The sequence below is a fragment of the Ahaetulla prasina genome, chromosome 7, assembly GCF_028640845.1.
Source record: "Ahaetulla prasina isolate Xishuangbanna chromosome 7, ASM2864084v1, whole genome shotgun sequence".
Classification (NCBI taxonomy): domain Eukaryota; kingdom Metazoa; phylum Chordata; class Lepidosauria; order Squamata; family Colubridae; genus Ahaetulla; species Ahaetulla prasina.
This window is the reverse complement of record NC_080545.1, coordinates 69,079,744-69,146,498: the sequence shown is the minus strand read 5'-3', so window position 1 is coordinate 69,146,498 and position 66,755 is coordinate 69,079,744. Positions and strand designations below refer to the sequence as shown.

Here is a 66,755-nt window from a genome sequence, read left to right as displayed (position 1 = left end):
GGAAGGCTTTTCCTATGGCTAATATCTGTTTATTTGTTAGTATGGTCATTTCTTCTTGGCTTATTCATTCCCAGACCCTGCGTAAGTGCCTTTGTTTGTGGGACATCCTTGCTGGTGCTTCTTGTAAGTTCTTGAGAATCCCATTCTTAGTCTTGAGAGCCTTTGGATATCTTCCTTCTCAAGCCTCGGTTAACCATCACAATTCTTGACTGGTTTTACATAAGGGTGGAGAATAAAACAAAAAGATTCTCTCTCTCTTGGTCTCTCTCTCTCTCTCTCTCTCTCTCTCTCTCTCTCTCTCTCTCTCTCTCTTTCTCGCTTTCCTATCTGATGTTGTAAGCATTTACTGCTTTCAGTCAGCTTCTTCTTTTTCTCCGTTCTTTAAAACATCCAGCTCCTTCCTTTATTTTGAGAAGAGATAAAGGCAAATTCACATGTTACCATACTCTACACAGAATTTCTAGTCAAAGAAAGAAAAAGATTGTGGTGCATTTCTTGGAGAATGCAAATGCTATGGTTATGAAAAATCAAAAAAATGGAAAGATTTTATGACAAATCAGTTGATGTTTAATAAGGTGTTGGAGGGGAAGTGGGCGCAAAGACCTATAGTTCCAAATATAAGTAATGGGTACTGTTACTGCATGTTTAATTCCTACCTTTCTCATTGATTGCCAAGAATACTCTGAGCACTGTATGAAAAGATTGTCCTAAACAACTAAATAGATAAAATAATTGTGAGCTTTCAAAGCCATTCATAATAATTCCTTGTACAAACTGCATATAATTCAGGTAATTTAGATATTCCCTCAGGTTTAATAGAAAATAGCATAAAGAGGAACTTTTGAGTTGTATTTCATGTATTTCACTATCATTTCTTTGTCATTCCTAATTAACCACACTGTTTTGTAATTAAACTGTGGGGAGAATGCTGTAGCAGTCATCCTAATAGTTGTTCTCTTTTGTAATAACATCTATTTTAATGGTTTAAACAAGTCTTCTCTGCAGATTGGCCCTTGGGTTAATATTATGCAGCTTTGAAAGCTGCACAGTTTTGAATGTTTGAAACACTGAGAAATGTTCTCTTGTAGAAGTAGGTAACTAGTTCATAGAATAGAATAGAATAGAATAGAATAGAATAGAATAGAATAGAATAGAATTTTTATTGGCCAAGTGTGATTGGACACACAAGGAATTTGTCTTGGTGCATATGCTCTCAGTGTACATAAAAGAAAAGATACGTTCATCAAGGTACAACATTTACAACACAATTGATGGTCAATATATCAATATAAATCATAAGGATTGCCAGCAACAAAGTTACAGTCATACAGTTATAAGTGGAAAGAGATTGGTGATGGGAACGATGAGGAGATTAATAGTAGTGCAGATTTAGTAAATAGTTTGACAGTGTTGAGGGAATTATTTGTTTAGTAGAGTGATGGCCTTCGGGAAAAAACTGTTCTTGTGTCTAGTTGTTCTGTTGTGCAGTGCTCTATAGCGTCGTTTTGAGGGTAGGAGTTGAAACAGTTTATGTCCTGGATGTGAGGGATCTGTAAATATTTTCACGGCCCTCTTCTTGATTCGTGCAGTATACAGGTCCTCAATGGAAGGCAGGTTGATAGCAATTATTTTTTCTGCAGTTCTAATTATCCTCTGAAGTCTGTGTCTTTCTTGTTGGGTTGCAGAACCGAACCAGACAGTTAGAGGTGCAAATGACAGACTCAATAATGCCTCTGTAGAACTGAATCAGCAGCTCCTTGGGCACTTTGAGCTTACTGAGTTGGCGCAGAAAGAACATTCTTTGTTGTCCTTTTTTGATGATGTTTTTGATGTTAGCTGTCCATTTTAGATCTTGTGATATGATAGAACCTAGAAATTTAAAGGTTTCTACTGTTGATACTGTGTTGTCTAGTATTGTGAGAGGTGGAAGTATGGAAGGGTTTCTCCTAAAGTCTACCACCATTTCTACGGTTTTGAGTGTGTTCAGTTCCAGATTGTTTTGGTGCACCCACAAGGCTAGTCGTCGACCTCTCGTCTATATGCGGATTCGTCATTGTCTCGAATGAGACCAATCACTGTTGTGTCATCTGCGAACTTCAGTAGCTTAACAGATGGATCATTGGAGATGCAGTCATTGGTATACAGAGAAGAGAAGTGGGAGAGCACACAGCCTTGGGGGTCCCCTGTGCTAATTGTACAGGTATTTGATGTGATCTTGCTTAGCTTCACCTGCTGCTTCCTGTTTGTTAGGAAGCTTGTGATCCACTTACAAGTCTGTTCCGGTACCTGTAGCTGGTTTAGCTTAGTTAGAAGAATGTCTGGAATGATGGTATTGAATGCTGAACTAAAGTCTACAAAGAGGACCCTTGCATAGGTCTTTGGAGACTCAAGATGTTGTAGGATGTAGTGCAGAGCCATATTAACAGCATCATCTGTTGATCTATTTGCTTGGTATGCAAATTTCAAGGGGTCTAACAGCGGATCCGTGATGGTTTTCAAGTTTTCATCAGCTGACGTACAGCTGATTAAGGTTAGCATATTTGAAAAGCTATGATTGGTAAAGTTGGAGATATTTTCCTTGAAGCCTGCTTTCCAAAATGTACAGCTTGATGCTAGAAATAGGTGTTGTTTACTCTTTAAAATAAAGAATAGCAGCTGCTGTTATCAATGTGGAGAAAATAATATATGAGTTTTCCTCACAAAATGTACACGAAGGGGGGAAAAAGACAACCTGTTTGGGGGGAAAATATGAATTTCCAGATCTACAACATTAGCAGCTCCAACTGCCTTTAGGGCAGAGTAAGAAAGGCCTCATTTGCCAGGATATTATCTTGCCCTGGCCACAGCACCCACTCAAGATTGAGTTCAATACTGAGCCTAGATCTGGAACAGGACTTAGAATAGAGAGCACATTTTGTCATCAGCTCTAACTTTTGATCCAGCTCTACCAGCACCAGGAGTCTTCATACTTTTGAATAAAAAGAGTCCCATTTGCCTGGACAGGAGACCTGCATACACAATTACTTCCTGCGCTGCCAAAATGGATAGGGGAAGAGATTACATTGAGGAAGGAGAAAGAAGTGGATTTTATCTGTAGAAAGTCAGCAGCCACCTACCCTCCTAGAGAATGAAATATTTTGGGGAATATTAAAAAGGCAGATTAGAATATTCCCCCTAAAGGAGAAATGGGGTAGGGAATTTTAAGGGAGGCAGAAACCAGCACAGTCTCCCTGCCCCAAGCAGAAACTGAGACCAACTTTTAGAAATACAGATTTGGTAATCCATTCAGAAAGACTGGGCCAGACAGAAACTCCAGATATGCAATTAGGTTGACAGAATTAACTCAGACAAACACCTATTTGCATTTCCCCTTCTGCCCATAGAGCCAGCCATGATCCCATAAGAATCTGACAACAGCCATTAGAATATTAAAGCACATGTTCTTGCACAGGAAGAGGAAGCTCAAATACAAAGCCCAAAGAAGGTATAAAAACCCACCCACTCCCAACTCCATGTTGTCAGCTGTCCCAGAACCACATGCTGCTGGTGGTTCTGCTTCATCTATAAACCAACTTTCTTTCCCATCAGGATTGCCAGCAACAAAGTTACAGTCATACAGTCATAAGTGGAAAGAGATGGGTGATGGGAACTATGAGGAGATTAATAGTAGTGCAGATTCAGTAAATAGTTTGACAGTGTGAGGGAATTATTTGTTTAGCAGAGTGATGGCCTTCGGGAAAAAACTGTTCTTGTGTCTAGTTGTTCTGGTGTGCAGTGCTCTATAGTGTCGTTTTGAGGGTAGGAGTTGAAACAGTTTATGTCCTGGATGTGAGGGATCTGTAAATATTTTCACGGCCCTCTTCTTGATTCGTGCAGTATACAGGTCCTCAATGGAAGGCAGGTTGGAAGCAATTATTTTTCTGCAGTTCTAATTATCCTCTGAAGTCTGTGTCTTTCTTGTTGGGTTGCAGAACCGAACCAGACAGTTATAGAGGTGCAAATGACAGACTCAATAATTCCTCTGTAGAACTGAATCAACAGCTCCTTGGGCAGTTTGAGCTTACTGAGTTGGTGCAGAAAGAACATTCTTTGTTGTCCTTTTTTGATGATGTTTTTGGTGTTAGCTGTCCATTTTAGATCTTGCGATATGATAGAACCTAGAAATTTAAAAGTTTCTACTGTTGATACTGTGTTGTCTAGTATTGTGAGAGGTGGAAGTATGGAAGGGTTTCTCCTAAAGTCTACCACCATTTCTACGGTTTTGAGTGTGTTCAGTTCCAGATTGTTTTGGTTGCACCACAAGGCTAGTCGTTCGACCTCTCGTCTATATCCGGATTCATCATTGTCTCGAATGAGACCAATCACTGTTGTGTCATCTGCGAACTTCAGTAGCTTAACAGATGGATCATTGGAGATGCAGTCATTGGTATACAGAGAGAAGAGAAGTGGGGAGAGCACACAGCCTTGGGGGGGCCCTGTGCTAATTGTACAGGTATTTGATGTGATCTTGCTTAGCTTCACCTGCTGCTTCCTGTTTGTTAGGAAGCTTGTGATCCACTTACAAGTCTGTTCCGGTACCTGTAGCTGGTTTAGCTTAGTTAGAAGAATGTCTGGAATGATGGTATTGAATGCTGAACTAAAGTCTACAAAGAGGACCCTTGCATAGGTCTTTGGAGACTCAAGATGTTGTAGGATGTAGTGCAGAGCCATATTAACAGCATCATCTGTTGATCTATTTGCTCGGTATGCAAATTGCAAGGGGTCTAACAGCGGATCCGTGATGGTTTTCAAGTTTTCATCAGCTGACGTACAGCTGATTAAGGTTACCATATTTGAAAAGCTATGATTGGTAAAGTTGGAGATATTTTCCTTGAAGCCTGCTTTCCGAAATGTACAGCTTGATGCTAGAAATAGGTGTTGTTTACTCTTTAAAATAAAGAATAGCAGCTGCTGTTATCAATGTGGAGAAAATAATATATGAGTTTTCCTCACAAAATGTACACGAAGGGGGAAAAAAGACAACCTGTTTGGGGGGAAAATATGAATTTCCAGATCTACAACATTAGCAGCTCCAACTGCCTTTAGGGCAGAGTAAGAAAGGCCTCATTTGCCAGGATATTATCTTGCCCTGGCCACAGCACCCACTCAAGATTGAGTTCAATACTGAGCCTAGATCTGGAACAGGACTTAGAATAGAGAGCACATTTTGTCATCAGCTCTAACTTTTGATCCAGCTCCACCAGCACCAGGAGTCTTCATACTTTTGAATAAAAAGAGTCCCACTTGCCTGGACAGGAGACCTGCATACACAATTACTTCCTGCGCTGCCAAAATGGATAGGGGAAGAGATTGCATTGAGGAAGGAGAAAGAAGTGGATTTTATCTGTAGAAAGTCAGCAGCCACCTACCCTCCTAGAGAATGAAATATTTTGGGGAATATTAAAAAGGCAGATTAGAATATTTCCCCTAAAGGAGAAATGGGGTAGGGAATTTTAAGGGAGGCAGAAACCATCACAGTCTCCCTGCCCCAAGCAGAAACTGAGACCAACTTTTAGAAATACAGATTTGGTAATCCATTCAGAAAGACTGGGCCAGACAGAAACTCCAGATATGCAATTAGGTTGACAGAATTAACTCAGACAAACACCTATTTGCATTTCCCCTTCTGCCCATAGAGCCAGCCATGATCCCATAAGAATCTGACAACAGCCATTAGAATATTAAAGCACATGTTCTTGCACAGGAAGAGGAAGCTCAAATACAAAGCCCAAAGAAGGTATAAAAACCCACCCACTCCCAACTCCATGTTGTCAGCTGTCCCAGAACCACATGCTGCTGGTGGTTCTGCTTCATCTATAAACCAACTTTCTTTCCCATCAGCCTCCATTTTATTCCTGACTTGGAACTGAACCTGGAATTTTTCTTCCTACATATCAGTTGATTTCTGCCCTCAAGTCACTGTACACTCTTTGCAACCACATAATAGACATTCTCCAGATTGAACTTCCCCCACTGTTAAATTTCCCTGCATATATCATTGCACGATTGAATTTGTCCACCTTGATGCTAATCATTTTCTTCTTCTCTTTCCTTCCATCCTTCTCAGCATTATGAACTTCTCTAAAATTTTATAATATAATGAATTCTGAACTGATTTATTCTGTGATCCTTTTGTTTTGTTTTGTTTTTTTCTTGGCTACTCATTGTATTCTCAAGAATCTTTTCCAACACCAAGGTTCATTGCTACTATTTCTGTCCCATTTCTTCAAAGATTACTTTCACCTCCATTGGCTGTCACAGAGAAAACCACTTATTGCAGGATTCTGACTTTTGTAGGTATACAGTAGAGATGTCATAGCACCTGAATATCTTCTTCAACGCCTTCATTGCTACTTACCAACTGCTAATCTATGGTGTATTTCTTGACTGCTGGTTGCTTTATTGTTGATAGTCAATCCTAAAAGACAGACACTATCCACAACTTCAACATCTTCATTGTCAGTTCTAAGGCTAACAATAAGTACCTGCTGTACTTAGATCTTTATATTTTAAAGGTTTTTTTCATTGTGCTTCTTTCATCACTAGAGCTTGCAGGTCGTTTACATTTTCAGTTATCAAGAATCATATCACAGGTACATTCCAGGTTATTTATGTATCTTCCACACTCAATTTTAAAACCACATTCACCTTTCAGTGCAGCCTCCTTTAATTTGTACTTACTATTTGACTTGAATAAATAAGAAGTATATAGCCTTATCTTACTTCTTGGTTGAACTGGAGCCAATTATTTTGACATATTCTGTTTTATATAATTTATGCATGAGAACAGTGAAACATTTTTGGATCACTATTTTCCTAAAGACATTCTACCGCCTGACATGGCCAACACAATTAACACCTTTCTGCACTCAATAAAGCACATCAACAAAATAGAAGCAATCATGTATATTATTCTTTGGCCTTTTCTAAACCCTTTTCTAAACCCAGAAACATCTTGAATTTCTTTCCTGGTTCTTTTCTGGTTCCATACCAATAAGGTTCACAACTTCAAAACAATTCTTGTTCTTCTTGAAAACGGTGAATATATATATATAGAATAGAATAGAATAGAATTTTATTTTATTGGCCAAGTGTGATTGGACACACAAGGAATTTGTCTTGGTGCATATGCTCTCAGTGTACATAAAAGAAAAGATACGTTCATCAAGGTACAACATTTACAACACAATTGATGATCAATATATCAATATAAATCATAAGGATTGCCAGCAACAAGTTATAGTCATACAGTCATAAGTGGAAAGAGATTGGTGATGGGAACTATGAAACGATTATATATACACAAGATCATATAAAACATATAGTGGCTTTGGTCTTTTGCTCTAGTCCTGACTACAACTTTGCTGTTATAACAAGTCTTCCTTGCAGCAATAATGTAGTCAATTTTATGTTTGTGCACTAAATTGGAAGTCTCAGTGAGCTAGAGAGTATGCTGAGAAGGGTACAGTGAGGAAGGGGCCTGATAAAGAGGAGATGGAGCTTCCTTGGGCTGTTTGGTTGAAAATAGTTTAGGCACATGAGGTGAAGGACCAATTCCAGGAAAAAAGAAGCTTATAGTCTGAGAAAAATCCCTGAGATTATAGGTGGAGATGAAGATATAGAGCCTAGTTAGTGGTATGAGAGAACATAGACGCAGGAGGTCGAAAGTCAGCAAGGGGGCTGAAAATCCTGATGAGTTCAATAACTCATTTCCCGGGCTATTTACGGGACCGCCTGCTACTACCGAATACCTCTCACCGACCCGTGCGGTCTCACAGAGAGGGACTCCTCAGGGTGCCGTCGGCTAGGCAGTGCCGTCTGGCGACATCCAGGGGAAGGGCCTTCTCTGTGGGGGCTCCCACCCTCTGGAACGAACTCCCCCCAGGACTTCGTCAACTTCCGGACCTCCGAACCTTCCGCCGCGAGCTTAAAACACATCTATTCGTTTGCGCAGGACTGGACTAGGTTTTTAAATGTAGATTTTAATGGGTTTTATTATATATATTGTTTTCAATTATCTGGCTGCATCTAATAAGTTTTTTAATGGATATTTTATTTTTGTATTTATATGTATTTTATTTGCCTGTGAACCGCCCTGAGTCCCTAGGGAGATAGGGCGGTATACAAATTTGAATAAATAAATAAATAAATAAATAAAAACTGGGGAAGGAATGGGAAAGAAAGGCTACTGGGAGTAAGGCTGGAGAGTGCTCTGTGGCCTATCCTGCTGAGTACCAAGAATAGACACAGGAGTCATAGAGGCTGACAGGAAGCTAGAGAGTTGGGTGGGGGGTGGATTGCAATAGCAAAGAGCTAAGGGAAATATGATGGGGTGCAGAGAACAAGAAAAGGGAGATGGGAAATTTGGTTCAAATCCCCCCTGCCACTCCTTCAGTCTTGGACAGGGTTATGAATGCCAGATCATTCAAGACTTTGGACTTATGGTGGTTCTACCAAATCCCAACTCTATCTTTAATAAGGCCCTGATCCTCTGTGTCTTAATACTGGAGAAGATAACAGGCCTGGCATTTGTCAACAAAACCTGGCTGAACAAGGATGGGCTGTTCCTCTGCCCAATTGGTGACAGGTGGTTTGCAGCTTTGACATCAAAGTTGCAGAGCAGGTTAGGGCAGGAGAGGTGGGGGTTTTTTTTCTTTTTATGCCTTCAAGTCATTCTCAACTTCTAGTGATGATATGGGCATGTCCATGCAGTTTTCTTGGCAGAATTTTGCACGTTTTTGTCATTACCTTCTTCCTAGGGCTAAGAGACATAGAATGACTGACCCAAACCACCTACCCAGCTGACTTTGTGATTAAGGCGGGACTAGAACTAGGGTCTTATAGGAAGAAATAGTGCATGTGACAATCTATAAGAATTTGATGGTGGCTAAATGTGTTTTCCCTATATATGAAATTGAATGCCAAGGACAATTGATAATTCTGTTGGTGTGCAACCCCCATTCTGCTCAGCAGACTCACTTCCCAAGCTCCTTGTCCATCACCACATTGTGGTGGATTCCTCAAGGCTCTACCTTGAGTGGGAAGAACTGACTACCAGGACTCGTGCTCTTAATACCTCAGTTGTTCTTCTACAATGCACTCTATTCTACAAGGAGCCCCATTTGAAGCCTATCTGGAAACTGCAAATTTTCCATAATGCAGCCGTCTGCTTCTTGTGTGGCATTCATCACAATGAGCATGGTGGATGCAAATAGATTTCCAGGTGTAATTCAAAGTGATAGTTTTGCTTAGCAAAGCCCTGTATGGCTGGTACTGACTTATTCTTAGGTATACCTTCTCCAATCAGTTTGTTTGAGTCAATCCTCCATGCGCTGGTGATGTCCAATTTCGTTAAAGTGAAGCGGTCTGAGAAAAGAAAATCAGTTGTTTTTTTATGTCAGTAACACTCTGGAATCATTTCCTTCTGGAAATAAGACTGGCCTTTTTACTTCCAGAAGTTGGTTAAAACAGAGCACTTCTGGAGGATTCTTTGGGCCACATTACCATTTGTCAAGGACAAGTTTAAAAATTGGAAAGAGGCTCATATACTGTAACAAAAGCAAAATATGAGGAAATAGCCCAAATCTGCAAGTATGAAGTCAGGAATGTAAGACTTAGGATGAAGTGAGGCTTGCAATTTTTTTTATTTTCCTGCAAGTGCATGGTCTGCTTCCCCTCCCCCTCTGGATCAACTAAGTATTGATCCATTTGGTTGGGACAGGGGAATTGACCAATCAGCTGAGCCTGATGTAATGGGCTAAGAGACAGTAATTAGTTTCTGGCTGGTGCCTTAACCACTAGACCAAACTGGCTCTCAAGGCTTGTGATAAATGCAAAAAATAACCAAACAAAGTTATGAAACCCGGATGAAAAAAAAACAAAAATTGATTTTAACAATGAAAAAATGCCAAGTTCATCAATTAGGAAACAGAAGTAAAATTGTAGCGCTATAAGATAAGGATACGTAGCTTGACAATGGTACCTGGAAAAAGTTATTTTAAAAAAATCTTCATTACTAACTGAAACAGAGACTAAAAGATGTTAACCATGAGAAGACTGAGAGAAGAATATGATAGTGCTCTTCAAATATCAAAAAGAGTGTCACACTGAAAAAGGCAACTGTGTCTACTCTATAATTTCAGGAGACAGAACACTAAATAACAAATTTTAGCTATAGGTTTTCTCTGTTGTTAGAGAGACACTCCTGGCAGTTCAATGATCACCAGCAAAAAGTTTGTTTGTTTGTTTGTTTGTTTTGTCAAACATGTATGAGAAAACAAGTATAAGAATAACATATAAACATATAAGTATAAATACATATAGGTATATACATAAGAAATGAGTATGAATAAATGGGAACAGTAGGACAGGGATGGTAGGCACACTGGTGCACTTATGCATGCCCCCTTACAGACTTCTTAGGAATGGGGTGAGGTCCATGGTAGACAGTTTAAGTTTAAAGTTTTGGGGGTTTGAGGATGTAACAACAGAGTCAGGTAGTGAGTTCCAGGCATTGACCACTCTGTTGCTGAAGTCATAATTTCTGCAATCAAGTTTGGAGCTGTTTACTTTGAATTTGTATCTATTGTTTGCTCGTGTATTATTGTGATTGAAGCTGAAATAGTCATTGACAGGTAGGACATTATAGCAGACGATTTTGTGTACTAAGATTAAGTCAGACCGTAGGCAGCATAGTTTAGGCTGCCTTTGTCTGAGCATGTTTACATGCAATCTAGACTGCCATCTGTCATGGGTGCTATAATCTGAATTCCTAAATGGAGCAATGGATTGGACTCAAGTAAATAACTCTATGGTTCGATTATTCATTGTGTCATATAAGGAAGGATTTCATCAACCCAAAAAACACATGATGTCAGCCCTGGTTCTGCTTAATTAGAATATTTGTATCCTATTTTCCTAGGGCACAAAATCACTTCCCATTGCATGCCCAAAGAGTACTGCATTGCAAGAGTGAGCTTTTGGCCCTTTGGTGTTTTCCCCCTTTTTCAAGAGGAAATAGAAGTAGCAATCTCTGGAAAGCAAATTCACTCATTTTCAGCCTTAAAATTCCAAAGGTCCTTGGCTACAAATTATGCTGCTCAGAATCATTGGTAAAATTACTAAATTTTGGTAGTCCATATTTATTTGGTGTTTGGTGTTGTTTTTTTTGACATCTTGTCCAAGTTCTAAAGGGTAGAAATTGAATTACTTTTCCTTCTAGAACAGCGGTCACCAACTTGTGGTCCATGGACCACTGGTGGTTCATGAGAAAATTTTGGTGGTCTGCAGAAAAATTATTTGTGTTTTTTTTATATTGCACTAAATCAGGGATCCTCAAACTAAAGGCCCTGGGACAGATACACGCAATGAACATTTGTGTTGCTGCAGAGAGTCTCCCCCTTCAGGGTCTTTTTGTGTGGGGCAGAGAGGGGGCAGAAATTCCGACTTGGGGTCTGCTTCGGCTTCCTGGTGCAGGGCTTTGGTCGAAGGCTGGAGGGAAGCGCCGCTAGTGGTGAAGAGCCGGAGGGCCTTGTTCCAGTGGGACTACATCATGGCCTGGAACTGGCTGACCATCTCAGCCCGCTAAGCCTGCAGGTGCCAATACCTGGCCTTGCACTCTCGCGAGTCTTCCCTCTGCTTGGAAAGCCTATGCTCCTAGTCCTCAGTGAGGTGCTTCTGCTGAGCCTCCTTCTCAGCCAGATCCAGTTTGAACTGAGCCAGCTGTTTTGCCAACTTTCTCATGGTGGCTACTTAGCTCCAACAACTGCTTCCTGTTGGGGCCCTAAAGAGCCCGGGTGGGCAGGCAAGGAGTGGCTGGGAGGGGAGGGGCGGCGAGGCACCCCTCAAGATGAGTGACATCAAGTTGGCCATGCCCACTCAGTCAGCCGCGGTGTGGCTCAGGCTGTAAGAAGCCTGTTATTAAACACAGCTGCCTGCAATTACTGCAAGTTCTAGTCCCACCAGGCCCAAGGTTGACTCAGCCTTCCATCCTTTATAAGGTAGGTAAAATGAGGACCCAGATTGTTGGGGGGGCAATAAGTTGACTTTGTATATAAATATACAAATAGAATGAGATTATTGCCTTACACAATGTAAGCCGCCCTGAATCTTCGGAGAAGGGCGGGATATAAATGTAAAAAAAAACAAAAAAACATGACCACCCAGGTGGTCATTAGGCAGATCATATTAATGGTCCGTGGGATTTAAAATTGTAAATTTAGTGGTCCCTGTGGTCCGAAAGTTTGGTGACCCCTATTCTAGAAGCCTTCCCACCCTTTTAATTTCTAGAAAAAATACAACATGGAAAATTGGCCATTTCATTACTGAATTTTGTCACTGTGATAGTGAGATAGACGGGTACACATAGGGAAATCAAGAGCTGCATGTAGCCAGTGGAATGTGACTTACCCACTCTATGTTTCAGCATCAGGCACCTTTGTGTTCTCCTTCTCCTCTTACTTTTAATTATGCTTAAATAGTTTATAAGCCGAAATGGCTAAATTCACACATCATATTCAGCCATGATGGCGGTGGGAAAAACATTTGCATCAAAACAGTTCCCAGCCTTCGGGAGTGGCTTCAAAGACTCAAAAATGCAGCCTGAAACCCTTGCAGCCAGATTGATTTTTCTCTCTCTCCATTTAAATGGTAATTAAATGTAAACTCAGCTACTCCCCCATTTTTACTTTGTTTACCTTAATACTATTTTCCTGACGAAATTTAAAAATGACAGCCTTGGGCTCCAGCAAAAGGTAAAGACCAGAGAAAAACATGTGGCTAGAGAAGTACATGATACTAGCTTGAATTGTTGATGTTGCTCAATTCCTTTTTATTCATTTATTTTACTATTGTAATGTTTTCATGTCTTTCCCTGGGGAGGTCAAGGGGAGGTCAAACAAAAGGGCCTCTGTTTCTTACAACAGTTTGCTTAAGAGTTTGTGACAGATCTGCAGAACTCTATATTCAAATGAGAGTTAATTTCTATATCTCTCCATATGCCACACTCTTTCATACTTACTCATGGTGGGCTTTTTAACAGCTGTATCCCAAACAGACGTGGTGGTTCTGCTGAGCTTGTCAAACAAATGGTCGGCAGTTCAGCGGTTCGAATCCCTAGTGCCACGTAACAGGGTGAGCTCCTGTTACTCATCCCAGCTTCTACCAACCTTCCAGTTTGAAAGCCCGTAAAAAATGCAAGTAGAAAAATAGAAAACCTTTGGTGGAAAGTTAACAGCATTCCATGTGCCTTTGGCGTTTATTCATGTCGGCCACATGACCATGGAGACGTCCTCGGACAGCGCTGGCTCTTTGAGTTTGAAATGGAAATGAGCATTGCCCCTAGAGTCAGGAACGACTAGCACATATGTGGGAGGGGAACCTTTACCTTTATTCCAAACAATCATTTAGGTCAGGATGGAAATTCAATAAAATATCTTAATCTGTTGGATTTCTACTTCGTCTTTTCAAAGATGCCAAGTAGATTTTCAGCTAGCGTGCTTTCAACCCTTTCTCCAGTAACTTCCACAAAGATAAGAACAGGTATTCTGGTTTTACCTTCATGCCTCTATGCCGTATAGGAAATGACAATAGAAAGTTACAGGACTTAAAGAAAAGGCTTTGAAGAGCAAGTAATCCTTTCTAATGCATATATGTACGGCTATCAATATCAGCTTTCTGGGAAGTCTACAGTATGTCTACTTTTATTTTTAATTATTTAAATGCATGGGCTTCAGTATTCCTACACACAATACTTTGTGGCCTTCAACTGGCCACACATAATGTGAATTTAGGATATGTTCCAATATAATGTTTGCTTTTTGTACTGTTCGTGTAAGGGACCCAGTTTGGTTTTAGTAGCTAAGGCATCAGGCTACAAACTAGGAAGCTGTGAGTTATAATCCCACCTTAGGCTCAAAGCTGGCTGGGTGACTTTGGACCAGTTGCTCTCACTCAGTTGTAGGAGGGAGCCAATGGCAAACCACTTCTAAAAAACCTTGCCAAGAAAACTGCAGGGACGTCTACAGGCAGTTTCCAGAAGTCAAAACTGATTCAAAGACACAAAGTTGCCTATAAAACAGGCTATGTCAGCACAGTTATTGTAAAACAAACAAGATGCAATGTAGGTTGTCAAAAGACAATATTCCCACCCACATAATGCAAATTAAAATGCCAATAGAAACGGGCATGTCAGCAAAGCGAGAAAGACCCATACCAAATAAATGAAGAGAACCGGTCTGTTAAAAGCATAAGTGCAAGAGCCAAAGAAACAGTTGGCAACCTTAGCATCACCTTAAGCCTCCAACATGTCTTCCTCTTCCACAGTCTTGTCTTGTAGCTCATGTAGCCTTTAAAAGGGGGGAGGAAAAGAGAAGAAGAATTTTCCTGAGCTACAGAAATCTGTCTTTGCTTTTCTTCTGCCCCATTAAGCTCTAGTTAACAAAGTCAGGGTTAACCTGCAGGGCTGCTGACTCATCCTTAGGAAGGGAATGTGTTGTACGGAGGAGAGGAATGTGGGAACCCAGCCAGTCAGCCAGCTCCTGCCTTCTCATTGTGCACAACAGCTCTCTAGTATGCAGCTGTAAGAGAGAAAACTCAACCCACAGCCTCTGAACGTTCAATGCCTGTCTCACTTCTTTGCCTCCCATCACAGGAATCAATTCGCCAGCTTCAAATGAATGATCAGAAGCCCGCACAGGCTGTACTGTCTCCAGTGAACTGAGACCAAATGGAGCTTTACAATTGTTGCTGCTAGTAATTCTGCAGCAGCCAACCAGAATCAATCTTTCTCTGTCTCCCTCTCTCTCTCTCTCTCAATTTCCTCCTCCCGCCCCTCCTTTTTTAATCAGAAATTTTCCTGGGTGAGTATTCTAAGGGACATGGCAAGGAAGAATGAGAAAAACAAAGAATTATAACTTCCAGTGGCAAAGGATGCTCTACCACAGGGGCAGTGGTGAAATCCAGTTTTTTTTATTACCAGTTCTGTGGGCATGGTGTGGCTTGGTGGGTGTGGCTTGGTGGGCGTGGCAGGGGAAGGATACTGCAAAATCTCCATTCCCACCCCACTCCAGGGGAAGAATATTGCAAAATCTCCATTCCCACCCCACTCTGGGGCCAGCCAGAGGTGATATTTACCAATTCTCCGAACTGCTCAAAATTTCCGCTATCGGTTCTCCAGAACCTGTCAGAACCTGCTGGATTTCACCCCTGCACAGGGGGGGTCAAACTCATGGGCTGGGGGCTGGATCTGGCCCACAGGATACTTAGATCTGGCCCACGGAGCCACTCTGGAAGCAGCTAAGGACTGGCCTGCAGTGCTTCTATCAGCAAAAACAGAGCTCAGGAGGGCTGGGTGGGCTGCCTTCCCGAGCTTCGTTTTCGCTGGCAGAGGCATGCAGGAGGCCATGGCAACTGAAAACAGAGTTTGGGAGCCCATTTTCACTGGCAAGCACTCAGGCCTGTAGAGGCACCCCTGACACGAGTGACGTTGAGCTGACCCCACCCATCATAGCCACAGTCCCCGGAGGACAAACATAACCCTGATGTGGCCCTCAATGAAACTGAGTTTGACACCCCTGCTCTACCACTAGCCCAGCAAGAGAGCAGTTCATTGTTTGGATCAGATTTGTATCTTTTTGTTGTTATTTTCACTGGAAATTCTCACTGGAAATTATTGCTACTTTCATATCTCATGAAAACAGACTCACATTTGGTGAGTGTAGAAAATCATAGCGTTTCAAAACCTTGCAACCTCTCCAGATGCTGGTTAGCTTTTCCAGCCCCTAACAATAAGTATGGATTCCGTTTCAATGTATTATCCCACATCTGGCCCATTTCTAAGTATAACAGAGATTCAGAGGAGCAATCATTTTCTGTAGATGACACAAAAATATAGATAGTCAGCTTAATGATCGTTTCCAGCTCCAAATCTCCTGGTGATTTCATGTAGATAATAAAAAATAGAAACAGAATACAGCCCTGAGGGAACTCCATCTAATGGCTGCCATTTCAAGGAGCAACTGTCTCCAAGTGACGCCTTCTGAAATCTTCTTGAGAGATACAAAGAAAAGGTCCGCAGAGCTATAGCTCCTTATTCCTAAAACTAACAGGTGATCTTTGTTTATGTGTATCAAAAGATGCGAAGTGTTCCAAAAGAATCGTCAGAATCACATTCCCTTTGTCATTTCCCAAACAAGGTCATCCATCTGGATAAGACTGCCATGTGTTGTCAGCCTGACAGTCCTCAACATTCTTGTCCATATTAAATGTTAAAAATCCCAATGCTAACACTTTTGTAGCACTTTTTCAAACTGCATAATATTCAGTTCCAAAGTTCCAAATCAGTTTGGACTGCTTCCGTGTGTTAACTTGATTTAACAAATCAAGCGGAAAATAATGGACCAATCTAGATGCTTTACACAAATGCACGTATGAAATGAATGATCCAAATCCAAACATAAATGCAACGAAATTGATTTAGACTCTATTCATTGTATATATGTACAATGACAATAAAGGTTATTATTATTATCAGATCAGATCAAATTTAATCAGGTCAAGTATGGAAGGTTGGTTTGAATCAGTTCAGATATCCAAACTGAATCAGCTTAATTTTCTCAATGTATTTGAAGTAGATTGGATTGTGCATACTTATTTGAACTTTCTAAGTGCACTGGCTTTGATTCACAGATCTCTGGTAACTGTATCACAAAACAGCAGTGCATGGATCAAAATGCAAATGTAGCTTCAAGACCAATTCTGACCCTCTGCCCTGAAGTTCATGCATGGATCAAGCCAGAGATAAATCTCATAAGTATGTGTTTCTTCCTTTTGGAAAATGATGCTTATTTTTTCCACACCTAGATGACCTCCAAGGTCCCTTCCAATTCTGTTATTCTATTCTATTCCATTCCATTCCATTCTACCACGTATCTTTTATTCATGTAATTAGTTATCAGAGCTTAATCTTCAGCTATTGCCAACCAAGGTAGTGTACCAAACAATGAAAGAAAATGTCTTAAAATTATTGCTTAAAAAAGAATATGAAAACTGAAAAGATGAAAACACAGGGAAGGAGTCATTTTCCTAGTACTACAATATTTCACAACCAGTGCTAATTAGCTTAGCAAGCCTAGAATAGTTGCATTCTCTCCAATTACTGTTGCTCTGAATGGGGTTTGTGCTTCAAATTCATATGTTTAACTTAAATTGTCACAAGTAGAACTTCCTGCATTTCATTGACATTTAACCTCTATACCGGTTATCTTTTTTTCCTGCATACCCATGAGCATAGAGATCTATCAGTTGAGAATAATGCTTCATGCAACTGATGCTCTGAAATGTCTATGCTAAAAAAAGGGCTTTTTATTGTCATATGCAAGTTGATTCTAAAACCTGGTGCTCAAAATAAAGCTAATTTTAGATAACTGAGAACAGAGATGATAAATAACCTGGTGCCCTCTAGATATTTTAGATCATCAACCCTAGCCAGGATGACCAGAAAGGAATTTGGGAACTATAGTCCAAAACATTTGATGGATATCTATTATAGAAGAATTTAGGAACACAGAGCATTGGTACCATTTAATTCATTATATTGGCATTATTTGGCAGCAGATTTAAGTAGAAATCTTTTCTAGTCCAGCATTGATCTGAAGAACATATATATTCAAAGCATCTGCTTTGTCACTGAGTTACAGACAAGCTGTAATTCATGGACCAATTTTTTCTCTTTGTGTTTTAGATGTCCTTTGGATCTCTTTGTTTTAGACCTTATTTGGATTTCTTTGCTTTCAGAAATAGGATCCCCTTGCCTTCTGAAAGTCAAATCCTGAGAGCCTTTTCAGTTATGATTTCCACCCCAGGAAATCCTTATCTTTCTCATCCATCTTTGTCTTTTTGGAGCAAGAAAGCCTTTTAGCCCAAATCATTGAATATTCTTGTGATCTGCTTTTTATCCTGTTGTTTTTTGTTCTCCTTTGTTTTAATTACTCGTTAATTAATTATCACTACTATGATTCTGCACTTTTTATATTTTATTTTTGCTTACGGGCATTGGAGTGGGAACTCTTCAAAGTAGAGTTTGAAGAATTGCATAAAGTATGCCCATTCCTCGGAAGCACAAATATTTTCTCACTTGAAATTTACATATTTTCCTTCTACAATTACTGGGGGGGGGACAAGAGTAGCCCCTGTTCTAATAGGACCAATTTAATCATTTGATAATATTAAGAAGCTTCTGTAAACAGGAGGCTTATAGTAAGATGAAAAATAGCACAGATGATCCATTTGCTATTATTGCATTTTTAGTGCCAGGTATGGGGAGAGGTACTTAAGATTTTTTTTCCAGCCTCATTGTCAAAAAAAACCTGGATTTTATGCAGCTAGACTTGGATGGGTATCAGGACAAGAAAGAAGCATCTGCTTCTCTGCCTCAGGCACAAAGTGGATCTTTTTCCTTACAAAAGAACTGCTAGAATCACTTCTTGCTGGAAGCCAGAACAAAAATGGCAGGAATTGTGAGAATTTTATCTTTCTCTCATCCCAAAATCTCAGTAATTATCCTATTGGGGGACACAGAATTGCATTTGTGCCATAAGAAGGAAAGAGCAAAAAATGCTGTTTTTGAATCCAGTGTACTCACTAGCTGGGTTCACAGAACATTGCAAACTTTAAAGTTAATAAAATAAATTTGCTCCTTTCACATAATAGGATATGCAAACAAACAAAACATATTATATTATAATGTGAATCCTGGGTCATGCAACATATTGGACCCCAAACTCCTGTATCTGTTTTGATCTAGTCTATCATATGGTACAACCTAAAGATTTTATGTGTGTACTTATTTTTGTTCTGGTAGTTTCCGTAGGAGATCAGAAATGTGTGATGCTGCATTTGTGGATCAAGTGGGTAGTTAAAGTAGTCAATGACTCCTAATGCTTAGACACTGAGCACAGTTCTTCAATTAGATATATAAAAATTCTGAATTTCATCTCAAGATGAATATGACCTAGTCCAGCAATACAGCTTTAGAAAAGGCCTATAAGATTTTAGTCTACATTTAAAAAACAAACCTAGATTTGCCAAATTATAAGAAGCAATTATTTTATTTTGTGCTAATTCTGTTTCATTAGGAATATTTATTTTATTTTATTGACAATGTATCTCACTTTTATTATTTTTATAAATAACTCAAGGTGACAATCATGTTAAATGCTCCTATCTCCTTCGATTTTCCCCACAACTCTGTAGGTAGATTGGGCTGAGAGCGAGTGACTGGACCAAAGTCACCCAGCTGGCTTTTATGCCTAAAGTGGAACTAGAACTTCATTTCTTCACCACTAGAGTGGTGCCTTAACCACTACTAGATCAAACTGGTTCTAGTGCGGGGCTCTCCAACCTTGGCAACTTTAAGCCTGGAGCTTTAAGCCTGCAGATTTCAACTCCCAGCTTTCCTGGCTGGGGAATTCTGGGAGTTGAAATCTGCAAGACTTAAAATTGCCAAGGTTGGGGAACCGTGTTCTAGTGTATCTTGTTCTGAGAAACCATACTGGAAGAAGGATGTAACCTCCTGGTAGAAGATTTATACCCAGAGGAGTGTAGTAAACATGGCCAGCAATATGGAAAATATGTCCAAAGAAGAAAGACTGTAGAAACTAAATGTGCTAAGTGGATGATGGACTCAATTTCTCTTTAAATATCTTTAAATAATACTGTAAGAGAGAGAAGTTCATTCTTTCTTCTGTTGTTCCCTACAGAGCAGGACAAGATCTAATGGGGGTAAATTACAGACAACTATCTTTTCTTTGAATATCAGGTGAAACTTTTTGATAAGAGAAGTTTAGCAATGAAATCAATTGCCTATGAACATTGCATTGCCATACATCTTCAAACAGTAGCTAGATACGTATCTCTGGAGATGTTCTAAGTCTGGGTTGCTGCACTGAGCCAAAAGGTTGAACATTTTGGGCCATAAGATCCTTTTTTAAAAAATTGCTTTCACAGCAGCAGCATCCATTGCATCTCTACATAAATCGATGATGTACAGTTACCACTTTCCAATGAGAAGCTACACTCCTAGCATGCTGTGTTTCACCATAAGGGGGCAAATCACGGAGGGTAAGCCATTCTAACTCGTTCACAGTATTGTAAACAGTATTTAAAATCTGGAGGCAGATGTTTGTGCATAATTCTCTCCTTCCCTCTTAACAAGACTAATAGTGGGGCTCTGCTGCCCTCCCCATTAGATCATCACAAATTTATGGTAGGATTGGTGATACTTCAGAGACGGTCAGATATTGTGTGTTTTAGGCATTGTGGAAAACTGTAAATAATAGATGGCTTATAAGTGCTTAGCACTCGTAGTTGGTAAGAACCTCATCTCCCACCTCCCAAGTCAGAGGGTTTCTACTATGTCAGTGGAGCTTTTTGCTGGGGTTTCCTAAATCCCAGACCTTCTTACACACCTCTCGGTATAATAAAGAAGTGGCTCTCCAATATTAACTTGGAGGGGTAAACATGCCAAGCTATAAAACTTTAAAGTAGTCTGTTCTATTTAATTACTTCAGTTGTCCTTCTAAACAACAGATTTCCCAACAAACACAATTTTGTATCTAATTGTATTTTTGAAATATATCATAATTGCCTCTGTATGAGAAGCTGCATTTGATGACCTCGGGGTCTGTTATAAGCCTGAAGCTTTACAATCCAGTAGCCCCCAGGGAGAAAAGATTGCAGTGTGCCTCAAACTAAAATATAGCCAATATCTCTCCATGTTTATTAGAAGTAGAGGCCATGGATAGGGACAAAGAAAAGCGGGACTTCAATGCCTATGCAAAATCAAATCTCAGATATGGTCCTTTAAATGGAATTCATTTTTCATGACTGAATTGTTTCTCAGCAGAAAGAGGGACCAATCACTCAAGCCAGTGATGAATAAGCCTAAATCAGAATTAAATCATAAATCTTCATCCTCAGATACCCCTGCTTCCAAATTGCCTGTTATTAAAATACCATCTTTTTATTAAAATACTGTTATGCTTGCAAAAATAATAATAATAATGTAGCACCACCCTCACAATATACAAATATTCAACTCATCTTGCAAATACTGGATAGTTTTAAAATAAGATTTTTGCCTTTAATTCTGTATTATATAGTGAATATATATTAAAAATGATAATGAAAGCAAACAAAGTGTAACAAGTAAAGATTTTACTTCCATAACCCTTCCATACTTCCACCTCTCACAATACTTGACAACACAGTATCAACAGTAGAAACCTTCAAATTTCTGGGTTCTATCATATCGCAAGATCTAAAATGGACAGCTAACATCAAAAACATCATTAAAAAAGGACAACAAAGAATGTTCTTTCTGCGCCAACTCAGTAAGCTCAAACTGCCCAAGGAGCTGCTGATCCAGTTCTACAGAGGAATTATTGAGTCTGTCATTTGCACCTCTATAACTGTCTGGTTCGGTTCTGCAACCCAACAAGAAAAACACAGACTTCAGAGGATAATTAGAACTGCAGAAAAAATAATTGCTACCAACCTGCCTTCCATTGAGGACCTGTATCCTGCACGAGTCAAAAAGAGGGCTGTGAAAATATTTACAGATCCCTCACACCCTGGACATAAACTGTTTCAACTCCTACCCTCAAAACGACGCTATAGAGCACTGCACACCAGAACAACTAGACACAAGAACAGTTTTTTCCCGAAGGCCATCACTCTGCTAAACAAATAATTCCCTCAACACTGTCAGACTATTTACTGAATCTGCACTACTATTAATCGTTTCATAGTTCCCATCACCAATCTCTTTCCACTTATGACTGTATGACTATAACTTGTTGCTGGCAATCCTTATGATTTATATTGATATATTGACCATCAATTGTGTTGTAAATGTTGTACCTTGATGAACATATCTTTTCTTTTATGTACACTGAGAGCATATGCACCAAGACAAATTCCTTGTGTGTCCAATCACACTTGGCCAATAAAAATTCTATTCTATTCTATTCTATTCTATTCTATTTTACAGGTTGATATAGACTCTTTTGTTGCCCATCTTGTGCCATAGAGCCTACATTTATCTATTTGTCTAGGTATCGTGCTATCTGCATGCATCATGATTTATCAAGTAGCAATAAAAATAAACTTACCCACCCATGAACATTACAGTCTAAATGATAGAAAAAGGGACAACGAGAAATAGTATAAAGAGAACAAAGTCAAGATGCCATAAGAAAAAGGCTCAAATGCATATTGGGACAATACCTTTTATTATTAAAACAAAGATCCCTCAAATATGTGGATTTCACTCTTCTTCATGCAAGTTGTTGTGGAAAGAGAAAATAGGGCCTGAATTAGGGACCACTTATCTAAGTAACAGCAACAGCAAGAGGGGTCTCTTAAAGTTGTGCCACTTCAAATTTCTAGGTTTTACAATTTCGCAAGATCTAAAATGGACAGCTAACATCAAAAACGTCATCAAAAAAGGACAACAAAGAATGTTCTTTCTCCGCCAACTCAGAAAGTTCAAACTGCCCAAGGAGCTGTTGATCCAGTTCTACAGAGGAATTATTTAGTCTGTCATCTGCACCTTTATAACTGTCTGGTTTGGTTCTGCAACCCAACAAGACAGTCACAGACTTCAGAGGATAATTAGAACTGCAGAAAAAACAATTGCTACCAACCTGCCTTCCATTGAGGACCTGTATCCTGCACGAGTCAAAAAGAGGGCTGTGAAAATATTTACAGATCCCTCACACCCTGGACATAAACTGTTTCAACTCCTACCCTCAAAACGACGCTATAGAGCACTACACACCAGAACAACTAGACACAAGAACAGTTTTTTCCCGAACGCCATCACCCTGCTAAACAAATAATTCCCTCAACACTGTCAAACTATTTACTAAGTCTGCACTACTATTAATCTTCTCATCATTCCCATCACCCATCTCCTTCCACTTATGACTGTAACTTTGTTGCTTGTATCCTGACGATATATACTGATATTGTTTCCTGATTGCTTATTTGTAGCCTATGACTATCATTAAGTGTTGTATCATTAACTGTTAAATTTGTACCCTATGATTATAATTAAGTGTGGTAAGTGTTGTACCTTGATGAAGGTATCTTTTCTTTTATGTACACTGAGAACATATACACCAAGACAAATTCTTTGTGTGTCCAATCACACTTGGCCAATAAAAATTCTATTCTATTCTATTCTATTCAATTCTTTCTAAGGTCTCTTTAACAAATGAAGTTAGTTGGAAAGGGAAAGGAGATACTGCAAGCTGCCTTACTAATTGGAAGAAGCATTGTAAGGATTTAGATAAAGAATGACAGGAGATGAGGTGCTATTTGGCCCTGTAAGGTAGCATCCTTAGTGTTTGTAGCATCCTTCGTGTTTAGACTCTTTTCCTATAACGTAAACTTGTCTTGCTTTTGAAACCTCCTCCATCCTTAACTATACATGTTCCTTGGCAGTAAGAAAATTAGACAGAAGCAGCAGCTCAGGTGTCTTCAGGGCACCAAAGGAGAGACAGCACCACAGTTTTCCCCACTAGCTAACGTGCTCTTAACTCATTCACTGCCGCATTTGACTTTAGTTTACAGCACTTATCAAGTCATTATTGTTGGGTTATGCTTAGGGCATCAGTTGACCATAATCCAAGCCCCTATTACATATATTTCAACCCAATTTCAATAATAGATGGAAAACATGAATTTGGTGACAAACTTTGAAAGTGTTCAAAGGATTTTAATTGGATGTGAGATCTTGTGATTGAAGTTCTGTTCTAAGAAGAAGTTGGGTTATTGCTGCTCTACTAGCCTTCTTACTGTGGAGCAACATCCTTGCCTGAGCTGCAATTTCAGCTGGTGACAACCAGGAGCTCCTTAATTCTTGTTATCCACATGGAGGGGTTGCTGTAACCATGGCACAATTTATGCACTAAGATGTTCAAACTGTAGGTGAAGTATCGTGAACTAGGAGGTCTGAGCACCGTCAATATAAATGTATATGTATATACAATAATACAAAAATAGAGCACAAATATTAGAATTATGGAAGCATCCGATTTGGTGATGCTCCTCTGATCAGGAGAGACAAAGGAGATGGTAATACTTTAATTCTCTCATTTTAGTCTTTCCACTACATGTTTCTTACACATGTACTGTGCCTAATTGCCACTGTGAGGGTGAGTTATACATAGCTGCCCCAGACTGTACCATAGGAGATATGAAAGGCCCATTTCAGTACTCCTTGTGTACAGAAAGCCTCTTCCAATTGCTGAAAGTTCAAGAGAATGTCTCCCACACACTGCAAAGTGCCCTGATGAAGCATTCAACTGCTGTGCCTCAACAAGGCAAAGAGTCTGATCTCTGTACAAAGTAATTCCCTAAGGCAAAGTAAAGCCACCTGTTATTGTAGGCTTCACTCTTGCCACCGTGTGCAATTAGAGATGGTGTTCCATTGCCAGGGCCTGAAAAAGATCAAAGCATCCACCTCCCTGCCTTCTGTCATGCCCTGTACCAACCTATTATCCCCTTTTGCACAGAATACAATCACCTTGAAGCACTCAATTAGAGTAGACTAAATTGTCTTTAGCAATAAATTAATGTAATGTTTCTTCTTCAGTATTTTCTGCTTTCAAGCTGAAGAGACCAAAGGACGCAGCCATGGAAAGCCAACTTCCATTTATTCATTCATTTATTTAATAAAGCCGCCCACTCAACATGTAACTTAAATTACATCCTTTCTCTTAAGAACTAATTCTCAACACAGGAGATAAGAAAAGATCCTGGGCCAGACCAGACAAAACACAAATGCAAGGAGACATCTGAAGGGTAAGAACTGAAAAAGACTGAAAGCTACCATCTTTCTGTCCATCTGATAATCAAACCAACTTATAAACCGTTTTTTTTTAAAAACAAATCTTAATAAGAATAACAAAATAGCATTTAAACAATTCACATCCAGATTAAAAAAACATTAAAAAACATTAATAATTAAAAGCATGGTGGAAAAGATTTTTCTGTTTATCAGCTTCCTCCAAACTGGGACAATAAGGCCAAGCATCTTTCTCTATAGGGTACTTTTTAGACTATCCAAGGAGACTGGGCAATCTACCCAAGTCTACCCAGACTACCCAAGGAGTTGCTGATACAGTTCTACAGAGGAATCATTGAGTCTGTTATCTGCACCTCTAAAACTGTCTGGTTTGACTCTGCAACCAAACAAGACTTCAACTGATAATTAGAACTGCAGAAAAAACAATTGCTACCAACCTGTCTTCCACTGAGGACTTGTATACTGCACGAGTTAAAAAGAGGGCTGTGAAAAAATCTACAGACCCCTCACATCCTGGACATAAATTGTTTCAACTTCTACCCTTAAAACGACGCTATAGAGCACAGAATAGTTTTCCCCCCATGCCATCACTCTGCTAAACAAGTAATTCCCACAACCAGGGGTGGGCTTTAAAAATTTTAGCAAGGGGTTTTCTGCCCAGTTGCTGGGTGGGTGTGGCCATAATGGGCATGGCCTAGTCGGCCTCCTGCACCATGGTGGGGGGTGTTTTTGCCTTCCCCGGGCTCCAGAGGCTTTCCTCGAGCTTCTGGAAGTACAAAAACAACCTCCCCAGGCTCCGGAGGCCCTCTGGAGGCCTTCCCGAATTTCCAGTAGGCCCATTTTTCGCCCTTCCCGAGCCTCCGCACGCACCCTGCACTTACCTGTATCCAAAATGGGCCGCATGGAAACTCCTGGGAAGGGTGGGGTGAGGTGGGTGGGGCCAGCCAGGAGTGGGATTTGGGGGTTCTCTGAACTGCACAGAATCTTAGCTAGAGGTTCTCCTGAATCCCTGAGAACCCCCAGCAGCACACCCCTGCCCAGAACACTGTCAAACTATTTACTAAGACTATATTACTGTTTTTCTTCTTCTCCTCATCCTTCCTATTACCTATTTCCTTCTCTACTTATGACTATAACTTTGTTGCTTGTATCTTTACAATTAATATTGTTTTTATTTAGTTTCCTAGTATGATTTATGTTGATTACTCATTTAGTATTCTATGACTATCACTAAGTATTGTATTCTATGATTCATGATGAATGCATTTATAATGACTATGATCATGATTTATCACTTACTAGCTGATAACCCGGCGTTGCCCAGGTATTTATTTATCCCAATCCTGTATTATACAGGAAGAGCAACTTCACCCTGAGCCCTGATTTCAGTGAGAATTAAATTAATTAAAAATGTTTTCTCTGTGCCCCCAGAAGCATCAAGTAAAATGATACCACGTTGTTTTGCTATCTGATCCATAATCATTTGATATGCTTTTTTCTGATCTTGATTTAGAAGTGGTTTCTTGTCTGTGATATATGCACTAAGCTGTTTGACGTTGTAGTTCTCGTATGTAATTACTTGAAGTACGTCATGTCGGTCTTGTAGTGGTGCAGGCAGGCCGAGTTGCAGTAATGTTTTATTGATCATATCCATACATTTGTCCTCAAGAATAATCAAAGCCTTGTTTATTTTATTTATTTTTATTTATTTATTTTGTCACAACATTATTATCAAGCACATATAATGAAAGAAAACAATAGGACAGGAACGGTAGGCACTTTTGTGCACTTATGCACGCCCCTTATAGTCCTCTTAGGAATGGGGTGAAGTCAATGGTAGACAGTTTTTGGTTAAAGCTTTTGGGAGTTTGAGAAGAGACCACGGAGTCAGGTAGTGTGTTCCAAGCGTTAACAACTCTGTTACAAAAGTCATATTTTCTGCAATCAAGATTGAAGCGGTTAACATTAAGTTTGAATCTATTGTTTGCTCTTGTATTATTGCGATTGAAGCTGAAGTAGTCTTTAACAGGAAGGACATTGCAATAGATAATTCTGTGTGTTAAACACAGGTCATGTTGGAGTCGGCGGAGTTCTAAATTTTCTAATCCCAGGATTTCAAGTCTGGAGGTATAAGGTATTTTGTTGTTTAAAGAGGAGTGGAAAACACTTCTTGTAAAATATTTCTGGACTCGTTCAATTGTATTAATATCAGAGATGTGATATGGGTTCCAGACAGGTGAGCTGTACTCAAGAACGGGTCTTGCAAATATTTTGTATGCTCTGGTTAGTAGTGTAGTGTTTCTGGAAAAGAAGCTACGCAAAATTAGGTTTACAACTCTTAGAGCCTTTTTTGCTATGTAGTTGCAATGGGCTTTGGCACTTAAATCATTTGATATGAAAACTCCATTTTATAGGGTGGGAGTCATCAGTAAGGTAATGTCCATCAAGCTTGTACTTAGTGTTTGGGTTCTTTTTTCCAATATGTAAGACTGAGCATTTGCTGATTGAGATTTGGAGTTGCCAAGTTTTAGACCAATCGGATACAAAGTCAAGGTCTTTTTGAAGGGTAGTAGTATTGTTGGTGGTGTTAAATAGTTTAACATCATCAGCAAAGAGAACACAATAACTTGAGATATGGTCACAGAGATCATTTATGTATAGTATGAAGAGTGTTGGTCCGAGAACGCTGTCTTGAGGAACGCCACTTTTGACAGGAACAGGATTTGATAGAGCATTGCCAATTTTGACCACTTGTTGTCTGTTTGATAGGAAAACAGTTATCCAATTGTGAAGAGGTCCTGAAATGCTGTAGGATTTTAATTTTAGGAGAAATTTATTGTGTACTACTGAGTGAAAAGCTTTGCAGAAGTCTATGTAGATTGCATCTATTGATTTGCCTTGATCAAGATTAGTAGTCCATATGTTTTTGCAGTGGAGAAGTTGTAAGTTCCATGATAATTTTTTCCTGAAACCAAATTGTTTATTAGAGAGTAGGTTGTTTGTTTCAAGGTGTAGGCTAATGGATTGGTTGATGATAGATTCCATTATTTTGCAGGTGACGCAGCATAGAGAGATTGGTCTATAGTTTCCAACTAGGCTGGGATCTCCTTTTTTGAAGATAGGCATGACTGTGGCTAGAGACCAAAGTTTGGGAAGGGAACCAGTCGTAAAGCTTTATCAAAGATTATGCTTAGTGGTTCTGCTATATTAATTGAAAGTTTTTTTAAGAAGTATGCACATAGACCATCAGGCCCAATAGATAAAGATGGTTTCAGGTTGCGAAGAGCTTTTTCAACATTATGTTCTGTGAAGTCTATATGTGTTAAGTTGTTGTAATCATTGTTGGCACGATTGGGCAATGTCGGATATGTGCCATCACTGTTAACGAAGACTGAGCCAAAGAATATGTTAAAGAGGCTTGCTTTAACTGTTTCATCGTTACATTCTTTGCCGTTAGATTCTTTTACTGGTGGGACATTTGTTGAAAATATCCGGACCAAACAGGAGTAACCCAGCATCATTTTTTAAGTAATGTACAACCTGATAGAAAAGATTAGACCCTACTGCAAAACAGTGCCCCAAAACCTAATTACATGAACTGGTCCAAAAGGATATCATCATCACCATTGGTAGCAACAATACCTAAGAGAACTAGCAGCATTACACTCTTCCTTACGGTGTCCAACATAGGCCTTCCTTTAAGGTGATCAAAGCAATCTCGGCACCATATCCCATATATGATCCCAATGGAAATGTGTCCAAAATATATGCGTCGTTAAAATGTTCCTGGAATAGTGCCAGTTTCTCAGCTGCCTTTCCCAAGAATGGGATATTAGAAACTGGTTTAAAATTGGAAGAGTCCTCCAAGTCAAGAAAGAGTTCTTAAGTAAGCTTTATAAAGGCATCCTTAAGATAGACAGTAATGCATCTTGGTTTCCAGAAAATACTAGGCACTTCCATTCACCTTGATCCTAGCTATAGCTTATCTTATTTAATCACAGTGGCAAGTGTTGAGTAAACAAGCAGTGGTTCTCAGTTCTTCAAAGCCCTGTTCAAATCCTTGAGATTTACAAGTTAAAAATAATCAATAGGAACTGACAAGCAATTATCAAGGTTAACTCCCTATGACCTGTGTCAATATTGAAGTAAAAATCAAGGCAAATGAGGCTGACTTTATCTGCAAAGAATGATGAAAATTGCTCATAAAAAAACTTTTGGTATCTTCAACTCCACATCTGTTCCCCTATCTCACTCCAGTTCACACCACCTTCTTGCCCTGCAGCTCTGGCCCACTACAGCAGACTATTCTTGTGCACAAGGCTGGAGAGATTAATTTCTCTCCTCTCCCAACTACTATAGGTCTTTGTAATATATGCCAGGCTGGTGCTTTCACCAGCCTGGCATATAATATCTGCAATTGGTCCCCCATCACTGATATCTCCACATCCTTAGATATATACTGCATTCCAAAAGGAAGGAAGGTTGATTATCAACCATCCTCTGCTATGGTCAGGTTGCAATTGTGATTATGCCAAAGTAAAGACGTGATCTATTTCGTTAAAAAAAAAAAGACTTCTGCAGCATCCTTAAATGAGGGCGTGAAAATACCAGTGTGGATGCCCCCAGAATAGTTATTATATACCAGATTGGATTATTTGTCCTTCAAATAAGGATTACTAACAAGATAAATATTCTGGTTGTCACTAGCTCTCTAAAATCTCAGGCAGATATCTAGGGCAGCATCTACATTTTGACACACATCCTCTTTCCCCCTCTGCCCCCACCCCCACATCCACTGAATATATCAAGGGTTGAAGCTGGAACTTTTTGCATGGGAAGCATTTGAGCTTCACTTCATAAGGTTCTTGCAGCATTTCATATGGCTGGAATTATTCCTTGGAATGTAATGTCTAGTTGTGATTTACTGTCTGAAAACTTGTTTTGTTTTTTCTGGTAGAACTGAGAATAACACGTAGATCTGTGTGCCAGATGTACACACACTAAACAAGTGATCAAACAAAATTAACAGTTTAATCCAATTTAACTCTCTTTCTCTCTCTGCTTTTCATTTCCCCTGAGCCATAGAGACCATGTATCAGCTTAATCGAAAAGTTCTGCCATTTCTATTAACAAATACATAGAGCTTGATCTTTCATTGTCCTGCCTCAAAACAACAGAGAACTAAAATCCCCCCTGAAGACTTGGGAGAACAATTTGGAATTGCACATTAGATGTGTACTGTATCACTGGTCTGTTCGTTTTATATCAATATATCTTACAAATGGAATAGCAAAAGCTGAAGCATGATTTCTTAATATTAACAAAGTCATAGAAAAGACATAATATTGCAAGGACATCCATGAGTGATGTGGCGGTGGATTTGCTTTAGCTGTACAATCGCTTTAGCATTGATAAATTAAGTCATAAACAAAGGCTTCAATCATGTACCTACCTGGGAGTAAATCCAAATGAACTCAATCACTCTTATTTCTGAGCAGACACATACTGGAAGGCTCACCCTCTATGTTAGACAGACACCTAGAGGCATAATGTCATTAGTCAATATGTGGAAGCAGGGAATGAACTGTTTGAATTTTAAAAACACAAACCAGTCCCTAAATTTAAGCTTATGGATGTATACTTGCAACGGTAATGTAACAACCTCTTTTAATTATGTTCATAATCAGAATACGGACCTCTTTAAACCAATAGGAATTGGCTATTTCAACAGGAAAAGGAGTCTTAGAACTGAATTGGGTTGGATTCACAATTCTGCAGTTTGTAGGAATATGTTTGGACAATTCAAATAAGCCTTGAAAATATCAACATGATAATACATGAATCATGCCAACACCATGCAAAACATGTCACACCTGATGCAAGTATGCAAGTCCCTTCATTTACATGTTAACATCCTGACTAACAGATCCTCATTTTCCCTCCCTTGCCTTACATATCACCGGATTAAACAGTAGCACAGAATGGCAAAATGAAATGTTTACAAAACAGGGGCCACTTGTGGATCTTTTTCAAACCAATCCTGTGCTAAGAACCAGTGAGCACATAGGGAAGAACCACAAGATGCTTATTCATTCTCCTGAGCTACATGATAAGCGCTACAGGTTGATAACAGCCCCCCATCGGGTCACGGAGCACTGCTCTAATGCGTCCCCCTCATGCCACACCACCTCACCTTTTATATTTTATCTGGACAAGTAGGCACATTTTCTGATAAAGTAATGGTCAACCATCATCCATCATTTTTTGTTGTTTAAGATGCCACAAGTATTCCTGAACATAAAGATTATGCTGGAGGCTGGAGGTTTTCTGTTTGTTTTTAATTTAAAAAAATTCTGAAGGGTCCAAGAGGTTGGCAGGCACCTAGGGAAATATCTGTGGGCCTATTAGCACTTCTGAGCACCCTGTTGGGAACACTCATGAGAGTTAATAGAACTGTCACTGGCAGACCCCAGTATGCAAACACTGCAAAATTGAAAATGCATTACTTAAAACACAAATTCAAATTATGAAGAGGAAGGCTCTCTAAAAATGTAAGTAGATCAGCAAATGCCATGTAAATAAAGCAAATGAAATAGTTTTTTGTGTTCAGGGGCAAATCTTGCTGTAACTGTGTTCCACAGAAATTTTCTAGCTGACACTGCAGTTGTACCTGCCCGCAGCTTTTCCTGAATTCATTGAGAAACCTGCTTCTTTCTGCACGACTCTATACAATACCACACGACTAATGACTTCTGCGTCTAGGAAATGTGTTGACATTCTCCATAGGCCCAAAATAAATATTTAATATCCTTCAGCTGGATGTGCAAATGCAAAAAAGCAATTGCTTTCTTCCCTTCCCTTTTCTTGAGCAGCAGCAGGGTGTTCGGCATGGCCTTTTCAAGGTCAGCTCCTTTCAAAGGAGACCATAAACTGGAGTCTTAGTGTGTCTTTGTGGGGGAAATAAGATCTACTTATCACTGTCATGGAGAGGATGGGAACACTGGAAGCAACAGCCCACCCACGGCAAAAAGCACGCTGCAAGCAAACTCGGCAAAGAACCTATAGCCTTTATGGAGTATAACAGCAAGAGATCTCCGGGCACCATGGAAAGCAGGATGAGAACTTCTGACATTTGCTGACAAGACACACAGGGTACAGTGGGATGAGAATGCACAATAGTTGGGGGCCGTGTCACACTTGGGTAGAGCCGGTATTTATTTATTTATTTATTTATTTATTTATTTATTTATTTATTTATTTATTTATTTATTTATTTATTTATTTAGTCACAACATCATATAAAAAGATTATATAGTGTATAAACATATATATGAGTAAATATTAGGAGGTATAAGCATATACAGGAACGGTAGGCACGTTTGTGCGCTTATGCACGCCCTTTATGGTCCTCTTAGGAATGGGGTGAGGTCAATAGTAGAAAGTTTTTGGTTAAAGCTTTTAGGATTTCTCAGTCTCTCTCAGCCATTTGAGATATACAAGATCAGAAAACTGGGAATCTTGGAAAGCATTTTTAAGCTTAAGGAGTTAAAACAAATTTTGAAAGCCTATCAAAGCCCCAATCTATTTCAACAAATATAACCTAGTATAACCTAGACAAGGGAGAATATTTTTTATTTTGTTTCTTTCTCATGCTTTCTGCTTTGCCAAGATGGAGATGCCTTTTCTGTAATGGTTCCACATTCTACTGACATTCCATTACAGCAGGGGTGTCCAAACTTGGCCCCTTGAAGAGTGGTAGACTTCAACTCCCAGAATTCCCCAGTCAGCATGAGCTATAAATATGAGCAAGTTGCTGTCTGGGGAATTTTGGGAGCTGAAGTCCACCACTCTTCAAGGGGCCAAGTTTGGACATCCCTGCTTTACAGCTTTTGGATTGAATCCTGGGGGACACGCTCTGTTTTCTAACCCTCATAAAAAAATTATATTACAGTTCTGTTTTTCCTGCTTCCCATAGTAAAAATTATGTCCCTAATTGTCAGCAACTACATTCAGACATGGCTCAAAGGATATGAATACATGCGACTTTAAGATTGGCCCCCCAAAGCTCTTCCAAAAGTTGAAAGCAGTAATTTCTCATTTGGCTGTAAGAGAAGTGTGTTAGCAATGTTTCATTTAACCTTAGTGTTAACTGTATTTCAATGACAGGTAATCTTCGTCAACCACAATTGGGACCAGAATTTCTATTGCTAAGCAAAATGGTGGTTAAGCTAGTCATACCTAATTTTGCCACAGTTGTTAATCAAATCACGGCATTTTTTTTTAATTTGCATTTATATCCCGCCCTTCTCCGAAGACTCAGGGCGGCTTACACTATGTTAGCAATAGTCTTCATCCTATTTGTATATTTATTAAGTGAATCATGCTGTCGTTAAGCGAATCCAGTTTTGCCTATTGACTTTGCTTGTTGGAAGCCAGCTAGCAAATTGCAAATGATGATAACTTGTCCCCAGGGTCCTGAAACTGTAAGAAATACATTGCAGCTTGGTTATCATCTTATCAGACATCCATGCCAGAAAGGGGGACCTTACAAACCTTGTTCTACTCTAGGCAAAGGATGACCCAAGTGAAAACCCAACTAAAATCCAACCACCACTGCTGAATGGCAAACAAAATTCCATCAATAACATTAGTGGGTTTCATTCAGAACCACCCCAAATTATTTTGCTGCCAGAAAAGGAGTGGGAAATCCTTCCCTACTTTTAAAACAAGATACATACTGTTTAAAGTTGCTCACCACTAGAATAGCAATGTATTAATTTAGATAGTCCAAACTTTCCAATCCATGTTCAGTATAAAGATTCACTCAATTAAGACATGAGAAATTCAAGGATTTGAAAGGTGGTAGGGTTGGGTTTTTTTCCCAAACTTTAACACTAAAGGTTAGGTTGAAGGTTCATTCTCCAAGCTTGTGGGCTGGTTTCCAAACATTTCATTACCAGGCTAGGTAACATGTTCAACGGAGTTTAGGGGATGTCCATGTTCTTCTGTTTATAACAGGTGTGGGTGTGTCAAGTGAGGGTCTTGTGATGCGTCAGCTGTGAGTCATCAGTGAGTCTTTTGATGGATCTTGTGATAAGGAGATTGCATCAGGTCAGGATCATTGGGATGTGAACTGGTGGAGGGTTTGCGTGGGACAGCACTGACCCTCCACCAACCCATGCAACCCCTCCCACCAGCAATTCACCTCCCAATGACCCTGACCTGATGTAATCTCCTTCTCACAAGGCCCATCCAAGACTCACTGTTGACTCATAACTGACACTCCCTAAACTCTGCTGAACATGTTACCTAGCCTGGTAATGAAATGTTCGGAAACCAACCCACAAGCTCAGAGAACGAACCCTCATCCTGCACCCAAGCTACAGATATTTGCCACTATTGCAAAATTAAAGGTTAGGTCAGTCATTCCCACTATGCGTTGTATCTCAACAATAAGCATTACTTTCTAAATATGCATCCATGCATATGTTCCAGTTATATGCATGCCAATCATATATCAGGACAGGGTTTGAGTCTTCTGTTCGCTCTTAATATCTGTATCATTATATTGTTCCTGATACGGTAGTTTAACAGAAAGTATGTGTGTGTATAATTAATAGATAGATGGTTAGGGCTGGGAAGAAATGTTATAATTCAACCAATAGTTTATGATTTCAGTTTCAATTTTCTACAAAGATCACTGGATTAAAAGCGATCCAGTAATTTAGAGACAACTATTTTCAACTAATACTACCAAAATATTTGATCTCGCCAAGTCTGCATATGCGCCTGGGGAAAAATATCACTGTAGAGTTTACTTATTTGGATTTGGATTTTCCTCAAATTCCACCCACACTTCATAGTGGGCCTAGATTTCAAACAGCAAACCCATCAGTTCCTCCCAGCTTCTTCTTTCCCTTCGTTTGGGGGTGGGTTTGGAGTGAGACAATTAGGTATAGTTCTATTACTTAGGCAACTACTGGCCTCCAAGATATCACATAAGTGCAGCAAAAGGTGCAAATGAATACCCTTGAGAAGTTTAGGCCCAAGTGATGAACAAGTCTCTCCTGAAATGATTAGAACAGGTATTTAATTTCTAGGAAAACGTGAGACTAGTTAAAGTAAAGGGAAAATCTACAAAGCAAAGTAGAAGAAGGTTACACCCTTCAAATGGAAAATAAATACTTATTAGTCTATATCAGGGGTCTCCAACCTTGGCAACTTTAAGCCTGGAGGACTTCAACTCCCAGAATCCCCCAGCCAGCAAAACTGGCTGAGGAATTCTGGGAGTTGAAGTCCTCCAGGCTTAAAGTTGCCAAGGTTGGAGACCCCTGGTCTATATCACCACAGAGTATTTACCTATAGGAAGTCACTTGGCAAATACCAGAATCATTCAGTATTTTCCTTCCAGGTGTCACAAGTCTCATCATTGTTTTATTAGACAAATACAACACTCCACTTGATGTATGATTCCCTCTTTCTCATGTTCCTCTTAAGAAAACACCGCAAAGGATGTCTTTGAAAGTTTCATACCAGTTTCCAAATAAAAGATCTTAGGAAAGGTTGTTAGAATTAAAAAAAGGTTTACAACACCCAAACTTTAAAGGAACATTTTTATTTGAAGTTTAGATTTAAAGGTATTGTGACATACTGTGACTTGATATTTCAAACAAGTTTGCTTTAATTCTTGTTTTTCCCTGGAGGAACAGTTAATATTGCCCCCTTACCTTGTAAAACAAATGAACTGTTCAAAACATTTGTATTCTGCACCCATACACAGACTCTATGTCTTCTGACTGTCTCCAGATTCAAACAGCACATTTCAGCAGAGGGCTTGCAGGAAATACTGTAAAAGGAAAATAAACAAGGGAACTGATATGTTTCTTAAAGGAATATTACTGCCAAAATTTGGTTGCTTACTAAAACAATCCATATGAAATGGCTGAGAAACAGTTCTTACTGTCAACACATCCCTATTAAATCTCTTACATTTGTCTAATTCCACTTTATTCTGGAACAGCAAATGGCCTATTACATTTTTTAAAAAAACACTCTACATTGCTCCATTCAGGCCACAAGGTGGCTTCCTGACTCCATATTTAGCCCGTATGGAAATCAGATTTCTCACCACAGAGGGGAAGGGAAAGTGGATGGAGAACCAGCCTGCCCAATATTCACATTTTTTTCCTTTTAAGGGAAGAGTCTGTTCCAGAAATTCCAAGATCTGCAGAAGAAGTAACTGAACTGATGTCATGCCATCTTCAATTTCACAGAGGTATGCCTAATCCAGGTCAACAGCACCCTCTACTGTCCAGTCCACAATAGGTTTATTCCACTGTTTTAAACCAGGCCTGTTCCAGCGTTGTTTGAATTGACTCCATTCAATTCTGTGCATAAGTTCTCATTACCTCTTGTTTTACATTAGGTTTAGGACAGTGGTGGGTTCTAAGCGGCGTTATCACTGGTTCGCTTCGCATGCTGTGCCTTTCAGCTGGGCTAAAAACGGAAGAATAAAGGTAGGTATAGCGCAGGGGCAGGTGGGAGGGCCCACATGACAGTCGGAGCGAACTGGTTCGCTGTCACTTCAACATCTCCGCTTCTGGCTGTCCCGAACCTGGGAGAACCGGTAGCAACCCACTACTGGTTTAGGCTGCAAAAATCCAAACAAAAACTAGATGGTACCAGATATACTAAGAAGTGTCTGGATTTTTTCAGCCATGATGTAAAATATTTACATTTATTTACAGTATTTAAATTTATTGGCTGCTTAACTCCTGTATTAGACCATCCATAAATGCTTGCTTTCAAATGTCATGATTAAATAAATAAATAAAATAAAATTAATTCCATGTTAGCCTATTCCAATGTACATCTGGAAAAGTTGCAAAGAAAAAAGAATGCAAAGAGAAAAAAAGGGGGCCTAGAGCAGGGGTATCAAAATCACATTGTCACGGCGGCATCCCATGATGTATCGTGACTTCCCCCCCTTCACTAAACCCGGTGTGGGCATGGCCAGCGCATGGCACATCCAGAAGGGCTGCGGGCCGGGGAATTTGACAGCAGTGACCTAGAGCAACACAAAGAAAATTGTAACCATTGGGTGTTTTTAGCTTAGAATGTAGATAGTCCTCAACTTATGACTACAAGTGAGACTGGAACTTCTGTGGCTAAGCCAAGCAGTCATTAAGTGAGTCATACCCAAATTTATGATCTTTTTTGCTGTAGTCATTAAGCAAATCATGCAGTTGGTAAGTGAATTTAGGTTTCCCCATTGTTTGGAGATTTTGCTTGTTGGAAACCAGAAGGGAAGGTTCCAAATTGTGATCTCATGACCTTGGGAATACATGCCAGATGCCAAGCATCTGAATTTTGATCATGTCACCATGGGGATGCTGCAGTGTGATAAGTGTCAGGACCAGTCATAAATGCAAGGATCTGACTTTTTTTTAGCACCATCATAACCTATCTGTTAAGATATGGAGGAATCTGGTAAAGGAAGATTGAGAATAACATTAGTGGAGGAAAAGGAGTAAAAATTTTGCATCATTTGGAGAATGTAGGAATGTAGGATTTTGTTTATCTATCTATTTATTTGTTTGTTTATTTATTTATTTATCTGAGTGGGGTTTCCCCGCTCAAGCTCCTTCACAATCTTATCCAAGCTGCTCCTTTTCCCTCCACTAATGTTATTCTCATCTTCCCTTATCATTTAATTTGATATCTCTTATCTATCTATCATCTATCTCTATTTATCTATCTATCATCTATCATCTATCGATCTATCATCTATCATCTATCTATCTATCTACCTACCTATCTATCTCTATCTATCTATCATCTAGCTATCATCTAGCTATTACCTAGCTATCTATCTATCTACCTATCTAGCTATCTAGCTATCATCTATCTATGTTGTATGCCGTCCACAGGCAACTATTTGCTTTTCATCAGCCATTCATCCTCCATTCTAAAAATCATTACATACACATATCTAGTTCCAGCCACAGGGGCAATAGCATGGTTCGTGTGCCTAAACCACACGTTGCACATTCTGCATAGCAAAAAAAAGGATGGGCAGAATTGATATTTTATGTTCTGTCTTTGAGAAAAGATTGATGGTTCTTATTCTGGGGCACTCTGGGGCAGGATGGCAGGGAGGCATCAAAATCCAAGCACTGCCACTTCTGTACATGCTCTGGACTTGGATCATGACAGCATGCCTGCCTTCTTGGGGATTGTGCAGATTAACCTTCCATTACAATTGCCAGATTTTTAACCATTACACCTGTGCCTTTTAAAGACCACTAACAGAGAGTAGATTTGTGCATTGCCATAAACCAGTTTGGGAGCTGGCTTGTGGTTTAGCATGCTGTATGAATTTCACCAGATATGAATTATTCAATAAACTGTGATCACAAAACATGGTTTCAGTGATATGAAAGGCAAACCACGGATGATAATAGATGGCTGTGCTTAGGTCCATGCAATGGAAAATCTAAGCCATTCTTCAACTAGGAAATGCAATAAAGTTTGTCTCAGTTGATTTTATATGTGGTACTTCAACTGCAAATACTATCTAGCTTTTTTGATGTACTGAACAATATTTGTCTCTACTCCAAGGTTTGTTGGACAAGGTAATAGACCAGAGACTACAATCTTTGTGTTTTCAAAGTTGGGGAGAACAGCTATTTTCTTCTTTCCTAAAGAGAAAATGAAATCTGATACCAATACCATTTGAAGGTGACGGTTTTCAGTCCACAGATTCATTCAAATGGCAAATAACATGGCTTATGAATCTCTAGCTTAATTTCTTAAAGCAGCTTGCCTGGTAAACATTTCTTGAGAACTCAGAAGCTTGCTTCTTGTATTATTTGGATGGGCCTTAATAAAAATTCCACTGACCTATAGAATTTGGAGTCCGCTCTCCCTACTGCCCTAGACAGTATAAGGGGTTCATTGTTGCTGTTGTTTTAACAAGACTGTAGCTAAAAATCTACTATTGGCCATTGCTTAATTCTATATACTTTCACTGCTGCCATTAAATGAAACAGATGGACTAGTCTTTCCTACTCCACATCAGGAAGGCACCAGATTTGGGAAGGCTATTGTAATTTTGAGTTGTATGAACAACTGGCTTCAGGGAAGTGCATGATACCTAACAGCATCATGGACCATACTGGAGGCACCATTGGGTTTAATTTGTTGCTGAGAATCACCTCTGGAATTTGTTATATTGAAAAACTGGAATAATTTCATCATGCTTTTATTTTTCTACCAAGAATCATGGCCTGAATTGCACACACACATTCTCCATTGTGGGTGATGGTTTGCCACTTGCTGTTATTCATTTACTCTATAACAGGCAATCCCGCACAAGCTTCAGTAACTGAATATGTTAATAAATTGACCAGAGCTTTGAAATACCTAGCTATATTTACTGCAGATCTGCACCTCTACCTCATTCTTTAGGGTTACCAGTTAGAGATGCAGGAGGGAAAGAGCAGAGAGGGAGTGGAGCTCTAATATTTTCATCTACCCACGTGTGTGCGCTTATACCACAATTTTTCCTCTCTTACTACCGAAGTGTGAAGAATTCTTTGCAAGGCACATGTTAGTCTTGCTGAAAACTAAGTAAGCAATAGTATTTTCCTCAGGGCATTTGCACCCTGCTCATACCTTCCTCACACAGCAATTTCAGATGGCCAGCCTTGCCAATATCTACTAACTCTCAAGTCATAATTCAAATGCAGCTGGAATTGGTAGTTCTCTGACTTTTTCCATCTAATGGGAATCGGCATGTTTATATATCTGTAAGTTTACAGAGCACATGGAGAACCAACAGTTAATCGGCATTTGCTTTCCTGGTCTAGTAATTGAGCACCCAGAACTATCAGCCTGTCAGTGCTCAGTTGGCAGCTAGGACTGAATGCCTCCTTACATTCACTTAGTTTTGTGCCAAAACAAACATCTCTTCCCTTGTATTAAAAAAAAAGGGGGGGAAAGAGAATGATTAAAATTGCTAGCAACAGTCTGGTTGCTATTGTGTTTTCTCCTTAGGCTAACATGTCAATAATTCTATGTTTAGGACCTTTGCTAACAGTGAGGTCACCTCACTCAGCAGGATCTCACGGGGCTATAAAGTGGAGCAACAGCAATATCCCACCCCCTCCCACCTCAATACACATCACTGATAAGGTAGATTGGTAGATGAACACAGTGGCTTCTGCAATGGAATCCTATTTAACAACAAACTAATGTCAAACTCTTCATGTTGTTTCCAAATACACAGCAAGAGGATGAATGCATGGTCACTGAAGGTTAACTTAACAAAAAGCAGGAAATACAGAAATGCTGGGAGGATTAAATACAAGGACAAGCATCTGGTCAGCGCATCATTTGATGGACTTGAATTCAACTGCATATTTGCACTGAAGAGCCAAGAGGCATGGATTCTAGATGGAATCCAACAAGACTATGCTTATGTTTAATAGCAAGCCGAATTGCTATGTGGCTTTATATAATAAAATAAAATATTTCTATAACTATCTCATGATAACCTGCACGCAAGATCCTAAGGACATTAAACTCTGAAGTAAATTCCATTCTATTATTGGGTTTCACCGTGACGAAAGAATGTTTAGGATAGCATTTCTCCATATAGTTTGTTTTATGGAATAAAACCAATTCTGTTCTTCCACTATTGTTCTTTCAGCTACACTAGACTGGATTATAAAACCAGAAAATTCCCATAGAGAAAGAAGTAGAGATCACTTTTTATTATGTGGAAGATTTTTCCTAATACTGGCTCCTTAGCTTATTTCGTTATTTTTGTATTTGCAGAGAGAAAAGAGGGTGGTGGTGGTGAAGAGTGATAGATTGTGGAAAGAAGAAAACAATTGAATCTCCATATTTAGGCAATTACTGTTATTAGGCCAATTCAGATTTCACCGTATAGAATGCAGATACACAGCCTGTTTGGTAAATTACAAGTTGTCTAGTTTCTGTCTTTGTCTTTTAGCAACAAAAAAAATCTATCCCTTTTGCCTATGAATAGTGACATTTCTGCACACCAGATTGATTGTATTTTTTTAAAGGGAGGGAGTTAGTGAAAAAACCATTGGGTTTTTTTTTATCCAGCAGCTGTTGAAAGATTGCAACCTGATACTGTCACAGCACCAGGTTGGTCCAAATTGGATAGTACTTGATAACATTTTATATTCCTTTTTAAAATTATCACTGTGCAACTCATGACTTCTCAATCAAGTCTTTCCTTCCTTCTTTTTCCCCTCAAATTTTTGTTTTGGCTGAGTTCATAAATACACAGCCACAATATGGAGATTTTTTGGCTCTAATTTTAAACATCGGGTAAGCACCATAATTGTATTTGTAGCCCATCATGTAAAGGTCCCTTATGTAATCCTAACCATAGTACTTTATTCAAGAAACCATGGTTAAAGAAAACGTGGTTTGGTACAAAATGGAAACCAGTATCCCATCTGGAATATAGAGCAAGAACTTTCTTCCAGATTTCACCAGGTACAAAGCAAGATAACAAGTGGAGGAACAGCACACACAGAAAGGGGGAGTTTGCCACATATTCCATAAAGTACACCCATTTCTTAAATTTCTGTACTGGTACTTTAATGCAAAAAATAATCCTTTTTTTTAATCCAAAGAGGAGAAAAGTTTCTAACAAAAGAGATGTGCAGTTACCAAAAAGATTTACTGAAAAATAAGACTTGATTTCAAAAATATTGATGTTTTAAAGAGGGGGAAAGAAATAAAATCCATACTAAGGTAATACTTGGTTTTAATTCGTTAAAATTGTAAAAGTAAAAATGTATATCAGAAAGCATAGATACATGCCATTTACTGTAGATGCATGAAAGTAGGAATCTATGGACTGGAGATGGTTGCTGCAATCAGTGGTGATAGTGGAAGAACTAGAAATGAGTTCTGGAAAATATTGTGGACCATTCTGAATGGATTGGTAAGTTATCTGCTGAGAAATATATCTATTTGTTTCAAATATATGGGTTGAATATAAAACTATAAAAAGGCACAGATTGTAACAGAAAAAAGTATAAATCTAAAATTGTGATGGATTTTATAATATGACTGCGCAGCCTATGCCCATTGGGTCATTGTTTCAGAGATATTTCCTTATCAAAACAAAAACAGACCATCAGTGGGCAAAAAAGCAAAGAGAACGGGAATGACTTTCGACTTTCTGCTGGTTTCCCCATTGATATTCTCTGTGGAGAACTGGCAGAGAGCATCAGAAATCTTCCTTCCTTCCTTCCTTCCTTCCTTCCTTCCTTCCTTCCTTCCTTCCTTCCTTCCTTCCTTCCTTCCTTCTTCCCTCCTTCTCTCCCTCTCTCCCTGTTTCTCTGTCATTATCTTCCTTCCTCCCTCCCTCCTTCCCTCCCCACCGTGTCATTATCTTCCTTCCTTCTTTCCTTCCTTCCTTCCTCCCATCCTTCCTTCTTTTTCCCTTGCTTCATCCTTTTCTTCCTCACTGTTTTTCCCTCTTCCTGGTTCAAAAATTGTTGCCCTATTATGACCCATTCACCCAGTTAAACATCATGACAACAATTTTAGTAATAAACATATGAAAAACTGAATTAGTGAAAGATGACTGTAACTTTGTTGCTTGTATCCTTACAATTTATACTGATATTGATATTGTTTCCTGATTGCTTATTTGTACCCTATGACTATCATTAAGTGTTGTACCTTATGATTCTTGATGAACGTATCTTTTCTTTTATGTACTCCAAGAACATATGCACCAAGACAAATTCCTTGTGTGTCCAATCACACTTGGCCAATAAAAAATTCTATTCTATTCTAATCTATTCTATTGGATGCAAGAGTGATGAGAGCCTCTAAATATGGAATATACCATTGTTTGATAGTGCCATGTGGATCAAAGGAAAAGGATCATGGAAGAAAAGGGAAAGTGAAAGAAACGAGTAAAGGCTGGAAGGAAAGAGGAATGAGAAGGAAGAGAAAATTTAACCTCTATAAAACAATACTAGGAAACACACTGATATAATCAGTGAAAAATGGATGTAAGGAAAGAGGAATAAAAGCTGCTCAGAATGTAGCGAAAAGAATGTGTATGGAGCTGTACTAAGTCTGAAAAAGGATGTTTTATGGAATACAGATAGTCCTCAACTTACAACCACAACTGAGTCCAAAATTTCCATTGCTAAAACAGGCAGTCGTTAAGTGAATTTTGCCCCATTTTATGATGTTTGACACAGTGATTGTTAAGTGAATCAGTGCATTTGTTCCGTTGGTAAAGCAGTTGTTAAGTGAATCTGGCTTCCCCGTTGACTTTACTCGTTAGAAGGTTGCAAAAGGTTGACCCTGGGAGGCTGCAACCATCATGAGTCAACGGCCAAGCATCTGAATTTTCATCATGTTGCAACGGTCGTAAGTGTGACAAATGGTCATAAGTCACTTTATTCGGTGACATTGTAATTTCAAATGGTCACTAAATGGACTATTCTAAGTCAAGGACTACCTGTAATGAAGCAAGAGAGGCTATGGATGAGAAAAAATGTTCATCAGAAAATGATAAACATTTTTGTAGAAAATGATATTGTAGAAACAATGAGAGGACTCCTGCTGCTGTCAAAAAGAGAAAAGTGAGATTATGCCATTAAGCTGCAATATCGGCCTCTTCCAGACATCTGTGTGTCATCATGATGCATCTACAGAAGGACTGTGGTTTGCAACGTGAAAGCATTATAGCAAAAGCGCTTACACTTATATACCGCTTCACAGTGCTTTACAGCCCTCTCTAAGTGGTTTACAGAGTCAGCCTATTGCCCCCCAACAATCTGAGTCCTAATTTTACCCACCGCAGAAGGATGGAAGGATGAGTCAACTTTGAGCCCGGTGAGATTCGAACTGCCAAATTGTTGGCAGCCAGCAGTCAGAAGAAGTAGCCTGCAATGCTGCATTCTAACCACTGCGCTACCGAGTGTTGTGCCTCGCCCGCCCCCCTCTCCGCAGCCGGGCCCCTCTCATCTCCTGTTATCTCAGCCAGGGACTGATAGTGCAGACGAACGCCCTGGCATGCCTCCAGCCCCCAGTCCTGGCACCATGCCTGGACAGACGGAGCAAATAAACCCCTCCCACACAGCATGTGAACATGAGGAGCATGAAGCCAGTCACAAGCTGAAATTGCCGGCAGCTGGAGGATGGACGGATCCATGCTTCCGGAGAATGGAGAGGCGACGTCAGCAAAAGGAAGGGAGGTGCAGGCCTGGATAAGTGCTGAGTCATGGAGCCACACCCCATGGCCTATATAAAGGATCTGCTTTCTGGCATTCTTTGAGTCAGGCAAAGTCTAATTTGGATTGCTGAAGTCACATCTTGGACTCCTGCCTGCCCTGAGAACTCTGACAGAACTTTGGCAAAGCTGCAGAGGCTCTGTGGCCACGCTTGATACAGACTTCCCCGACCCGGCCGTCAGAGGAGGAGTGGGACACGACACCGAGGCTTTTTTAATCAGGTTGATCCATCCAACTCCTTCATGGACACCGCTGATGTGTTCGTTGGAAACATAAACCTACATTGATGTCTATACGCACATGATGCTTTACAGGTAGTCCTCGACTTATGATCACAATTGAGCCCAAAACGTATGTTGTTAAGTGAGACATTTGTTAAGTGAGTTTTGCCCCATGTTACGACCTTTCATGCCACAGTTGTCAAGTGAATCACTGCAATTGTTAAGTTAGTAGCACGGTTAAGTGAATTTGACTTCCCCATTGACGTCGCTTGTCAGAAGGTGGCAAAAGGGGATCACACGACCCCAGGATGGTCATAAGTATAAACCAGTTGCCAAGCATCTGAATTTTGATCATGTGACCAGGGGGATGCTGCAAAGGTCATAACTGTGAAAAACGGTCCTAAGTCACTTTTCTCAGTGCCGTAACACTACATGAACTGTTGTAAGTCGAGGACTACATGTATTGTCACCTGAAAACCAAATAATCTGCTATGAATACCCAGAGTTAAGATGTAAAGAGGGGCATGAATCTGAAAAGTACTGTATTGAAGATCAAAGTAATTTGAAAGGGAAAATTGATGAAACTGCATATTATACATAAATGGCAAAAAATAAATGGAGCATGTCAATGAATTTATGTACTCTGGTAGAATATTTACTAAAGATTGGAAAATGGATGGAGAAGTGTTAAGGTATGCAAATCTTGATGGAAAGGTAGTGAACTGAACGTGGTCCATTGTGAGGAATGAATATTTATTGGAAGTGGTGACAATGACTATTTATAAGAGAGTGCTCTTACTTGCATTGTTATATGGAAGTGAAATTAGCATATGTCAGGAAAAATGTAAAAATAAGTTGAATGCAATGGGACTGTATTCCTTAAGCAATGCAGTGTGAGAGAAAAAAAAATGGGATCAAGAATGAATGGGATGACCAGGGATGTCAAACTTGATTTCATTTAGGGCCGCATCAGGGTTGTGTTTCACCTCAGAGGCGGGGGTGGGCAGGATGCCCCCACCCCACCCCTGGGCAGCTTGATGTCACTCATGCACTCATGTCAGGGGCGTCTGTGGTGGGCCAAGTGCTCTGCCAGCGAAAATGGGCTCCCAATCTCCGTTTTCAGCTGGGATGGCCTCCTGCAACCCACTGCCAGTGAAAAGGCAGAGGGTTGCAGGAGGCTGTCACAGCCGAAAATGGACATCGGGAGCCCGTTTTTGCTGGCAGAGGCACCATAGGCTGGTCCTTTGCTGTTTCCAGGGCAGTGCCACAGGCCAGATCTAAGCAGGCCTTGAGTTTGACACCCCTGATATAGACTGAATTACAAAATGTGGAGACCCATGCAGCAGAGTGGTATGTTGAAGATGTTAGATGATATAAGATTCAATTGCCAAACATTTGAGAGAAAGGGAGGAAAGACAGAGAAAATCATGGTTAGGTGGAATTGAAAAAATGCTCCAAGAAAAGCAACAAAAGGCAATTTATAAATTGTTACTTAGAAGTGGTGGAAGCAAAAATGCTTTGCAAGTACAAAATGAGAAGTACAGTGAATGATGTTGCTATCAATTAGTTTTAGCTTATTTCATTTTTTCTGTTCTTAATTTCCTGGGTTTAATATTTTTTTATTCTTGATCTATGTTTTCCATAATATTCCTTATCCTAAAAGGGCATACATTTCACCAGGGGTGAAATTCAGCAGGTTCTGACATTCTGGAGAACCTGTAGTAGAAATTTGAGTAGTTCGGAGAGTTGGCAAATACCACCTCTGGCTGAGTGGGATGGGAATGGAGATTTTGCAGTATCCTTCCCCTGGAGTGGGGTGGGAATGGAGATTTTGCGGTATTCTTCTCTGCCACGCCCACCAAACCACACCATGCCCACCAAGCCACGCCCTCAGAACTGGTAGTAAAAAAAATTGAATTCCACCATCCTTGTTTAGCAAATACAATTGGGACTTGCTACTAGGTCATTAAGTGAAGCTATTTCTAGGGGAAACTACAACTGTGCTTTTCATCTTATTTCAGCTTTCCTTTTCTTTACCAGACCTGCAAAGGTCATAAATCCAAGGATTGATCACAAAGTTACTTTTTCATCACCATTGTACCTGCAGACAGACACTAAATGAGACAGTTACTAAGCGAGGATTACCTGTAGTAGGATGGCTACATATGCCTGTTTAAAATCGGCGCCTTCTGCAGCTAAAGCAGGTGCCTCTGTTCTTAGACTGCAGCCCTTCCTGAAATTCTTGGAATAGTGGAAAAGTCCAAGAATCCATCTTTAAGATAATTATAAGGAACATCAAAGAAGGTGAATACATTCTCAGGCTTTTAGTTTCAATAGCTTATTATCCCTTATTCTTTTTCTGCATGCTGCATAATATTGCCATAAGGGAATAGGTAGAATGATGGGTCTTTATAGGTAGGTAAGTACAATTATATTTTTATGAGGCTATCTTATTAGAGGTTTGGATTGGCTATGTTTATTTTTAAAAGAAAATAGACACGCCATGTTTTACAAGACCCAATTTTACAGCTTAAATTACCAGGAGAGAAACTGTAAGAAACGATCATGCCGAGAAAAGAATTTTGCAGCCAGATTTGGCAATGCAGTTCAGGGGAATTGTAGAGGCTGCAAAAATAGAGTTGGAAACTGCAATGTGGCCTGTGGCTGGTGGTTATCCACCCTAGCTTAGTGCAATATGCCTACCACTGAGTAAAGGAGAATTTTTTTTCTGCACAGTACTAGTAATATTTCAGGCAGACTCAGAGTACCCCTTGTTCACTTAAAAACACTTCTCCTTTGCAACTTTCATGATTGCATTCTTATCTCTTTTTCTCTCAGTGTCCCAAGTTAAAAGTATTTCTCCAGCTTGCATCATCACAGGCCATCCCACAGATACCAATAGCCGCCAAGGACAGAGACAAGATCACATTCAAACCCAAGACAAATAAAGAAAATCCATAGACAAAACTTGCTCAAGGTTCCAAAGGCTTTGAGACTAAACATTTAGCTTTTCGTCACCCAGAAGTCCTTCATTCATACCTTGAGTATATTCCCTAGAGTCTGACCTTTAACATTATCATGATCTACTTCAAGGCTCAAACTTGGGCCCTGTCCCCATTTGTACCTAATTATGGCACATACTGATGTGCACATATTCTTTTTTTTCTCCCCTGCTAATGATGCATGGTGGTGCTTTCTGCTTGTCCCCATCGTGTTAAGTCATCTTTAACTGTAACTGGGTCAAAGACATTTACCCCTCATGCTGCCGCCATCCAAGGTCAGGCTTGAAATATGCAAAATATGTTTGGCTTTGAGCCTTTCCTCACTGCTCAGTTTAACTGCTATCTCCCCACCCTTCAGTTAACAGATTATACCTGTACAAAATTTATAGCCCTCATTGCTGATCCCTACCCTGTTGTTTCTGTTCTGATTAAGTAGTGCTATCCTGGTCATGCATGCATAGGGCTTAATAAGTAAAGCAATTTATACAAAATTATTTGATTCTTCTGGCTTGGCTGCTTTCCCTCTTCAGCATATGACTAGCTGACAGGAAAAAAAAACACCCATCAATCACTGCACTGCAGTAGGAACAGACTAGATTTAGTCACAGGATTCTGTTCATCATTTCTAGGCTCCTTCCCTTGCCTTTCCTCCAAACAGCTCATTCCTTTCCAAATCAAATAGATTTTTTTTTAAAAAAAAATGCTGGTTGGAATCATGAAAAAAGGGTCCCAAAGAGCATTTTTGCTTTCTTTCCTTACAATAGGCACTAAATGCCAACTTTGAGATTCTCCATGCTGTTCAGGAGTGAGGTTTTCCAGCCATTTCAGAGCTATACAGATCTGCGATGATGTTCTCAATATCACACTACTTCAGATCATTTTCTTTATGTTTCACATGCTGCTGTGAACTAGCACTTTAGGGAGCCCAAAGCCGAATGACAATAGATGAGATTGATGGGGAATCAGAGGGAATGTGATCTGCCTGTACCACACACCCAAAGCCAATAAGCACCTTTCTGATTCCACACTTCTCACTTCACCTGAGTCACACTTCCCTGCCTTCCAGGTGGGTGAAATGCAAGATATTTAATTGAGCTTGGAGTTGCTCTTGGATGCAGTCAGTTTAAGTGGGAAATACTATTTAATATTATTTCAGCTAAGGGTAATTTAAATATGTTTCACTTGTGGACTGCGGATAAGATGAAGACAAAGGTATGGGGACATATCAGAAAAGGAGGTGTTGTTTGTACCAGGCTTAGGTACAAGTGGGGGGGGGAACCCTTCTCCATTTGGATCTATGTTGTGGAAGGGTCTGATGAGCAATATCTTTGAAGAGCACAAATTGTACAGTTGTAACTTGATAGGTAGAAATGAGTCATAAGTTTACATTCAAGTTCTCTAGAAGCCATGAAAACAGTTTTCTTAGTCTAGCAACTATAAGTATGATATACTCATGAATCAGCCGTCAAGCAGACTTCAGCAGTTGTAGTTCAGTGGGAAGCCTCTGCTCTTTCAAACCTGCTCCCCAGGTTTGAAGCAGCAGGTATTTCTTTCTTTGCCCTCCCCCCACTTCCTAGAGTTTGTGGATCAGCTGTCTTTGACATGGCAATATTATAGAATACACTGGCTTGAAAGAGTTTTCCATTCTGGTCTTTTCCATTCTCTGAAACAAAATAGCTCTGAAGGACTATATCCAGTGACCAAAAAGGAAGGTACATGGCTAACATGAGCCTGAAGAGGCTAGTGGGTATCAGGCTGGTCTTATCCCACTATGAGCCATCCAATCTTGCCTCCAGAATAATTTATAGCAAAGCATACAGATTATGCACTCTATGCTTCTGCCACTGAATGTATGAGTTTAACTAAGAGGAAAAATACTAACACTCAATGATGTAAGGATGCCTCAAGAGTAGGTTAGATAAGACAGCATAATGGGGACAGGTTATGAAGGCTTATTCCATGCTTGGGTTCAAGGGGAGAAAGACCTCTAAATGCTACATTTGTGACCTAGGAAATGTTTTAAAATTCCAATTTTCAGAGTTATATAATAGCTTCCCAGTACACAAAAATGAATTTTTGCTTATGACGTTAGTATTTCCATAATAGGCATCCTTGGTTGTTTGCCTCCTGCAACGATGACTCATTTCTGAAGTCTTGTCTCTTTCTTTTCTTCATATATTGTTTTCATTTAACCTTCAGTAGCCCATCCTGCACTGATTTAAAAACAAAGACAGTGGATACTCTTTTGATTAAAGATCTACAAGGGAATGTAGATGCTCTACAAGATGTTATCACAGTTCAAGGCATGCCTCAATAGTAGTAGCATTTTAAAATTTTAAATAGTGCTGTGAAATGCATAGGAACAAAGAAGTGTAATATTGGAAGATACCATGAAGGTCAACTAGATGAACCCCCGTTTTATTCTATTTAACATGTAATGGACATTAAAAAGGACTGAGGTGTTGATTGTGCAATCATGATCATCATCTTGTCTTGTTTTACCCCATGTCCACTCTTGCAGACACTCCTGCCTGTGGTAAAGCATCTTCCATCACTCCTAAAGCAATTTAATCCACTATTAATTCAAGATGCTTCTTCTAATGCTTAGCTCACATCTGCTTTCTGCTCATTCCCACCTATTGGTCCTGAACTTTAGAGCAGAAATGTTTGTACCATCTTCTGCAGAAATATTTAGAATAATAGAATAGAATTCTTTATTCGCCAAGGGTGATTGGACACACTAGAAATTTGTCTCTGGTGCATAAGCTCTCAGTGTGCACACAAGCAACAAGTAATAAATCATGATTACAATCATAAAATACATTCATCATAAAACATATCTTTTCTTTTATATACACTGAGAGCATATGCACCAAGACAAATTCCTTGGGTGTCCAATCACACTTGGCCAATAAAAAAAATTCTATTCTATTCTATTTTATTCTATTCTATTGTAAGATACAACACTCAGTGATAGTCAAAGGATACTAAATAAGCAATCAACATAAATCATACTAGAATACCAAATAAAGCAATTAATATAAATCATAAGGTACAAGCAACAAAGTTATAGTCATAAGATAAGGAATAGGCAATAGAAAAGATGAGAAGGATAATACTGGTAGTAATACAGTCCTACTAGGCTGTATTGACAGTGTTGTGGGAATTAGTTGTTTAGCAGAGTGATGGTGGGGTGGGGGGAGGTATGTGTTGTGTCTAGTATGTGTTTTTAATACCTCATCTCATTTTTCACAAACATGCTTAGTTCTTTTGATCATTTCCCTTGAAGGCTCCATTTTGAGACCTTTCTCCTAGTCATCCTTTTCTGCACATGCCTTATCTCACCACTATACTTCATAAATCATGCTTATAATCTAGCATCGTGCTATCAATCCAGGTTCTATAAACCTGCACGCTTGAAATAGAAACCATCTAAATAATACTAGCTTGAGATCTACGGTAGCCACCAGAAAAAGGCTCATTTGCAAATCCTTCCTCCTCTATTCCTCCTTGGCAGAATGCTGAGTCGCACATATGGCTGCTATACTTCCTCTTGGTTAATTTGCTACCACTCCAAGCCATCACAGTTGCCTCCCTCCCCCTCTATTCTGAGGACTGCTAAGTCACATAAACAGGAAATGCCTGGTCGTCTCCCTCCTTCAGAGTTAAACAAGTCCCTGTGTTATGTGTACAAGGGCCCCCCATGGGAGGGACTGCTGGCTGACCCCTGCCCTTGCTGCATTTCCTGTGGCAGTTTAAAAGGCAGACAAAGACAGATCCCTTTACACCAAGTAAAGGAGACGAAAAGTTACAAACAATTTAAAAAAAAACAACCCACATCCCCACACAGAACTAAGGGACAGTCTGAGATTGTGGTGTCTGAGATAAGGCATATCTATTATGTTCCTTGGCACCAGGATGTTCTGGAGTTGAGGCCAATGTTTTACAAGAAGATATATATATGGTTTCAAAATAAAATAAAATTCAACTGGCCAATGAATCAGAGGAAAGCTGTTTGGTGTATTTACAGATCAAGAAGGAAAGGAGTCTATTGTCATGTCTAAAATCTAAACATGGTGAAAAGAGGCCCCAAATAAGATGTCATTAACCCTTATCATAAAAGGGAAAGTGGGGTAAGGAAGAAGCTGAAGAGTTTGTTGACTCTGTGACTCTTTACAATCTCTTCTGAGGACATTTGCTTGTTGATTTGTCTTGTTTGGAAAGAAACACTTTCCAGTGTAATGTGCTTTGTCAAAAGTTTCAAGAGGGGTTACTCTTTTTTGGCGAAGTCTTCCAGAGCCTTAAACATCAAGGAATTTATTATTGTGGATCGTTACCTTCTGCGATGGCATATTTGTTGGACAAAGTAGGCACTCCCACCAAGTTTTTCTCCAGCAACAGAGGTTTAGACAGTGGTGAAATCCTCCGGGGATTGCCACCAGTTCGCTGCCCGCGCATGCGCAGCGCATGGCAAATGTGCACTGCACACACCCATGTGCAGTGTGTGCAAAAAACACACTGTATGTACATGTACACTACACACCAAACGCATGTACACTACACACCAAACGCATGCTGCATGCGCGCATGCATAGTGCACGCCTAGACTTTGCATGGGAAAAGGAGGCTTAACAAGGTAAGTAGAAAAGCGGTGGGTGGGGAACAGCTGTGCCACATGATCTAGATTCGCTAGAAAGCAGGATTTCCTGCTTTCTAGCGAATATAAATCGTGCGACACAGCTGATCATCGGAAATACCTGTTCAGACAAACTGGTAGCCTTTTTTTACTACTAGTTCGTCTGAACCGGTGCAAACCAGTAGCATTTCACCCCTTGGTTTAGTTTCACACAGGCATATGAACACTACCCCAGTGCTCATAAAAGGATATTCAGATGATGTATTTATACCAGTGATTAGGCTCATGTAGGCAATGGGCTTCTTACAGAATATGGACGTGAAAGCTGAATTTTGATGAAGTAGGATAGAAAGAGTATTAATTTTCCTGATAATACAACAGATAACTAAAAATAAATAAATAAATAAACAAACAAACAAACAAACAAATAAATAAATGGATTGTAGAGGAAAGCAAACTAGAAATATTATTTGAGTACAGTTGAGCAGGTTCAAATTACCTATTTTGAATTCATTATGCAAAGACCCAGCTTTCTTGACAAGTCTAATGGTGGAAGATGGAAGGAAATACGATAACTAGTGTAAGACCAACGGACTCAGATTGAGAATACTCAATCATCAATATTCGGATGATATCCAGCTTTACATCTCCATCCTGAGTCAATTAAGTGATTGAGGTCCTGTTTTAGGTTGTGTGGGTTTGGATGGGAAACAACAAACTCAATCAAAGCAAAACTGAATGGCTTTGGGTGTTGGATCCCTCTGGTTCTGGGAGCTTTCCATCTCTTGTGCTGGATGGAGGTGCACTGCCCCAAAGAAAACCTGTGCACAATTTGGATGTTCTTCTGAACGTACAGCTCCTGTTTGAAGAACAGGTGGCATCCATGATCTTTGATCAACTATACATTGTGTACCCAATTGTGCCTATTCCTAAACCAAGAGGCCAAATTGCCAATGGACACTTGTGTCTTAGGGAGCTCTAATATGGATTACAGCAATGTGCTCTACATGAGGCTGCCCTTGCAGAATATCAGAATACAAAATGCTGCTGCATGGGCAGTTATGTGTTTCCCTCGATCAGCTCATGTTATGCCTTTGCTCTTTTGGTTGCCAGTTTCCTTTCAGATGATATTCCAGGAAAAGCCTGTGCAATGGCTATATTGACTTATGGATAGAGGTGCTCTCCTCAGCTGTGAATTTTGGATTTATATATGATTTTATGGTTTATATTGTTTTTATTGTTTCAATTTATATTGCTTTGTTTTTTTTAATTTTTTTAAACTGTTTGTGAGCCACCCAGAGTCCTGTATTAAGATGGATGGCTATATAAACTTGATTTAACAAATAAATAAAATGTGATTATGGGTGCCCTGTTGGGTGACATGAAAAACAAATTTGGGGATAGAAAAGCCCCAATTATTTGTGTATAATTATCAATAGTTACTGCAGACTTGATGTATATAATCAATTGTATCCTGGACTACAGATATACATTTTGCAAAACATGCTAACTACAAGGCACTACAAAAACTTTCTCCATCCTGTTGCTCTACATTCTGTATGTGGTGAGCTAGAAGTCCAGTTGTCCTCATGCTGATATTGGGAATTATGGCAGTGGTAACCTAAAAGGGTAATCTAGAGGGTATCCAATTGAGGAAAGCTGATTTAGGGATCGAAAAATAAATTTTAGAAACACCTCAAACTGGGCTCAGATATGTATCTTCAGTTGTACCACTTGGTGGTACTGGAGGTATGAAATAGCCATTCCTGATTTCACAAATCCAACTTTGCTTCAACAATCCTGCCTTGCCTTGTCAAAGCTGGAGACGAAAGAAGAACTGGTGCTCAATGAACAGGCAGAAATGTTGACATAAGTAGATTCACCCTAAAATAGATTGGACCTTTAACAACAACAACAAAACCCTTGAATCAGATGTAGGGAAGCTGCTGAATCCAAAAGGAACTATATAATTAAAGGCCAAGGTGGGGTAAATGCCAAAACAGCCATGCCCATCTGCAAAGGCAGAAACAAGGGTGAGGAAATTGGAAGAAATCCAGGATAGAATGGAAGACTTGGCAGAAATCAAGTGGTGGTTGGCTAAGATCGAGCCAGGGCAGCCAGATTGCAAATTATTGATTTTCTTTAAAATTTTTAAATCCATGACTATTATGGAACTCTGGAAAGCTATGTTATTGTCTTTCTATCCCAAACCCTTTGTCCTTTCCACTATGAGGCTCAGCTGAAGTCCTGCTTTCCATGAGGTGATGAAGCAAGAAAAATCATTTCTAGTTATTTTCCCTATATATAGTAATTTTAAAGGAACAACAATGATATTTACCATTTGCCATGTGGGCTCTGTGGCAGTGGTGAAATTCAATTATTTTTACTACCGGTTCTGTGGGTGTGGCTTGATGGGCATGGTGTGACTTGGTGGGCGTGGCTTGGTAGGCATGGCAGGGGAAGGATATTGCAAATTCTCCATTCCCACCCCACTCTGGGGCCAGCCAGAGGTGGTATTTGCCGATTCTCAGAACTACTCAAAATTTCCCCTACCGGTTCTCCAGAACCTGTCAGAACCTGCTGAATTTCACCCCTGCTCTGTGGCTAGTAAAGAGATTTCAGCTGTATCCTCTGCTTAATTGGCATCTGGCAAGTTACAAGCAGGATAAGAAAATTATTGGAAGTTACAAACAATTGGCTGCCAATCATAAAAAATACTGATGCAAAATAGGAGGCTGAAATAGATGGCCTGCTTTGTATGCAGGTCCCAATTTCACTCTCTGGCATTTCCAGAGGAGATGAGAAAGGCCTTTATGTAAAACCTGAGGAGTTCCTGCCAGAGAAAGCAATCCTGAACAACACAGGACAGTGTTTGATTCTGTATAAAGCATCTTCCCAGTTCTGTAAATGATTCTGGGATTACAGAAGCCAAGGAAGCATAAAAACTATAAGAAAGAAAAATGGTTGAATGAGTACATAGCCTTCTTGCCTCAGAATCAAGATTAAAAGCTCCAGCTGTAAGAAGCTGGATTAGCCAACTAATTGATATCAGTATAACAATGTAGCCTGTAAACTCACTCCGAATATCATTTTAAGAATATCCTGACTGGCGGCTACAAAGATCAGAGTAACCGATGAAAAATGTGTAGTTTTAAATATAAAAAACCAACAGTTACACTTGATGGTTGAGTACACAGTACACCTAAGTTCACAATTCATATTATGTTTGTTTTATCTTTGCTTAGAGTATTGTTCATAACTAATAATTTATAGCTTAGCATGATGTATAAAGCCAGCCAGTGTTTAATTTTTTTAAAAAAACCAATGGTTGGAACAAACCATGTTTTCCTGCATTTCACCTACATTGCTGAATTTATTTATGTCTCCAAGTTTGGGATTGTGTCTCTACACATCTGAAGGGGCCCTAGCCTGGTGCTTATTCTAATCTTCATGCCATTAAAAAAACAAAACAACCCTGGCATATTGCTGTTTTATCTGAATGAACCCACTTGTTAAATTGTCCGTTGCCTATCATGAAGGCTAAACTTTGATGTGGGAAAATTATAAATATGAATGAAAGGGTTTGCTGAAAACCAGTTAAAATTTAAGAAACAGACATCCATACTGTTGTAACACAAAACAGCAAAAAGAAAGAAAGAAAGAAAGAAAGAAAAGACCTGGGATTGCAGTTGCCGAATAACAACAGTGTCATTTGTTGGCCTCCTTCCAATTAGAGAACAGTTCCTGTAATTCAACCCTCACCCTGCTACCCTCCATCTCTGCAGTCTGCTGTAGGATGGATGTGGAATGCCAAAGGGAGCCCCCTCACATTCCTGGATGCCATTGCGCCCCTCTCTGCCGAGGAATGTAGTTAACAAGTTGCGTGTGGGAAAATAGAATCAGTGGAGACCTTGAATGTCTCAGCTCCCAGTTGAGTAAACAACTGTTTTCTGGCAGCCGTTCAGCTATACACCCTGGAGACCTTGAGCAAAGAGTTGGAAAGAGGTCCCCTCAGTACAAAGTCTAATAAATGACTCCCTCCCCCAACTCATTCTGCTGGTCACCGGCCAGCAAGTCAGCCTTTCAAACCCACAAGGCTTTGAAATCCGCTCAATAATGACCAGTCATCCACCAGCAAAAGAGGTTCCAGGAAAACTCCCTTAGAGGAGAGTGAAAAAAAAGAGAGACTGCAAAAATAGATTTCCCAAACAAACTGGGGTTAGAGACTGGTAAAAAAAAAATGTTTGTTTTTTTAATTCAACTACCAGGAAGGGAATTCCAAATTATGGCTTCTGAGAAGAATGAGCCAAACGCACTTTATGTTATGGCCAATTTAAACTTTTAAAATTTCACAAATACCAATTATTTCATAATTGTTGTTCATGTCTTTGTTCCCTCTAGCAAATGCTTAAATGACCTATTCAAGTTTGATTATTCCTATCTGGTACCTTCTAGAGTGGGAGTGGTTAAGTAAACGCGCACAAGCTTTTTTTAAGCTTTGTTAAGATCCAGACTGGAAACAACTAGTTTTTCTTCTCCTGACAAGTGAGAATTACACCAGTTCACCAAGTAATATTGGGACTGGGTTTACAGACTGCTTTGAGCCACAGCATAATTTTCTTCTCTGAGGTTCAGCTTGTTGTTGAAGCCTATTGTGGCTTGTTTAATGAACATCATTTAAAGAAACCATGACTTAGCATAACATTCTGTCACTATATAATCTGCAATTACTAGGAAATTGCAGTTGCATACTAATAAATCATTAGTGTGCAATCTTTCTTTTATATTGCCGATCCATTAGTTTTAAAATACTTTTGATTCCTACTGTTGCATGAATACCACTGACCACTCTGCCATGATTTGGTAATAATGTATTACCAAGACAAAGGACAAGAGTAAAACAACTGATATAACATTTGCTAATACATGCAGTCCTCAACTTATGACTACAACTGGGACCAGAATTTCCCTTACTAAGAAAGGCAGTTGTTAAGTGAGTCATGCCAGATTTTGGACCTTTTTTCCCCATGGTTATTAAATGAATCACAGCAATTAAATGAATCATGTGGTCGTTAAGCAAATCTGACGTTCCCCATTGACTTTGCTTGTTGGAAGCCAGCTGGGAAGGTCACAGATGTGATCACGTGGCCCTGGGACACACGACATCATCAATTACATCCTGGTTGCCAAGTGCCTTGATTTTGATTACATGACTGTGGGGATGTTTTGATGGTCATAAATGTGAGAACCAGTCATAAGTCATTTTTTTCAGTGCCGTTATAACTTTGAACAGTTGCTAAACAAATGATTGTATTGCTTTAAAAAGAGGTTAAAGGAGACAGTTCAATAGTCAATATGTATAAAGCCGAATTAGTATCTATAATGTAAACAAACACAATTTTATCACAAAATGGAGAGATTTCGTCCAGGTGACCAGCAAAATTAATCAAACTATTGTCCAAGTAATTCTCATGTTGTTCAACAATTTTTTAACACTCACTCTCTCTCTCACACACACACACACATACTTATTTATACAAATATGATTATGTTGCTACCATTACTCTATTTTTTTCTTTAATTTTTAAAAAAATCAACAAGGCACTTTGAAGTAACGTTAGGAATTGCCTTAAATTACAATGAGATGCTCTAATAGTGTATGTGACCCTCTGTCTGTAGTCTGTCCATACAAGTTACAGACTCTTCCTGTTTCCAAAGGAGACCATTCCCTTTCTCATTCCCACCCCCATCGCATCTTTTCTTACCACACACTGCTTGGTAACGTAGACGGGGGAAGGACACTGTCTGGTTTTGGGGAGGTGATGTATAAGGCATGAATAACTATTCTTTCTGTCACCATTTTGTACAACCGGAGAGGAGGAAAGAGACTGGCCACTTGCCCACTTCCCTATCACGAAGCATCAGGCATTGACTCTGAGTAGAATGCGCTATTGTTTCTCAGCCTCCAGGCCTTTTCCTGTCCTCATAAGAGCTATAGTTGCAAACAAAGGCAAAGCTAGACAGCTCAGGGTGGAGGCCAAGCCAGCCTTCTCCTTTATGTACCACACCCTGCTCTCCACAGCACCCTTACAAATCAGATGGATGGCCACTTTTGCTTTGAAACAGAAAGGGCCTATTTTTAGCAGCCACGAACCAAAAATAAATGGGCCACATGGACAGTTTAAGCACTTGAGATAAAATGATTTCCCAGAATGCTCCAGCCCTGCCTGTTTAGAAAGCCGTTTGCTTATTTACCTAGGAAATCATCTCATTTTCTTCTTGTATATTCAGCCTTCATCTACAGCTTTCAGGAGCAACTAACTACATTTTCCATAGCCATATGATTTCCTGGATTCTCTCTCCTAAGTGGTGGAAAAGTCCAATTTGGGATTCCCTGTTTCTACTTCCCTGCCAGCATCCACAGCTACCACACACAAGTATGATATTTAGGGTAGATGCCTATTTTCAGGATTCAAAAGATCTTAAATCCTTCTCCCTCCTGGCCTTTCTCCATGGTAAAAATGTAGACCAGCTGTTTTTAAGTCAAAGCGTTCCAACCTACAAATCCAACCTAGTAGCAATAATTGCTTTTTCTACAAGTTTGCAGACATAGTGAAACCATTGTGTCCTTTTATTATTGTTCTTGTAGTTAAGCATCAATGTGCATAAACTAGACTCCAAGATCAATGCAGGATACAGGATTCAGTTTAAGAGATGGGAAAGAATGGAGAAAGAGAGAAATGGAATAAATATGCCATAGCTTCACTAAAAAAAAAAAACTATATTGGTGGTATTGGTAATCAACAAAATGATCTTTCTGGAAATCTTCAAGTACAGGCTGGGCAATCATCTCTTGAAGATGCTTTACTTCTAAAAGGGGCAAGAGACGGAACTGAATTATCTAAAAAGCTTTTTCCAACTCCAAATGTGATAAACAATATGATTCACACAATCAACTAAGTCATAATGTAAATTGTTCATCTTATTGTGTTATATGAACCCATTCATTAGTGATTTATTTAAAAAGATTTATTTAGCTGAGCAATGGAAACCATAGCTTAATGAAATATCTTAATTCCCTCCTATTTTACTCCATTCTCCATACTTTCAACACTTTTGCATCACAGTCTATAGCATTCTTGGATGGATGGGATTTAAAATATATTGGCTGCAGTGCCCCAGACCTCAGCTCTGCTCAGAAATGCCTAGTCGCACATATACCCCTCCCCCTAAAAAAACTTTAACATGTTGTTTTCTGTTTATGAGACATATGCATTGGTGTGCAGCTGGGATGGGATCACTTCAAAGGACATTTCTCCCATTACTACTATCTAAAAATAGGGATGGAAGTTGGGGTGATCAATGCAGGGCATGAAGACAGAATGCAGGCCAAGCACAGTGATAACTGGAACTACCAGTGCTGTTTTGTAACTATGCATTTTGGGTGTGTGCGTTGCATAGGATGGATACTGTTTACATGGGCAGCCAGAGGGAACCGAATGAATGCACATCCTACATAAGTGTCACCTAATTGCAGCACTGGAATGATGTTATTGCATGTGGGTGGTCATTATGGCATCACTATAATTTGTAACAGACACTTCTAAGCAAATGGCTGGGATCACACATTTGATTAAGTAATAGTTAACTGATTTATAGTAAAACTATAATAGCTGGTGTTTATTTAATACTCTAAACCATGATTTATTAATCACAGTGTTTGGTTTGTGCATTATATTAAGCCAGAAGTGAACAAACCATGCTATATGGTATATGAATACAATATGGACATGGTTTTTTTTCCATTATGACTTTTTTTTTTAAGTACTGCAAGTGAATACACAAACGCTAATTCTTCGCCATTATCTAGCGGATGTCTAGATATTTGCAACTTAGTTATGCACATATCCAGACAACCAGTTGTAGCTATGGCAGGTATTTTCTGATGCTGCCTATAATGACTTCTGAATTTTCAAAATATGTCCACCATCTCAAAAGTTTCTATCTTCTGTATCTTCTCTCCTCTACCAGTTTCAGATCTCAATCTGATTATTTCGAAGCGGGTAGGTTTTTTTACATGTTAAAAAATTATGATTGAGCGCTCTTGAATACTTTTGCCCTCTGTTACTTTTCCCTTTCTCTCTCACCACTTCACACATAAGCCATAATCACCACCAGCTCTTTAACATAAACCACAAGGAAGTGGGAAAAAATAGATTACAGTAAGTCAATCAGCAAATATTCCACTGCCATCAACAAGGTTTTTCTGCAAGTCTGAAGACTAATATTTGGAATACCTATCTCGTTAATATCCAGTGCCTGATGAAAAGCATCTGGAAAATTAAATGAGATTTTGGAGAAGCTATTCTGAATTCTTGTCCAAGTCCAAGTCTTGAATTCTGTTGACATACTTGTCTCCCTTCCAGCTGTTCAGATTTATATTTTGTATTTTGAACTCCCTGAGACACATACACTTGATTTTTTCCCTCTTCTCTTCTGTGGTTGCCTTCCCCCATCTTGTCCTCCAAAGGTCTTAGACTGCAACTTTCTTCATTCCTAATCAATATGACTATCGACTGTGTTCAGTGGGATAATAGGAACTTGGCTTCTCTCATCTGGATGCAAGCTCCAGAGTGATGGCTCCATTGCATCTCAATCTGGAGACAAAGTTTAATAATCTCATCAGATGAACCCAGCATATATTAACATCTTTTCATGCACCATATTAATTATGGACTGTTTTATATATCTGTCATTTGACCTAAGTCACAATTGACTGGGTTTACTTAACACATACATACCAATATCAAACTAACTACAATTATGATTTACTATAAAATGTAATGGTTGTTACAATTATTATTTCTAGCATCTGATATCGAGAAGTTTAGGTTTTGAATAGGTGAGTCCTAAGTAAGTATGGTAATTATTAATTAACAGGCATAGACTTATGCATAGATACATAGTACTTTCATCAGCAACTTTTCTATAAGCACATCATGTTTCTGTATTTTTATGCAATCCTCTCAAATTGTATCAATATTTCCATAACCCTTGTATCATGTGCTGATTTGTAGGCCAGGATATCCATGTGTTCCATGTAACAGAGGGCAGACCTCTGTTTAACGAGGCTTCCTGGTCTTGTCTATCTGGCTATCTAGCTGTCTAGCCCAATTTTAACATTACAAAATACATATCAAGAAAGGAGAAAAGGAGACTCCAAGGCCATTAAATTTCTCCAGTAACCATCAGCAGCCACCCTGCAGATTGAGCAAATGCATAACCATCTGGCCCTAGTCTTTCCCATTCTGATGGACTGTGTTGGTTTTTCTATTTCAATTGTAACACGGCTTTCAAAATTATACATGCATGTAAAAGTAACATATACAATTTGTGTGCGTGTGTGCGGGTGCTATTTTTGTCTTCTGATCTAGATATGATTTGGGGGTGGGGGAGGGATTCTGTATAAATATGGCTCCTTACTGCTGAGCTTCTCATTTATTCAGGGAAACTGAGATTCCAGAATGCCTCCTTTTGAATGGCATCATTGCGCTCTGCAATATCCTGATGCAAACTCGTCTAATCTTATATCCTTCAGATGTGTTAAGGTTTCGACCTCTAAGAGTAATCTTTGGAGGGCACTAGAAGACTGTACATGGAAGAATATCTTTGCCATTGTCCTGCACAATATCACAGTGTTGACCCACCCAACATGGTTCCCTCTTTAAGTAGTGAATTGAAGTAAAGGTTTTTATTTAAGAAGATAAAGATGGAATCAGAATCCAGGTTGGCCTGGCTACTATAGAAAGTTTTAAGTGTATTATGCTCATTTGTCCAGAAAACTAAGGCCATTTCTACAGCCTTGGGATAATGAAATGCTGAGGGTAGTGGGGAAGAAAGGGGAGTTATAAATGCCTCAGCGCCCCCCCCCCCAGCCCCATGGAGAGCCCTCCTAAAACAGATGCCAATGTGGAAAAGATTTGTTCTGCATTCCTGAGCAGGGATGATTACAGCTGTCTTGGAATTGGCCCCTCCACCCTACAACAAAAATAGAGAGGGATGTCTTTTTGTGGGGAGAAGGATGTGATCCTTCAATGAGGAGATGGAAATACTCATCTGACAAAAATTTTGTGGAGTATTCCCAGCTTTTGTGGGAAGCCTAGGTTGAAATGAAACTCCATGACAGGATGAATTACATAATAAGTTAATCAGATGAATGAAAAGGTTGGTTCTCCTTCCTTGGAGCTCAAGGGAATAGTCAACTGCTCTTAGGGAGAAACTTACCAACATCACGGACTGCTGCACTCAGATCTATTGGTTTGGCAGAAAAATCCCACCCCTGTAAATAAAAACTAAAGGAATGTGGTGCTCCTGCATGTTAATAATAAATTGGTGTTCCCGATCCAGCCTCAAAAAGTCTGCCATGAAGTAAATTGTTAACTCTATTTTGTAAGCATCCAGATCTTTTAATATTTGACAGATGCTACATCAAGCAATACAGGTAGTCCTTGACTTAGAACAGTTCATATAGTGACCGATCAAAGTTACAACAGCATTGAAAAAAGTGACATGACCATTTTTCACAGTCACAGCTTTTGCAGCATCGCCATAGCATGTGATCAAAATTCACATGCTTGGCAAATGATTCGTATTTATGACGGTTGCTGTGTTCCACAGTCCTGCGATCACCTTTTACAATTTTCCGCCCAGCACAGTCAATGGGAAAGCCAGATTCACTTAACAACCAGCTTACTAAATTAACAACTGCAGTGATTCACTTGGCAACTGTGGCAAGCAAGATTGTAAAATGGGGCAATACTCACTTAAAAAATGTCTCACTTAACAACAGAAAGGTTCTGGATTAGAACTAGAAAGTCTAAGATTTGGGGGCTATTGGACACATATGCAAATGTGGGAGCATGCCATGGATGCCATCACAAAATGGTGACCATGGCTGATTACAAGCAACCATTTACCCCAAAGAAAATACTGTGTTTCCTCGAAAATAAGACCCTATCTTATATTTTTTTGAACCCTGAAATAACCGCTTGGCCTTATTGCCATGCACTCAAAAGCCCAATTGGGCTTATTATCAGAGGATGTCTTATTTTGGGGGAAACAGGGTAATGAGTCTACATCCCATCTTTCCCATTATTGTACCAGTTTATACCTGTAAATATGAATACTTCATACAAAGGATTGAATTGCAACCATCCTCCACTTTTATTTCTTAGAAATGCCTATATCACATAGGTGTCAAACTCACTGCATCACGTTGCCATCAGATGACGTTTTGTGACATTTTTCCCGTTCACGGAGCTAGGGTGAGCGTGGCCTGCATGTGATGCATCTGGCCCACAGGCCACCAGTTTGACATCCTTGGCCTATATCAGGGGTCTCCAACCTTGGCAACTTTAAGACTTATGGACCAACTCCCAGAATTCCTCAGCCAGCAAAACTGGCTGAGGAACTCTGGGAGTTGAACTCCACAAGTCTTAAAGTTGTCAAGGTTGGAGACCCCTGGCCTATATGGAATACAGACAATTTTTAGAGGAGATGGAGAACAGGGAGAGATGATGATGATGATGATGATGATGATGATGATGATGATGATGATGGTGATGATGATGATGATGATGATGATGATGGAAGCTGATTACTTTTTTAAAGGATGTTAGCATCTATTTATTTACTGCTTATTAAAAAGCAGGAGGAAAAACCCACATAAGTCAGGCATACCAACCGAAGCCACGAGCACTATTTATTAAAAGTTATAAATTTAAATCCTTCCAAAACCCACGATGCCAAGGAAACAGATTGAAGTATCATGATTGAAGTCTAGGCCTGGTTATGGACAAGCAATAATACAGTCTCGGTAAGCCTAGATGAGGATGTGTATCATTAGATGCATTCCAACAGCTCTTAAATAAATGTCTTAATGGCATCCACCCATAATTTGGAAATCTTTCTGCTTGCTTGGGCAATTATTCTAACCTTGCCTACAGACCGCTGTCATGATAAACATTATAGGATTCCGTGCACAGCACATACTGCCCCAAGCTCAGAGGTAAAGCTGTGATTAAACTACAATTCAACCAGTGGAGAGGCTATATCAAAGACAAAAGACAAAATATTTTAAAATGTTCATGCACTCTTTGGGGAAAGAGGATAGCTTTTCAAGCAGAATTTCTAAACATCATGTAGAGAAATATAAGAGAGCTGCAAGTGAAGGATGACCCTCGCACGACTGCCTTACTTTATGAATGAGGTAAGCAGTAGCATAATAAAGGCCTTGGAAGTATATCATTTCAACAAGAAAGATGAATTTAGCCAAGCCAATGTGCAGGAGTATGCAACCTTTCCCGGACAAGGTCAGCATCTGGCCACTGAAAGATGCACCATGGATAGAAATTGTGTTAATATGTATATACAATTAAATATGTTTAAATTATCCTCTTCAGCTTAGCATTTATGAATTTCTACTTGTATATACAATTAAATGTGTTTAAATTATCCTCTTCAGCTTAGCATTTATGAATTTCTACTTTTTATCACATAAGTAATTACCATTTGGACAACATCTAAAAATGTGAGAGATGCATGGGGTTCTGAAGTTTCTGTTGTATATTTCTGAGTCAGAGCTTTGTGCAGCACACTATTTGATGGCACCTGTGAGATTCCCCATAGAAATTGACTAAAGTGCCTCAGAAGTTATAGAATAAAAACAGAACAGAATAACAGAAAAAGAGGGTTGGAAGGGACCTTGGAGGTCTTCTAGTCCAACCCCCTGCTCAAGCAGGAAATCCTATAACATTTCAGACAAAAGTTGTCCAATCTCTTCTTAAAAACCTCCAGTGTTAGAGCATCCACAACTTCTGGAGGAAAGTCGTTCTGCCAATTAATCGTTGTAACTATCAGGAAATTTCTCCTTAGTTCTAAATTGCTTATCTCCATGATTAGTTTCATCCATTGCTTCTTGTCCTACCCTCAAGTGCGTCGGACAATAGGTTGACCCCCTCTTCTTTGTAGCAGCCCATTAAATACCGAAATACTGCTATCATGTCACCCCTGTTCTTCATATGTTTTAGCTTCCAGTTCCCTAATCATCTTTGTTGCTCTTGTCTGCACTCTTTCTAGTTCAGGAATCCCAAACCCCTTGGCCACAGTCCACTACCAGGCCGTGGCCTATTTAGAACTAGGTTGCACTAGCAGCAGGACAGGGTGCATGCACATGGCTCAACTGGCACTACTAGTGGCAGGCTGGTGTGTGCACAACTCAACTTACGCAAGTTAAGCTGTATATGCGCCTGTGTGCCAGCCCACCACTCACGTGGTCCAGTTCCCCTCTCCCCTCCCCCCGTCAAGCTGCAAAGATTGGGGACTCCTGTTCTAGTTCATAGAGAAACCAAAAATGAATTATTAGGTTTACACATTGCAGTGTCGTTGTTGTTTTTATAGTAAGTGTGATGTGTTAGTTATGTTCTTGAGCCCTCTGGTTCTTTCTCTTTTTTCCAATGGTAGAGTGAGCAAAAGAACAAAATCACACAAAAATCAGCTAGAAAAGTTTTGATAGTGGCCCTTTCTTTTTCACATTGCCTTCTTTATTCAGTCACTGATTACAGTGCTGCCACAGGGTGGGTGGAATTTAAATCTTGGATTGATCCACCAAGGGATTCTAAATTCTTTGCCTTCTCAGTTAGGCTGTTGGGATGGAAGAAGGTCTGTGTGGGGAGAATGGAATCTAGTCTGTTGCTTTTTCTTTTTCCTTTCCTTTTTTTTTTAAACAGAATTCTGAGCTTTGATGCTGCAGATAAATTCCTCCGTTGAACAAGTTTTGTGTTTTGCAATAATTCTGTGCCCCACCCTGACCGTTAGCTGTTAAGATTTTCATAAATATAGGTCTTTCAAGCCTGAAGCCTTGATATCATCATCATCATCATCATCATCATCTTATTGTTCCCAGGGTTTATAGGTGTTTCTTCCTTAGAGTATTTCCTTTTAAACAGGCTCTACGTTACTTTCCAGAAAAGGCTATGGCAAAATTCCTTAAGACTTTTCACCAGAGACTTTGGGCAGCCTTTAAGATTATTTCCCACCCTTCTTCACCTTATTTGACTACAACAGTGAGAAGATCAAACTACATGACAGTCTATGTAGATAGATTTAGATAGATTTTAAATAAAATATAGATAGATTTTATTGGCAATAAAGAACTTTCTTTATAAAGAGAATACTTCTTGTTATAGCTTATCACAGTGTTGGGGAACCTTTTCGGCACCAAGTGCTGGAAACCGGAAGAGCAGCCGCCCGGTGCACATGCACAGGCCAGGAAGATGATCTTCCAGTTTCCGGCACACGCACATGTGCACTGGCCACCTGGTCTCCCAGTTTCTGGCACTCCAATACATGTGAAGACCAGCTGGCTGGTGCACTGGAACGTGGAAGAGCAACGTCCAATGGCTTGCATGCCCAGAGAGTTGGCTTTGCATGCCACTTCCGGCACACATGCCATAGGTTCGTCATCACGGGCTTATCAGATGAAACAGTAGTGTGACACTACTGTTTCTTAGTCTGCTGGTAGAATACAGTGTCAACCACACAGCCGTATCATTAATTTGAAGAGCAAGGTTATATTTTCCCCAATGCCACCCTAATTGTGCCTCATTGTTGTAGGAGGAA

At 39.6% G+C, this 66,755-nt stretch overlaps 1 long non-coding RNA gene across 1 annotated transcript; it reads right to left on the bottom strand.

Moving 5' to 3' along the window:
- Window positions 1-8,451: 8,451 nt before the first annotated feature.
- Window positions 8,452-36,111, bottom strand: LOC131201970 (uncharacterized). The gene is made up of 5 exons (XR_009156045.1): window positions 36,039-36,111; window positions 35,638-35,756; window positions 30,363-30,448; window positions 14,329-14,384; window positions 8,452-9,405 (listed from the first exon to the last, which is right to left on the bottom strand). It is a non-coding gene; the product is annotated as an uncharacterized LOC131201970 (long non-coding RNA).
- Between the last annotated feature and the right edge of the window lie 30,644 nt (window positions 36,112-66,755).